At 25.8% G+C, this 72,089-nt stretch overlaps 3 protein-coding genes across 17 annotated transcripts; all 3 read right to left on the bottom strand.

Moving 5' to 3' along the window:
* Window positions 1-19,874: 19,874 nt before the first annotated feature.
* LOC135931105 (sodium- and chloride-dependent glycine transporter 2-like) lies at window positions 19,875-44,859 on the bottom strand. 6 transcript variants are annotated; one of them, XR_010572939.1, is made up of 15 exons: window positions 44,716-44,859; window positions 35,333-35,456; window positions 35,100-35,262; window positions 32,330-32,461; window positions 32,137-32,264; window positions 29,792-30,048; window positions 29,366-29,504; window positions 29,043-29,177; window positions 28,596-28,830; window positions 25,505-25,752; window positions 24,859-24,958; window positions 24,626-24,732; window positions 23,994-24,170; window positions 20,586-20,701; window positions 19,875-20,205 (listed from the first exon to the last, which is right to left on the bottom strand). XR_010572939.1 is itself a non-coding variant. In XM_065467984.1 (14 exons), exons 2-14 carry the CDS (start codon window positions 35,372-35,374, stop codon window positions 23,623-23,625), a joined length of 1,974 nt encoding a protein of 657 aa, XP_065324056.1. In that variant the 5' UTR covers window positions 35,375-35,456; window positions 44,716-44,859; the 3' UTR covers window positions 23,585-23,622. The 6 variants fall into 6 exon arrangements, 4 of the variants coding, with proteins under 4 accessions (XP_065324056.1, XP_065324057.1, XP_065324058.1 ...); XR_010572938.1 differs by having other exon boundaries at window positions 19,880-20,217; XM_065467984.1 differs by lacking the exons at window positions 19,875-20,205; window positions 20,586-20,701 and adding an exon at window positions 23,585-23,733.
* A 22,781-nt stretch (window positions 44,860-67,640) lies between these two features.
* Window positions 67,641-69,473, bottom strand: LOC135931555 (uncharacterized). 10 transcript variants are annotated; one of them, XM_065468761.1, is made up of 11 exons: window positions 68,877-69,473; window positions 68,764-68,832; window positions 68,643-68,720; window positions 68,476-68,553; window positions 68,363-68,386; window positions 68,242-68,319; window positions 68,129-68,197; window positions 68,035-68,058; window positions 67,921-67,989; window positions 67,814-67,880; window positions 67,641-67,767 (listed from the first exon to the last, which is right to left on the bottom strand). In XM_065468761.1, the coding sequence occupies exons 2-10, from the start codon at window positions 68,792-68,794 to the stop codon at window positions 67,822-67,824; spliced, it is 510 nt and encodes a 169-aa protein (XP_065324833.1). In that variant the 5' UTR covers window positions 68,795-68,832; window positions 68,877-69,473; the 3' UTR covers window positions 67,641-67,767; window positions 67,814-67,821. The 10 variants fall into 10 exon arrangements, with proteins under 10 accessions (XP_065324833.1, XP_065324835.1, XP_065324838.1 ...); XM_065468763.1 differs by having other exon boundaries at window positions 68,643-68,669; window positions 68,764-69,473; XM_065468766.1 differs by having other exon boundaries at window positions 68,476-68,603; window positions 68,643-68,737; window positions 68,780-69,473.
* A 1,322-nt stretch (window positions 69,474-70,795) lies between these two features.
* On the bottom strand, window positions 70,796-71,381 carry LOC135922190 (uncharacterized). Its single transcript, XM_065456616.1, has 2 exons — window positions 71,125-71,381; window positions 70,796-71,083 (listed from the first exon to the last, which is right to left on the bottom strand). Exons 1-2 carry the CDS (start codon window positions 71,288-71,290, stop codon window positions 70,866-70,868), a joined length of 384 nt encoding a protein of 127 aa, XP_065312688.1. The 5' UTR covers window positions 71,291-71,381; the 3' UTR covers window positions 70,796-70,865.
* Between the last annotated feature and the right edge of the window lie 708 nt (window positions 71,382-72,089).

The raw sequence follows: 72,089 nt of genomic DNA, 5'->3' as shown, positions 1-72,089 counted from the left end.
AACAGTTATAATATAATTAATAATGAGTATATTAATAAAACATAAATAATTCTTATTAGAGATCCGCAAAAGTAGGAAAATCGGGATCGAGCTGGGTGGCCTAATATTTTTAAAAAAAATTCTGACCGGGTTGGCTCGGGCCTTGGAAATTTTTTTAAATATATCAATTTTATGTTAAATTTTTATGTGAAATAAAAATATTTGATTTAATTTACAAAAACTAGACACCATATAACATATATTTTATTTTGAGTAATTATAAAAATGAATTTCTATATTTAAATAAATTCGGGCGAGGCTGACAAAACTTTTAAAAAAATTTCAGGTTCAGGCCGGCAAAACTTTTTTTAAATAATTTCGAGCAAGGCCGGGCTTGAAAAATTAGGCCCGATGCAGATCACTAATTCTTAGTGCAAATGCAATATTTTTATTAAAAATAGTATAATATATAAATATTGTGACTAAGAATTCATTATAATTATGTTTTGAATATAAACATTTTATGACTAAGATCATAATTATAATTTGAATTTTTAAAGAGAGGTCTACTTTTCTCGAAGATTTGACTAATTCATCTAGAATCAAATTTTTATCTAGAATAATCTCCTTATAAATATTTAATATTGCGAATATTTCTTAAATAGTTTTTTAACCTTTTCAAAGTTGAAAAAGACTTTTCATTAGTGCAGGTGCTAATCGGTAAGGTAAATAAAAAGCAATGTTTTGATATTATGCAGGGAATCTAAAGTGCAATTATACATGGAAAGGGCCTCCAAATTTGTCTCAGAGAGTAATCTATTCTGTCAAAATTTTTATACCAAAATTCTACATCACAAAGTAACTTATCATACGATCCTGATAATTCATCAGAATAAAACTCTGAGATTTTCTTAATATCCTCTTGCGTTTCAAGTGTATTTAGGCTCAACCGCCAAAAGAAAATAAAAGTTGTTGTAACTAATTAATTTTTCCTTTAATTGAAATAAAAATGTATCAATAAGGGAAGTAAAAATATTTATTTTATAAAAATCCTCAATCGTAGATGCATCAATATTAAAGCGATTGGACTATCTAGAAACTACTTTAGGTTTAAAATTTTTAATCCCAAACATTAGCGATCACCTTTACTTTCTCATTATATTTACCAAATTAAATGATTTTTCTTTTATTTAAAATATAAAAAATTAATTAAAATTTTTAAACTATCTAATTAGTTTAACAATATAAATTTTATTATTAATATTATAAATATCTTTAACTATGATAGAAAAAATTTACTGTTGTAGCTGTTGAAAAAAGGAAAAAATATTTAATTTAATACATCAAATGTCAGTTATTTTCTGACAGGGGATTTTTAGTTTTCCTGGTGGATGGAGTAAAAACGGGATCATCACAAGGGTTGTTGTTAAAAAAGAGTCCTTTGATTGCTATTTGGAGTGAAGATATTGGATTAATTGGAGAAGATGTCAGCTGGGAAGAACAAAGAATGGAGAAGATTCAACTATTTTTATAAATATGAAATCTTCTGATAAATATAATTATGAATAAATATGGATCTTCGTTAATGGTGCCGATTACCTCAGGATCTACTTAAGGATTAATGCGGAACACAATGCAATGTAAAGGATAAGAAAGGTAAGACCAGTAAATATTTCTTGTTAAAGATATAAATTAATTTATAAAAATGATAGCTATGTTTGTATATTTTTAGGCTAGGTTAAGGAATAAGAAATGTTATGATGAATAGTTCATTTCTATTAATGTTTGTATATTATTAATGTGGTCAGTAAGGTAGTTTCATAAATTGAACTACATTTGAAATAAAGGTTTATATATAATTAATATGGTTAGTAAGGTAGTTTCATAAATTGAACTACATTTGAAATAAAGGTTTATATATCAGTAAGTAGTTTCATAAATTGAACTACATTTGAAATAAAGGTTTATATATTATTAATATGGTGAGTAAGGTAGTTTCATAAATTGAACTACATTTGAAATAAAGTGTAAGGGTGAGTAGGTTACATAATATGTGATATATTGGTGGTTTAATTGGAATTAAACGGATAAAGTATTTGGTGAATGATAAATATATATGGAAATGGACTTTTGTAATAAAGTATGTGTTATATAATTATGCATTTTTGGTTTTTAAAGGGATGGACATGTGTGGGATAATTTATTATTAATTAATGTTAATATATTGTATGTGTAATTTAGTTTCAATTATGGTTGATATGTTATTAAGGGATCTATTGAGGGTGAGTTAATGTTGTTTATTTTGAAGTAATTAACCATTTCTATGAAATAGGGTGTAATGTGGAACACATATGATATATTTAATTATGAATGATAATTTAAAGGAATTGAAGTATGATGAAGTCAGGATAATATCTATAATGTTATAGGTGGATAGTTATTTTGATTTAGTGCCTGCATTTGATATATATATAAATTGGGTATGGATTTATATGATATATTAGATGATGTGTAAGATTTTTTTTTCAAATTATGAAATCTTTATATTTAATATATATATATATATATATTTTTTTGTATTATAAAATTTTATAAAAAGTTTTATTTGCAATTATTATATTATTTTTATGGTATGCAATGATGTGAAAGGAAAATTTTTTTACAGATAAGGTCGGCCATGTTGATGGGTATGCCTTGAGGTGGGAATATTGTTTAGTTTGCATACTGGAGAAAGTTTTTTTTTGTGTAATTTTTTTTATACAAATTTATGCTGCATATTACATTTTTTTTATCTTTGTAACAATTATATAGCACATCACATTTTACTATTTATTTTATGAACATTTTTTATAAAGAAAAGACTCAAATTATTTTATATTGTGAAGGTATATTAAAAATTCTTTACATATATATCATATAGCCCATTATATTCTCAATTTTCGTTACTTTGTATTAAACAAGGAGAAGAGTTCAATTTAGAATAATTTAAATATATTATTGAGCAATGGTGGAAAAGTTCAATTTAGAATAATTTAAATATATCGTCTTTATTTAAAAGTATTACTCCACCATAATGAAAGAGAATTTATAAGGCTTGAGTAAATTGGTATTTTATTTATATAATTTAAAAAGAAAGAAAATACAAGTTATTATCATATAAGAAAAACGAGTTATTATCATACAAGAAAAACAAGTGATTGGTAAAATAAAAATATATATATATTTATATATATATTTTGTTGCCTTAAGATATATGACTGAACTTTTAAATATAAATTATTTAAGTATATAATAGTTTAACTGACATTTTTAAATATAAATTATTTTAATCAGTAATAAAATAATAGCGTACAATAGCGCACATGCGCACATGCAACATGTACTCCCTCCAAAAAAAATATAAAAAAATGAATATTGAAATAAAAAGTGAAAGAAACTACAATTTATAAGGAATAAACGCTCGCTTGGCATGCGGGAGGTAATTTATATTTATTTTTAAGAATGAAAATATATGTATCAAGGGGAATTGGCACCATAGTTGTACATGATAGTTTTTTATGTAATTACCCTTATAAAAGGTATAAATTACACTATCGATAGGTACAATTAACACTATAAATGGCCAATAAACAATATATATATTTGGAATAAAATTTATATAATGAAGAAAATTATTTAATCAAAAAAAAACAATCATTAAAATATATGAAAAAAATTTATTATAATAGTGCACATGCAACATGCACTCCCTCCAAAAAAAAATATATATATATAAAAATTAAAGTTGAAAACACAACAAGGTACAACAAAATGGGGAAAGAAAGAACTCGTTTGGCATGCGAGAGTTAATTTATTTGTAAGAATGAAAATATATGTATCAAGGGGAATTGGCACCATAGTTGTACATGATAGTTTTTTATGTAATTACCCTTACAAAAGGTATAAATTACACTATCGATAGGTACAATTAACACTATAGGTGGCCAATAAACAATAAATATATTTGGAATAAAATTAATATATAAAAAAAAATAATTTGGAGATGGTGATAAAAAAAATATAAGAAAAGCGTATTATCATAGAAAACAATTATAATTAAAGAACCATTATGATCTAAATGAATAATTTTGACCTTAGAAAATTTGAATTTAAAATGACATTACTGATCCTCTCAGTGACAATACCCCCACGCCATAATTGATTAATGCTCACTTTGGAATAAAAAAAAACGGAGTTGCGTAAAGTTAATTCTCAAAATTTAATTCTTTTAAAATTAAGGTAGTAATTCAAAGTCATTGTCATTTCTTTTAAATTTAAGGTTATAATCAAGTCATTGTCATTGAACAATCAACCGATTCCTATTCGAAGCGATAACGGATTATAAAAAGTTAAAAAATTAACCCTATCTCCTATTTCTTTAGTATTAACAAATTCATCCTTCGTAAGCTTTTCAAACTCTTTCATGGGCAAGGATGACACCGGAGAACCAGTATCTATCATAAAAGAAAAATCATAATTATTAACTTGAAGGTCAATCATAATATCATTAATAAAATTAATTTTATTTCTTGGCCTTAAATTATAAGGGGTTTGTATCATCTCCGTCTTTTTGAAATTGTTGTTGTTGTTGTTGCTGCTGCCGTTGTTGTTGTTGTTGCAGCTGTTGTTGTTGTAATTGTTGTTGTTGGTGTTGGCCTTAAAAGTCTGCTTGTTCTCTTTCCAAGACGAAAAGCCTTGCCAATCGGTTCTATCCTCTCTTCTCCAAGAATCTTTCTCTACATATGTTTTATTATTATTGATCTCCAACGATTCAAATTTGACAATAATGTCCTCTATAATATTAATCTCTGTAGTATTTTCTTCAATCAACCTTGTTTTTAGCTTTTCATTACGACAATTCAACATAAAATGCACTGACAAAAATTCAGGATTGAGCCCCGAACCATACCCTTTCAGTCTATCGAAATAATCCCTGGAAGACTCTAGTATTTAATGTAGAATGGTTGTTATGGGAATTTGGTATTTTATTTATATATTTTAAAAAGAAAACAATACAAGTTATTATATATAAGAAAAAAAAGTAATTGGTAAAATAAAAAAATATATATTTATATATATATTTTGTTGCCTTAAGATATATGACTGAACTTTTAAATATAAATTATTTAAGTATATAATAGTTTAACTGACATTTTTAAATATAAATTATTTTAGTCAGTAATAAAATAATAGCATACAATAGAGCACATGCGCACATGCAACACTTTGCATTCTACATTTCTGTGAATTTGTGCTAATTGTGATGGCAGGGTTAGATATAAATGGTATATTTTTACTAAGATACTGAGTAATTCCTAGATGAAAAGTATTTTATTGTCTACGTATTATATATTATTCCTCCTTATAAAATATTAAATTTATACATATTCCTGGTAATTTTGTTAAATCTTTGTTCGGCAAATTTTCGCAATTATTTTTAATACCTAAAAATGGATTTTTTCTATCTATTTTGTAGTTTTTTTCACATGACCGAAGGAAAATTACATGTGTTGAATGCATTTCACAAATAAACCATTTGTTCACATTACAGTATTATATGTAAAATCATTATTTCCTATACCATTAATCATACCCAAACGATGTATATTATAGATCCTATTTCTCAAATGTCTTAAAATGAATGAATTATTATGTTTTGCGGATATTACATTGTCCATATTAAGGTTCCATAGATTATAAATGCAGATACCCCAATGTACATGTCATTATTGATAATATGTGTTTTCGCTCTTATATATTGAAATGTATCGGAGATATTATATTATAAATCATTATAAGGGAAGTCGATTCGATAAATTCCCTGAACGTCTTCAAGGCGTCCCGATACAATTCAAAGAGGTGATTCGATACAACACCACCACAGAGAGAGGGACGCTGGGCTTGTGAAGGGTGGGCGTGTTGTAGCTGTTGAAAAAAAGAAGAAATAAATTTAATTTAATACATCAAATGTCAATTATTTTCTGACAGGGGATTTTTAGTTTTCTTGATGGATGGAGGGAAAACGGGATCATCACAAGGATTGTTGTTAAAAAAGAGTCCTTTGTTTGCTATTTGGAGTGAAGATATTGGATTAATTGAAGAAGATGTCAGCTGGGAAGAACAAAGAATGGAGAAGTGATAAATATAATTATGAATAAATATGGATCTTCGTTATTTACATTATATTTTTATTGTTATTTAATATTTTACATATAATTTTTAATATATATTTTTAAACCATGTTATCATTTAAAATTGAATAATCTTATTTGTTTTTTAAATATATTTCATTTTCATATCGTATATAATTTTATTTATAAATTGAAACCATTTTTTAAATAAAATTATTCGCAATAAGAAAAAAAATTTTTTATGAGGTAACCCCAACCCCCCCCCCTTCTCTACGCCACTGCCCATAACTTATTATAAACAAATCATTTACATCTGGCACAATGAACCTGACAACTATATATATAATTATAGAAATAATAATAATAAAATCTATAATTTATAATCATGTGAGTGCCTATTTCCTTGTAAGGTAATCATTAAATTTATATGTCCATAACCATAATTTTAAAGTATGAATCAAATGAATCAATAAATTTATAAATGTACACAAATTATAAATGGTTCCAAGTTAGAATCACTTGAAGCATAAAGCCAAACCTAGGTAAGTATGTTTCCAAGGAAAAAGGTTGGGAAGTTGATCATGAATAGCACTAGTAAGTGGGCTAAGTAAAGAAATCGAGCAATTAATAATTAAGATACTTTTTAAAGAACACATTACCTCTAGATTTTGATTTTCATGTAAAGTATAAAAATGGAAATAGGTTTGAGAAATTTTTCGAATTTATATAGGATAATTGTGAAATTTTCTTTTTCTGTATATATTAATGGGATAAATAAAATTATAGTCAATTTTTTAGTGATCTTTTTAGCAGTCATTATATTTTAAGTAAATTTTTATTTAAACATTTTGCAGGGGCCTAAAACCCCAAAATTGGGCATGGAACCTATGTTTATCATCATTTTTATAGTAAGTATTTAATCTAAGTTGATATTAGAATTATCCATAAGTTTGACGTGAGAACATGAGATATGAGAATCTTTTTATACAATTCCTTTTATCTCAACTAATATTAAATAAGTTTGTTCATTATTTAAAAATTTTTAGCATCTTATTTTGAAAGTTTCGTAACTATATAAAATTATGAAACATTAATCTTCCATTAAAATTATTTATAAGTTTTGGTAAATTGTGAAGTTTATAATTCTAACCATATTTTTCCCCATTTTGGTTATTTTAACTTTATTTTTCTGCCATTTCTTATTATAATTTAAAAAATAAAAATTAATTATTGCCTACTCTTTATTTTCGTAAAAATTTTACAATTTTATAAACTTTAAACTAAAACTTATTAAATTTTGTTAAATTCTCTAACTTAAAAAATTAATAAATTTTCGTAAATTTCTAATAATTATTTCGGCCACTATTTTATTTTTACATTTAAAATAACAAATTTTTCTTTTTTCGTTAAAGTTACGAAAGTTTGTTTGATATTTAGGTCATAAACCTTACAAGAATTAATATCATAATATAATAATATAGATTTATAAAATCAATTTTTTTAAACATCTAAAAATATCGCATGTAAAAATAATTTTTTTTCTTGCGCCCTTAGGAAATGACTACCTTGTTGGCACCCAAAACTTGCGCTAAATATAATAAGAAAATAAAAAATAAATTTTTATGTGTAAAAACTAGTGGTGTTAAACGGCTCAATTTTAGCCGATTTTTTAAAATGGCTAACTCATTATTTTCGCCAGAGAAATATTGTTTAAATCTCGAGATTTGGTTAATAGAAGTCCAAGCCTTTGTGCCATCTATGACCATAATCTTTAGGTCTGCATAATATTTTTGTGGATAAAATATTGCGTAGCTGTTTTATAAAATCGGCTCAAATAGAGCCGTTTAACAACACTAGTAAAAACATAAAATTGATGTTCCTTAAACCTTTTTTTTTATAAGATACTTTTATGATATTTTAGAAAGAAAGGCGCATAATAAATTATAAACCTGACATAGTATCCGTGCCCTGTGCTAATGCAATATTCATCTCTTGAGCTATATTTCCTAAGTAAGAAAAGATAACGGTTCCCGCCATAAAATTTGTAACGATATCTATGCTCACTATCATGTCATCCTTGTAGCAATTTTTATGGAAGAGGTTGAAACTAGTAAAAGTGGTTGTCACCCTGAGTTAGGCCTAAGGAGTATAACATCTGGGGACACTCTGCCCTTCACCCCTTAAATTATAATTCTTATTAATAATAAAAAAACTATCTCCCCTTTCACAAAATCTTATTTTTATGATTTAACTGTATATATATATAATATTTAAAATTAGGTCTAGATTCACTTTAATTTTACTTTTCTATAATACAACTGCTCCTGAAGCTGGACTATGTACCCGGTTAAACCCATTTAAATTGAGTCTAACTGCAAATCTCTTGTAGTTAATTGCCTTGAACCCCTAATAATAGTTCCGTTTGGATTTACTCTTAAAAAAAAGAAAGTATGCTATGTATAATATATTTTTTGTGATAAATCTTTATTTTAATTCATATGAGGGAAAATTATTAAAAAAATATTCATAAAACTTATAAGGTTAAATGTTTTAAAAATATAAAATAAAAAACATTAGAAGAAATAAAACTATATTTTAAAAAAGAACATGCCACCCGAAAGAAGAGTAAATGCATAGGAAATTAGAACGTCAGATTTTGAGGTAAATCTGCTGTTATTATATTTATATTATTTTTTATGAAAAAATGTAATTATATATTTTTTTTTAATTATATTTTTTATTAAAATTCATATACAAATATGATAAAATATTATTATTTAAAAATTAATATTATAATATAGAGAATATAATAAAATATGTCATATATGAGTTTAAGTTAAAAAAAAAGATTGATACAAATGTATATTTTTATAAAAAGAAAAAAATATTAAAAATAAATAAATATCAAATGGCGAGGTCAGACCGTGATGTTTTAAATATTTGATATTATAGATACGGCGATTTTCTGCTTGAGTTTGTAAAATGGAGAAAGGTATGATTTTATTATAGATTTGGATATTATTTTGACTAGATCTAAAGCCGCTTGTCCAAAAGAGCAGGTTGGCTGCTATGGGAACAAAGTGGTTATCACCTGCTATGGGAACAAAGTGGTTATCACACATTAGGTGTGAGTATTTTATTTTTTTTAGAGATTCGGTTCTGTTAAGGGGATCATGGGAATTATTAGATGGAGCCATGGGATCAATACAGGTAAAATCCCACATTAAAGGCTTTCCCATGAAAAAAGGTACGACGGTTTTACCGTCAATGCGTTTTTATCTAAAAATGATGTAGGTTCTAAAATACAGAGAAAATTGGGTTTATTTAAAAAATAAGCTATTATTGCATTTATTTTATCATGTCGGCTGATTTTTGATATAAATTTACAGTGGAGAGCGTGTCTCCCAAACGCGGCTGCCGATTGATTGCATTTAATGCAAATATAATGGTTTAGGAAAGGTACGCCCAAGCGTAAGTTGATTGCATAACGAAAAGCGTCGTTATCTATTAGTATGGTTATTCAAAATGCTGGGATATGAATCTAACCATTCATGGCCAGAGTTGTTGAAATTAAGAGATCTTAGGAGGGATTTATATTGGTGATCATCGCTCAAGTTGAGGTAAGTTAAGGAACGAGATACCAATCCTTGATCCCAATCTTTTTGTTTCGTTGAATTAGGTAGGGCTGTGTTTGGTAAAACATTAATATTTCAACAACGTAAGGCTTCATCTAATAAATTACCTTTATCGATGGTAACAATTTGTGAGGTAATATTTTTTACTAAGGTTGATGAGATGAAGGAAACAAGGGCTATACTTAATGCCGATCTTAGGCCTAGTCCTCCAGATTTACAAGGAAGAGTTGCTTGAAGCCATGAGTTAGAATCGAGTTTGATGCTTAGTAACTCTGTCATCATTTGTGTATCTTTTGTTCATATTCATTTAAAAGAATTTTAAAAGAGAAAGCACCAAAAATTTTTAAATAATACTTGATTTGTGGTATTAAAAGGGCGTTTTTGAGAATGTAAAATACTTGATGGATGGGTGAATTTTTTAAGATCGATAGTTTGGGGAATAGTGATTGAAGGTGATTATTTAAAAAATTAAAAACTCCCTCTGCACCTCCCAATGGAGCACCTAATATACTGAAATCTTGTAAGGGTGTCCGTCTAAAGTTATCTAATATGGTGTCTGTTGGAGGCGGAGAAGGATAAATTTCGCATTTATTTATATTTAAGGATAAATTAAGTTCATCAAAGTGTTTGTTGATTATATCTAGACAATTCTGGATTGAAGAAATGGTCCCCGATATAGTAAAATCTTCAAGGTACCAAGCAATATCCCTTATTAGGTGTTTAAGGGTATAAAAAAAAGTAGTGGTTCTAATGGGTCACCATGTTGGAGGCCTTTTGCAGAATTAATAATATAATCATTAAATTTGAGTAAGGAAGGAATGCCATTAAGATGGATGTAATTGTGGTAGTCAGGGAATGTTTCCAAGAAAGTATCAATCATTTTATTCCTATTAATTGAATTAAAGGCATTGGTTATGTCTAGTTTTGCTATATAATCTTCAGGTTTGAGGTTAGATAGATTATTGGTGCTAGTTTATGTCGTAATTTCCCGTTGATAATAAGATTAAAAATTTTCGTTAAAGAATTAAGTATAAATTCGGAACTGTCTAAACCTAAAAGGTCAATAATAAATGAGGGTCGAAGGTAATCCAGTCCTTGGGCAGAATCGTTTGGAAAAGATTTAATAGCGGTTAAGGCTTCTCCGGGAGTGATATTTATCTTTGAATTTATTATAGGCAGTATTTGAGGAGTGTATTTGGAGCTCGGATGTTTTTCTAAAAGTTGATTTCTCGTGGTAAAATTATCAGGTGCCAATGTTTGTGTTAGCAAGAGCTCGGAGAGCTCCTTTTAGATTGAAATTTTTAATCTTATTATATATTAGTTTGTGTGAGGGGTTACTTTGTCTTTTTAGCAGGATCGTTGATATTTGGTGTTAATTTTTATAATAAATTTTAGTTATCATTCAGGTTCATCTAACAGAAAAATTTAATTTTAGGATTAGAATTGGCAGTTTTCAGCGGAAATAGAAGCCATATTTCTGGTTTTCTATTTAGGGTTATTAGTACCAAATTTTTTTATAAAATTTAATGTGTGCACATGCCAGCGTGGTTAAGAAAATTGGAGTGCAGAGATAATGAGTCGTAATATTTGTTGAATTTTAATATTTTGAGTTAATAAAGACGTCTCTTATCAATGCTTGAGTAGTGCTCTAGGGAGTCGACACAAATTAACCCCCCCCCCCAGGCTAATAAGTATTTTCATCTTGCCAATGAATCATAATTATGCTTTCGGTCTTAGATATTCGGAAAAAGGATATTCATTTCGATGGTAGAGGAAAGACCACCTGATTTCAGTGCTAATTTAATGATCCTCAGCATTTATCGAGGCATCCTATTAATTTGTGATAAGGAAAGGTGTGGGTGTCTTTGTTAAATTTTACTAAATTGATTAATTGTTAAGCAAAAGATCACGGTGTAGGTTGTGTGATGTCTATGATTCAATGTTATTTCTTTGAATAGGAGCTCATAAGATCGAAATTAATTTGTGAATTAATTTGAGACGATTATTTTATTTATTGATTTTTTGAATAATTAAAAATGTTTGATATTCCAATATTTTAAAATATAATATAAAAAGATCGTTTTTATCGAAAGAAATATTTAATTTCTAAGATTTAAAAAACATTTAAACCAAACCCTTTTAAAATACCAACTGAAACCCGAACTCGGCATGATTTTATATATATCTTAAAAGAATAATTATTGATATTTACATTATTCTTTTCAAATAAAGAAAAATCACGTGAAGACGCTGAAATTTTCTATAAAAATATAAGGAAAATTCTTTAATCATAAACTTTGGTGTATGTAAAAAAATAACACAAGTTCATCTTAATCTATATTCAACTTATACATGTAGAAATCTTGTGATCATCTACTTAAATAAAAATATAAAAGTCATCAACTACAAACTCTATCATTATCTCCCTAGAGTGTTAATTGGACCATTTCATTAATCGCCTTAATCATTATTCTTGAACCTTATGATGTACCAAGTATTCTAATTGAACATTAATCGTAGATTCAATTAAAAATAGAAATACATAATAGAAATTAATATAATTTCCGCAAACAAATTATAAGAATAATAGACGTTGAATATTATCTAATTTTACAATAAAAGCAAATCAAATACACTAATCCTATGAGTCATGTGGTATATACAATTATAAAATATAACATATTGGCGGTTTTTCTAGAGCCTCCCTGGTAACTCAAATTTAATTTTTAGCTGAGTGAAAAGGCATATTGACAAAATGGAAAGCCTTTGCATAATTCGAGTGAGGTTTTAATAAATAGCTCCTAAACTAACGTGCAAAGTAGAATAAATACATATTTTATAAAAAAAAAATTTTTATTCAAATTTAAATTTTTGGCATTAAACTTTCCGGAGGACTGAAATATTTTAAGAAGCATAGCAAATACGATAGCATAAGATAGGAAAAGTATCAAAGCTAGGTCCTATTTTACGGGACCTAAATCACCTACAATGCATTTATTCTGAAGGATATTATATTTTTAATATAAATAAATAAAAAAGAAAATTTAGTGATATTTTTGCATTGATTTAGGTTCGATATCGTTCTTAAATTCATAGCTGATAACAGTTATTTCTAAACTTGTATAGCTCAGTTTAAAATAAATGTGATGGGGAGGTGGATTAACTTAAATCAAGTATATTAAAATTTAGAAAAAAGAAAAATGGTATTTTATTAATAGTATTATATTTATTTCATTAAAAGTAATCATTAGCTTCCATAACTCTTCCATAGGTGGCACCCTTCTTTCTATAGACTTTGTTAAATTAATCATAAAGTGGGATCTGTTTGATTGTAAACTAAATTGGAGACTGGTTAAATTAGAATTGGCAAAATTATAATAAACCTAACTGGAATTAAAGCTCTGAGTTGAATTATGCCAATATGTACAATTGGTTGTCATTATTTTACAATTTTGTTGCCATGCCGACTCCGTATTATATAACTGAGATTTTTCATATGTATATGTTTAAAAAAAGAAAAAAATCTCTTAAAACACAAAGTATGGAATATGATCATAAAAATTATAAATTCGGCATTGAAAATTCAGTTAGCCCATTCTTATAATTTGATTTATAATAGAAAGGTAACCACTAAATTTTTATAAATCAGCTGTTAATTACAACATCTTTACAGATGTGACATAGACCAAATTTAATGAAGGCGGAAGTAGAGAGAGTTATGATTTTTTTTGGGAAGCTCGCCCTCATACACTCATTTATAGGGATGTAAGACAGGGGAAATTTCCCATATTTCCCGGGAATTTTCGAAATTTCCCCTATAGTTTCCCCAATTTTTATAATAGGTTTTTTTGCCTAAATCAACATGATTTTTATAATATTAACAGTTTCCCAATTTTGAAAATGATCTTATGATAAAATAAATACAATTTTTATTAGATTTTATAAAATCATTTTCTCGTGAATATCATAAATTATAATTGTGTTTTGTTTTTGAATTATGTCAATTTTACATTTGCAAAATTTTAGAAGATACTTGTTAAAATTAAATAGCTAGTCTGAAAAGTATATTTATATTATAAATACCAATGAAATTTATAAATAATATATGAAATTTTAAGTTATGTTAATTATCTGATGTCCCTCAAGCGTTTATTCATATCAGGGAGACATTTAAGGCTTATAAAACAATATCAAATATATTGTGGCAGAGCTAGATTTTAGAAATAGAGCAGTTTATCGAAAGCCGAAAAAATTTTTATTGTCGGGACATTCATTATGCTGCTCATATATTTGACCCAATGTTTTGCGGATTTAATTTAAGAGACAATGAAGTTGCAAAGGGGTTGGATATTATTAACCGATTTTCTGGATATCTAGATTTAGATATTGCAAGAGTATTAGGAAACCTATCCAAATATCGTGCAAGGGAAGATTTTTTTAATATAGCAAGTCTTTGGCAAGGCGCATCATTTTCAGATCCAGTGAGTTGGTGGAAAGGTTAAATACTTTTATATTTCTGTAAACAATAACTTAACTCTTTTTCTAATCTTAAAATTGTGTTATTCAATATTTTATTAGGTCTATGTTGCAATCAATACATATCGATCCTAGCCATACGAATTTTATCAGTACCACCAACAAGTGCAGCATCCGAAAGAATATGGTCCTCCTTTGGAAATATTCATTCTAAATCTAGAAATAGAATAAAAAAATTAGTTTATATAAGAGCCAATTTACATTTTATGGGAAAGGAAATTTCTGAAAATGACAAATTGCTGGATTCCAGAATTTCAAGCTCTGATCTGGAATCATTTTCATCTTCAAACGAAGATAATTAACTATTCAAAATTAATTGTTTAAATATTATTTAGTCTATATATAATATTTCAAATAAAACATGAAAAATAATTGCAAATTAGTTGAAAATAATTTATATTTGTTTAATTATAATGTTTATAATCTACATATTTTCAATAAAACATAAAAAAAAATCAATATTGACCTGTAAAGTATTATAAAAAAGATAGTTTCCCGTTTTTTCCCCAAATTTCCCCGAAATATAGTTTCCCGGGAAATTTACATCCCTACTCATTTACCAGGCATTCTGTCGTGTCCCGTCCATGACAACTATTGATTAAGCATTTTGGATTACCTCGCGCTCATTTTTATTTTTATTTTTTAAATATGTAATATTTTTATATCACCTCCTTTAAAGTTGATTGAATAGTTGAAAGCACACTTCTATGCAATTTTTTATGAGTTCCTATGAGATCTTAATTAGTATAAAGTTAAAAAATTAGTGACAAAATTTTTGAGAGCATTACGATTAAAAAACGTCTAGAAGCATTTATTCTATAAATATAACCAATGTTTAGGGCATAATTACATACTTATTTAATCCGTTTGTAAAATGTTATTATTAAAATAAGGAAAAATTAAAAATTGATGCCAGAATGTAAAATATCAAAGAACTAGATATCTGGCGTATCGTACCGCCTTTACTATTTTTAAGTTATAATTAGGTATTTTCTCGCTTAACTTTTCGCTTAAGCTTAAAATTTATATGCTCAAATATCTTAAGCTTATTGCTCAATTTATAATTTTTAAATATTATATTAAGAATTTTTGGAAATAATTCCTTCAAATATTTTTTTATCAATAACTGTTGGCAATAACTAATTAAACCTCTTAGGATAAAAAAAGATATAAAGTAAAATATGAATTATTATTTATAATGTTATTTAAAATGAACAAACTATTATAATTAGTTTATGACATGTACTATTTGGTTAATCAGGCTCACCCTCCCTTTTATGAATGATGAAATTGTTTTGCATTTAATATTTATAGAATTGTTTTGTATTTAATATTATAAAATTTTATTTACATTTAATATTGATTTTAAAAATTATATTTTCTTCATTTGTGGGATTATTTAATGAAATTATATGTGTATACTGAGTATCAATGTTTGTTATTATATATTATTTTTTACTATGAAAATATGACTTCACATTAATTCATTATTTGATATATAATTATAATATATTATAAGATTTAATATATTTGTAAAAGTCATTGTAAGATTTTATTTTGTTTTAATTTTAATAAATAATTTAATGTTATGAAAATGGAAAATGGAGTAGAATTTGTAATATTAATATATAAGAGGTATATGACTGAAACTTAAAGCTAAAATATGAGATTATTAGATACCTATTTATCAACATTAGTTTCACATACTTCTCAAAATAAAACACTAATCATTTCTTAATTAAAATTTACCCAACTTACTGATATAAGATTTTTTATAATGAATAAAATTAATAGAGACTCCTAGATCTAATATAAAGCCAACTATTTATGAAGCTTATATAATTGTGGAATGGATAGATTGCAATATTTTGGTTACCATGTAACAATTCGGTTCGGGGCCGAAATGTGAATACAAACAAGACACATTTAACATTTAAATTTAATAAAAAATATTTATATTATAATTTATGCAATATATATTTATGAATATTTAATTAAATATAAAATATTTATATATATCTAAAGTAATATTTAAATAATATATAAGGTAATATAAAATTATATATAAAGTAATATTTAATATATAATTAAAATATTAAATTATATATGTAATATTTAATAAATAATTTATCTAAAGTAATATTTAAATATATATATAAAGTAATATTTAAATATATATATAAGGTAATATTAAATTGTATATAAAGAAATATTTAAATATAAATAATTAAAATATTTATATGATAATTTATGCAATATATTATAAAATATTTAAATATAAATATAAGGTAATATTAAATTATATATAAAGTAATATTTAAATATATATATAGTAATATTTAAATATTAATTAAAATATTTATATGATAATTTATGCAATATATTATAAAATATTTAAATATATAAATAAAGTATTATTAAAAACCTTAATTATATATAAACTAATATAAAATAAAATATAGGAAGAATGTATTTAAATTCGCTAAAATAATTGGTTAATTTATAATTAATAAAGTTCTGCCACCATAAAGTTTTTTAGGATAAATGATGTAATGATACGAGTTTTCTAAATAAAAAAATGTAACCATAAAGTTTTCTAATATAAAGATTGTTTATTTTATTTTAAATTAATAATTTAATTTTATATAATATATTTTAAAATTTTACATTTTTTTATCAAACTAAAAAAATCAGGTTTATATAATAATTTTCATATTAATATATAAAAATTTATATAATAAAAATCAATCTACACAATTTATAAAAAAATCAATTTAATCTGAAATTTCTGAACCCAAAAATAAATTTTACATTGTTAGTGGAATGTATATATATTTATGAAGATCTTTAAGTGGATAGTTAAAAATTGAAAAGTTAATAAAATCCAGTATATCATATTAAAATATTTTAATTACTTCTAGTGCTGTAAACGTTACTACAAAAAAGAAACGCGTTACAGTTACTCGTTACATCTGAAAAAGGGAACCCGTTACGGTTACCTTAAAAAGAAACGCGCATTGAACGACTTGTCTTTATCTGAAAATCTTTGTAATTCAGATATTTCATAAGAGTTGTCATATGCAATTATCCTTAATATGACTATCTATTAATTTCCTTCTTTCCCATGCTTCCCTTAAAAATGGCTGCAGAGTTTGAAGATTGCCCCCATTTTATTCCATAATAGCTTACACTTAGAAAATGTAATTTTTAAAATAATTTTAGAGTGTACATCGTTATTTCAATATCAACAGTAATATAAAATAAATAATTTTATAGTACAATTAAATGTTTTTAATTTTTAAATATTTTTAAGAATATTTAAAGTCTAAAGCGGACACATAGTATATAATGAGAAAAGGGAGAGAAAAACGAATATTATAAGCTGCCTCCTCAAATTTAATCAATCAGGCAGATAAAAAAATATATTTTGAAGTAACTTTTCCCCTCCAAGCTCTTGTAGAAAATTCGAGCCATGTTGCGTCTAAAATTTAAAAATGATTGGCACAAGTGTTGTTAATTTGCTTGGTCGTAAAATTTACGAACCAAGTTTGTGCTCAAGCCTGCTATAAGCACAAACCCGAGGTTCAAATATGGGGGTCCAGACCCGGAGTTGTTTATAATTTTTAAATAGCATAGCCCTGCAAGCAAGTCAGCTTCGGGATAAAAAATCTTTTAATCCGGTTTAGTTATGATTTAATTAAATTGAATTTGCTTAGTTCTACTCTTGGGTAAACTAAGAAAAAATAAATCTCATTTACTAATCTTTCAAATTTTATTATACATTTAAATTTAATTATAAATTAGTAGGCTTTATTATTTTTTTCTACATTAATTCCATTTTCTAACTAAGCATTCAAATATTTGTTCAAATTGCGATGATTTTGGCGGTTTGTTTGATTTAACTATTTCTTCTCTTCCAGACTATGTTAAATCATCTTATATAATTATTAGTTTATATATAGTTACTTAACTATGAAAACAACATTCAGGTATTACAACAAACAACTACGTTTTAATGTATCTGTTTTTTTTTTACTTACTTCAATTTTTTTTTTCTCTTGAAACACGAAAATCGATAATTTTATTTCTTTATTTTTCTTTTCTTAAAATATGAAATCGTACATAAATAAAAATAATTGTCTCCAAGTGTTTTATTTTAATTATTTTGCAAAGAAATAATTTTATATGGATAAGATAACATGTTTCATTAAATCCTCACAACTAAGGGAATGACAGCGTTGCCTGTTTGTATATAGAAAAAAAAATGTTTTTTTTATTCTTTAACTTTAAAAAAAAAATTATTCTGTAAACATACTCTTCACCCTACCCATAGTGGCGCCACTATTTTATTATGAATAAAAATAATCGTAAGAGGAAAATAATTTCCAGGAAAAGAAAGAAAACATGATAAATTTTCCACAAAAAACCTAAGATATAGGAACTAATTGAAAAGATGATGATGGAAATAACCGTCGACATGGACAAATCGGCCAATGGAGGAATCAGGCATACACTCCTAAAAAATCGTAGATAACATACAAAACAAAATATTTTGAAAAGATGATGATGGAAATAACAGACGACCTGGACAAATTGGCCAATGTAGGATTCAGACATACACTCCCAAAAAAAATCGTAGATACCAAGCAAAACAAAATATTTTGAAAAATTTATGTGATTTTTTAAAAGAGAGAAGAGACTTACCTAATTTTCTCTTGGAGAACATATTGTTTCATTTGAATAATATAACTTATTTTTTTATATATCATTTATATATATATTATAATAATTTCTTATCTGTAAATTTAAAAAAAATTTGATAAGCAAAATAATAATTGTAAGATTTGAAATACATAATATTCACTGCTTATAATCACCTCTGAAATAGATATTTTTATGAATAAAATTCAAGGTTACAACGTTAGTAACTACGTTACTTTTTTTTACATTACTTTACAGCACAAATTATTATATAAATATTTATATTTTAGAAGGCAGATTTTATAATTTTTATTCTGATCATACTTAGGGTTGAACATCTATCGGTTACCGGATTAATTTATTAATCTATTTAATTAAAACGTATGATTGACCAAGACATATAAAAGTCTAATAATAAATTAATCAATTGTTTTAGTTAAAAAAATCAGCAATATATATTCAAAAATGATTATTTGAATAAAATAAGGATTCAAAATTTATATTTCTTTTATCAATTAACTCCTTCCTTATACTTGTTTAGATGGACATGATACAAAAAAATTTGAATAATAAAATTTAAATTTTATAAATTATGGATTTTCTCAAATGACAATAAAATTTAAAATATCCTTTATTAAAATATAATAAATAGTAATATGACATTTTAAAACAACTACAACTTAATTAATATGGAGAAAAAAATTTCATAGATGGAAAAGATGTAATCCATTTCACCAATCTTTTCCTCACAGGTATAACATAATTCAATCTCAATATAAATATAGAACTTTCAATATAATTTTACTTTCCCAAAAAATAATAAATTCAATTTTTATATGTTAGCATTTTTTACAATTAATAATAAAAATATCTAAAAAATAATTGAATTTGTAATAAAAAGAAATTTACATTAAAACATATTCACCACCATCCTGATAAATCTAAAGAAGAGCATTATGCAATTATGAACAAACTTAAAGTACAAATTATCCCCAGATCACTGTCTCCAGCTTCTTGTGGAGGATTGAACATTTGACTTTCTTCCAACAAGTTCCCAGAAATCCCCACATCACTGTCTCCAACATCTTGTGGAGGATTGAACATTTGACTTTCCTCCAACAAGTTCCCAGAATTCCCCACATCACTGTCTCCAACTTCTTGTCGAGGATTTATCAAAGGAGGCACTAATGTCGTGACTTAAGGAAAAATATATTAAGAAAAATTTGATTAAATATTTATAATAAAATTTAAAAATAATTTTGTAAAATACTTCCTCTTCTTCCACTCAAAATAATTATTGTTCGTCTAATGTTCTATTTCTTATTAAATATAAATATTCCCAATTTTATCCATGTGTTCAAATGCTGTTAAAATTATAAAAGATATATGATAAATTTTAGAAAAAAAAATTTGCCATACATCATTAAAACTAATTACCTTGGCCTTGTTCAGAAAAATATATTCTAATAATATAGAATCTTGCTAATACTAAGATAGAATCTTGCAAATACTAAGATAGAATCTTACTAATACTAATATGTAAATATTAATTAAAACCAATTACCTTTGCCTTGAGGTACTGTATTTATAATTTTCTTGGCTTTATTTATGTCTACCCTATAAATGTAAGGATGCGAGAAAGATTCCGATTCCAAGCGCCGATATTAATTTTAGAATTTTCTACAAAAATATAATTTTATAATTTTAGGAAAAATAATTTGCCATTTGACTCCAAATGGTTTGATGACAAAAGAAAGAAAAATGAATCGGACCGATACCAACAATTCCATTATAAATCTCTCACTAAGGACCATTTTGACAGCCATTTTAGCTTATTTGCTTTTTTTAACATTTTTTAATAATAGCAATTGCGGACCGTAACCGATATCTGGATTGCGCTATTATTTAGTGTCTGGTTAATATTTATTAATTTTTCGAATAAAGAAACTGAAAACAATTATAAACGAAATAAGAACTAATGGCCCGCCTTAGGCTGAGTCTTAATTATCAGATTAAATTACGATTCAAAAATTATTACTCTAAACAGTAAATACATCAAGGCTTCTTTTTTCCCTATTCAATATTTTTGAATTTATTAATTCTACGATGTTTATAGAAATAGTTGACTCTTTCAGTTTATTTAATAGATATTGAAATATAATATTTAAAATCGCATTATAATGTAAATCTAGTTAAATTTTCAAAAATTTGGTGTGATTGAATTTCCTATTATGATGAACTCCTGAATATGAAGCTTCCCAACTTTTAAAAATGTATACTAATTCTAAAAATTAGGCCACTATGTAATGTTATTTCCGTATATATTTTGGTTAATCCTTCAAAACGTTTTATAAATAGTGTTAATAAAGAATAGTTATTAGCAAAATATAAATATTTCTTAAGTCGGTATCAAGATTTAAAATTGAATAATGAAAGCAGGATTGGCACCCATACATAATTGGTTTGTCTCAAGATCAAAAATAAGAGGCTGGCAGTTCTTTGTACCAAATAGTACAATAATAAACCGGAATTAACTTTTGCCGAAAAATATCCAAATACTAAAGCAATTATAATAAAAAAAATTAAATAAACGAAATATATAAAAAAAAATTATCATCTCCTAAAGAAAATTTATATCAAAGACAAAGTATATCTCTTAAGAGATGTAGGTCTAATTTTATCTTCATCCTCGGCTCTACCTAAAAATAATTTTTTGATTCCCCTCCACCTTTTTTTAATATTTAAGTTTATATTATTTCAAACATATTTTTTTGAAATTTGGAATATTTGAAATTGAAAATTTAAATCACATTCTTATAAAAAAATATTTTTTGTTTTAAAATTAAACTCGATGGCTCTAGTTTTAGCATTGATACTTTTATAATTTATTAGTGTATAAAAAAAATAAATCTAGGAAAATAATTCCTCGGAAAGAAAATTCTAAAAAAAATTCCCCTGAAGATTACTCGTCGGAAAAAAATTCCTCGGAAAATAATTCTCCGAAAAAAAATCCCCTTGAAAAATAATTCCCACAGAAAATAACTATCCGGAAAAAAATTCTTCGGAAAATAATTATTTAAAATGTAAAAGTAAAAGTAAATTTTATAAAAAGTATTAAAATAACAAAATGTAAATCGTTTGATTCAAAATTACAAACAATATACTACCAAATATATAAATTTATTTATTCTTATTCTTGAACTTAAATTTCCTTTCAACGTTATAAATAATATCAAGGAACAAACTGGGATTATATAATAACATTTCCGGAGTTGAAAATTTTTCAGATAAAATAAGCTTCTATTTTAAGATTATAGTCAATCCTGTATTTTCTTAAATGAATTAAATATATTTAAAATTATAATATTTAAAAAAAAATGAATATTTTTTAGAATAAATAGTATATTTTTTGGTTATTTCAAAGATATTCTTTAGATTAAGGTCTTCAACCATTTTTAAAATAAGCCCTTGTAACCAGTGATTTGGATCAATACTTTTTTGAAAATTTATAATCAGATACAATTCAAAAAATCAATATATTAACATAAAAAATTTCCATTTTGTTGTTCGAGATCAGACTAATTTAAATGTACGGAGCAGAATAGTGATCTAATATTCATATTTAATGTTATATATATCTTTTTAACCTTAGTGGCGTGTTGGTTGGAAATACCCCCCCCCCCCTCTTCCTGGTAAATATAATGTGGGTAAATGATCTGTTTTCATAGTATTTATTGAAATCTAGATGAAAAGTATGTTATGGAAATAACTTCCCTCTTTCTAGAAAAAAGTGTTTTCACTTTTTTCAAATTTTAAATTGTAAAACCTCTTCCATACTTCATCTATTTCTATAAAAATCTATCATGTTTTATTTCCAAGATGTCACAAATCTATACTTTTTACTTTTTATGCTATCTATTAAATTATAAAGTATCAAAGCTACCAACTGATTTATCAATTTTCACATTTAAAGATTGCCCTATATCGCTTAGAATTAGAAGAGAAATAATGCTCAAAAAAAATCCTTAAACGTCGAGAATAAATACTCACCTTTCATAAAATACTTAATATAATTTTTTAGAAATATTTTCGTTATTTTAGCGGCAGGATTATATTTGATAATTTAAAAAAATTATTCAGGAACTTTTTTTCCGGTTTTTTTTCTAGAGACTTATTTTTCCCTATATTTAATTTAAAATTTAAAAAATGGAGAATTTATTTCCAGGGAATAATTTTCTATGGGAATTTTTTTCCGGGGAATTATTTTCAGCTTACCTAAAAAATATTCAATTAGATTTGTATTTTCGATATGTGATACCAAATTAAGATAGATGATGGTGAAATTATAAAAGATTACAATAGATTATTTTTTAACACACAAGCTCTGATATTGAGCTAGGTACTAATACTAAGTTACGCTTTTACCTTTAGTTTTAAAAAATAGTAAATTTTTTTTATTATAAATAATATTTAAAAAGATAAAAAATTTCAACAACATTTCTAAAATATATATGAAAAAATGTTAAATATTATCAAAAATAAACAATAAATTCAATCAAAAATTAATTTTTAAAAGAGATAAAAAAAATTTAAAAAAAAGATTATGAGCTTAAGTCTAATTTATTCTTCAGCATAATGTCAAAATCTTTATCTTTGTAATCACAATCATTCAACCAGAAGTCTTTAGCAGGGATACTTGAGCGCCTTAATTTCTGTTTCATATAAAATGAGTTAAAGGGATAAAACCCTATCTAGGGTTGTTCGTTTAGATATCTATTAAGAAATTTTCGAGGCTTAATTAATATTGTTTTAGTTAAAATCTTGATTAGGCCTTTTTTAAAATAGGCTAAATCTAACCGTTTTCACAATACTAGATTTATCAATCAAAACGTCGAACAAATAAATATCACTTAGAACATGTTAAATACTTTAATAAATCATAAAATTTTCTAAAAAATTTATATATCTAAACCTCCTTAAGGTCGCCAGGTTGATGGTAAAAGTATATACTCCCGACTATAACAATTTGGGCTAAAATGAGGGTCATAATTGTCCAACCAAAATTATGTGCCCATCCTGGATAACCATAATTATCTAATTTGTGTTCTCCTTGCGTAATTAGATCGTATAATGAAGCGATAGCTATGGCCTACAAACACAACAAAAAAATATCATTAAAAAGAGGCAAACATTATTTTTTGATTGAAGTATGATGAAATATCTTAAAATTGGAAAATAAAACAAAAGATAAAAATCAATATTAAAAAAGTTCTAAATCAACTAATATAAATTAATAATTATTTATCAATATATATTCAAATATCGCTTCTCTTTGGTCACATAATCTTCCTTTTATTCTTATTTTGTTCAATGAAGATTGAAAAAGGTGATTAATTAAAAAAATCCAAAGATTCATATTTAAAGTAATATAGAATATTCTCGTTATATTTTTATTTTATTTTTAAAAAGATCAGTAAAAACTTATCAAATTAAATATTATTCTAAAGAAGTTATTATAGAATTTTTTATGGTCTAAATGTCCATGGTCGAGCTACAAAATGCAAAGAAGATAACAGCGATAGTAATCATATATTTGTAGTTTACCAATAAAATAATGGGACCCATGATAGACCAGGTGGTATACCAATACCATTTTTGGGGTAATTTACGACCTAACATGACTTCGATGTCCTTGATAAATTTTTTGATACCTATATTATAAGAGAAATTATGATAATTTAAAAGTTACAGTTATATCTATATTAAAAAAATAAACTTCATGCGCATTCATATAAAAAAATTTTACGTATATAAAAAATTTTAAAGTCTAAGTTTACCATATATCCACATGATAGCGATGAGTTCCGTGGCCGCTATCATAATTAGGCAAAAATCTCCAACGTAAAAGTTTACTAAATCGAATACGTAGAAACCTCCCTTTTATAAATGTTAATTTTTGAAAAAAAACTAGAAATAAATCATTTTGATGAAAGAATTTTTCTAAATATTATTAAACGCATTTTAAAGAACTTAGTAGAAAATTATTAGATATTTATATAGTAGAACCTGCCACGTATTCAAATCATTATGCTTAATTAACGTTAGATTATATTCGTGTATAAATTTTTACCACATTTGTTTAAAAATTTTAGGCCAGTATAAATTAATGGGAAAATAAATTTTATTGTATCTTTATATATCGATATTCCTTAAACGGATAAAGACCGATTTAAAAAATATTTATAAAGCTAAAGGGATTAATATAATGGAATAAAGTCGGATATCCTTTATAAAAATCTTAAATGGATCAATATTAATCCATCGAGGAATATATAAATAGTCCAAGGGCGATGCTGAACGAATACATATCGTATTCAATGTAATAGATAATCCTTATATTTATATTAAGCATATAGATTAGAGAGTAGAATTAATAAATAATATTGTTTTTAAATATATTTGTTGAATCAAATAAAAACATACGTAAGTTATAAATGGCAATCCAAGTAAGAAGCAAATAAAACATAAAGCCAAACATAGGTAAGTCTTGTGTTTCCAAGGAAAAAATTTGGGGAGTTGATCGTGAATCGCGCTGGTTAAGGTGGAAATTAAAGCAACCGAACTATCCAAACCCAGGCTGTAAAGCATGACGAAAAAAAGGACGGACCATAACTGAGGTATTGGAAGACCGGAAACGGCCCGTGGATACACTATAAAGACTAAACCGGGACCTTAGTATGGTTTGTATAGAGTAAAGAAAAAATTATTTAAAGTTAGACAAAAATTGTATCTGTAAAAATTTAATTTATTTCTATATCATGGTAAAATGAATATGGCATAAGTCACAAAAATATTTATATATTTATTTTTAAAAAAATGAATTATAATTAAAAAATATATCAAAGAACTAAAATAACTATAATACTATTATACACAAAAATAATTTGAAAAATAAATAGGATGATATCCATGATGATGCCTATTTTTATCTATTGATTATTACAAAGAGAATAGATAAAGGATAAAACATATTGTAATCAGGTCGTAGTTTAATTTAAATGCTTAATTTTTTTGGAGATATGAAATGGTTATATGATGAACCATTTAGATTCCAGAGTTTCAGGAAAAATAAAATTTTTCTGAGAGAGATACTTGGGATCAAGATAATGTGAAGAATGCAAAGTTGAGATTTTCTTTGAAGTTTACTTAATTTTATGTTTATGGTTTACTGATAAGTCTAAATTAAAATAAATTCGAGAGGAAGTAAATTAATTTTGACAAGCAGAGGGTTTTACTAAAAAGAAGGAATGTGAACTTTGGAAATACTTGTAAAAAATGTCTTAGATAATTTTGTAAAGAAGCCCCAGGGGGCAGTAAGAAGTTAAAATACATATTTCCACATTTATATAATTTGAGAATAAACCCCATTTCCAAAGGTTTTGCTAACTTTGAAGAGTTTCGAGGGGAACAAGAGTTATGTTGGGCAGGAACAAAGTTAGAGGTCCACAATAAGCGGTTAACTAGCCCGCTCACATTTGTCTGCTTATTTGAAATGAGCGAATAGGTTAAATTATTTAAATAATGGGCACCTTGAGAGCGGACATTGTTAATAACTTTTCTGTTTTATTCCTCTCATATATTTTTTTAAAAAATATGAATTCTCATTATAATTATCAAAATTTAAACGAAAATATTTATTGTTCTTTTTATATTTTTCTTTAACATATTAATTTTTTATATCTCATGGCTTACCATGCACAGGCATAATAGAAAACAAATGCATTTTTTTAAAATTTCAATTCATTCATTTATCATATATGATTTCATTTTTTATTTTTTTATAAAATATTTAGATCTCATAATTAATAATTAAATTTTTATTCATTTATTTTAAAATCTTGGCATTGTCAGAATATTATCGTAATATGTATTTAATAAAGGCTTCTATTTAATCGTTCAGATTTAAAACTGAAATGCTCAAATAAAAAATCCTTAAACGTTCAGAATAAATATTGAATACTCAGAAATATTTAAAACGTAATTGTTCAGAAAAATTACCAAATCCACAAGTATAAAACTGAAGTGCTAAGATTTTAAAATAAATGACTCAGAAAAATATAAAAAATGATCAGAAAATGGTTTTAGATTTTAAGATAAAATATTTGTTAATCTTTAATTATTAAATTAATTTTCCATCATTTACTAAAAAGTTATTAAAAAATATATGAATGTATTGCGTACGGAGGAAGATCCTTAAGGATATTTAAATTTGAGTTAAAGTAAAGTATTGCCATAGGGATTATTATAATGGTTAGACTTTGCCATTATCAGGGTTTCCTTCTAATTAATTTTTTTGATCGTTATTTGGCTTTTATGTCAATTGAAATTTGATTAGAGGCATGAATGGATAACCTGAGGTTTTTATAGTTATTAACGGCAGATACATGATAAAATATTTGATAATTTATATTTAGAAATGTTAAATAAATGCGTAAAATAAGAATTGAGATTACATTGTGAATGGGTCAAAATCAATGTTAGGGTTATACAGGAAGTTAGATAATGAATGAGACACTAAAGGGACGATTTTGGAATATGAGAGAGTATAAAAATTTATGTGATTGCAAAAAATAAGTGATAAGTGTGGTTAATCAAGATGGGTCAGCTTATTCGGTTTATATGTAAATAGGTTAATTATGAATCTGAAGGGTTAGAAAGCGAATGCTATTTGATGCGTTGATAAGATTTAAAGGCATTTGACTTCACATCCTTCTTGAAGGGGTCATGAAAATCGATCATCTCTAAAGGAAAGATATATGTTGATAAGGCAAGTACTCTTTTTACGCATTGGGAGATAAATATGTGATTATTTCTTAGATAGTTTTCTTTACAGGAATCTTATATTTTAATTAATTTTAGACATGTTTACATTTGTGTAAATTTCATAATATATGCAAAACAAGGTTAACTATTTATTTGCAACAAGTTCGAAATGTTTGAAATTCTGTCAGCTGAAATTAAGAACTTGGCTTAATTTAAACCTTCAATTTTTATATATTTTATTATACCTCTTTTTTGTTTTTAATTTCAAAAATGCATAAGTATATGTATTTATAAAGATTTGATGAATCCAATTTTAAATTTCTCAAGTTTCAAATTTCTCAAGTTTCAAATTTTTGAAATTTCAAATAAAATCATTTATATTAGCGTTATCATAAGAAATATATTCCTACTTTTCATAGAAAATGAAAATACATTTTTTTTATATGACAGTTTGTTTTAATGTCTTCTTTTCTTAATATAAAATTTTTATATATAGTTATTACTCCAACCAAGCTTTCAAATTCAATAAATAAAACAACATTAAATCACAAAAGAAAATTTAAAGATCTAACCTTCTTACCAATCATATCCACCACACCATTTAAACTGGCCCTGTAATTTTTCAAAAACCTAGACTCCCAAATCAATAAACTCACTGAATAACCTCGAGAAGATTTTTCCGGATAATTGACATTTAATATAAATAAAATCAAGTAATATAGCCTAAATAAAATTGGTTGATTTCCGAAACCTGATATAGTTTTAACGCCTTCTTCTAATGTAATATTCAACTCCTGAACCATATTTCCTAAGTAAGAAAAGATGACGATTCCCGCCATCATACTTGTAACTGTATCCATTATGCTCACTATCATAGCATCCTTGTAACAGTTGTTATGGAAGGGGTTGAAACTGGAAAACGTGGTTATACCCCCCATAGCTAAACTCAGAGAATAAAATATCTGGGCACAGGCGGCCCTCCAGACCTTAAAGTTTTATAAAATAGAAAAATAATTAAGAAAACAATCCCCCTTAAACACTTCATTTTTTTTAAAGATTTAATTGTATTCATATTTAGAATTTTGCTTCTGATAACTACTTAAAATTTAGGGTATATTTATAAATCATGATAAATATTTTGTTTAATTAAAATGGATAATTTGATATGTAGGCTATATTTTTAATTCATTCATATTACTTTAATATTTAATAGCTTGCGCCATTGTGGATTAAATAGGTATAATATTCCATCCCGTGCTCCATTAAGAGTGCTTCCCTTAATAAGTAAGATAGTTAGGAGCAAATAAGGGAGGGTCGCGGTAACGTATATAACCTTTTTAATAATTTTTAAAAAAAATTGAAGGTAAAATTTTCATTAAGAAAAATATTTTTCTTAAATAAGAAACTTTCACATGCGCTTCTTTTATTTTTTTTAAAGATAAATTAAAATCTTGGTTAAAAATCAAATATCTTATAAATTCATTCTCATTCTTTCTGAATATTTGAATGTTAAACTCAAACTTTTCCGGATGTCTGAATTCCTTTGAAAAGCATACCAAATACGATGGCCCAAGATAGAAAAAGTGTCAAAGCTAAATCCCATTTTATGGAACCTGGATCATCAATACCAGTAGATCTGTCTATCCCTAATACTTTTATTCTATAAGATATCATAATTTTTAGATCTAAAAAAAGCAAATTATTTATATTTATGCATTTTTATTTAGTTATATTTCTGCATTGATTTATTTTTGTACATTCTATAAATTCACATATGACAAGTGTCCCCGTTCTACATTTATAAAGTTCTGTTAAAAAAAATTGAGAAGAGGGAGTTATGCGGAGAATTAATCTAAAAGTAAAAGAGGATTTTGGAGGATCAGAAATAAGGAAAATATAATTTATACCGTTTTCAAAAATATTATATATAAATAATCATTAGAAAACTTCCAGAATTCTTCCATAGACGACGCTCTAGATATGGCTGCAGACAGATTAATCATAGATGTGGAATTTCCCTCGATTAAATGGGTAAAATTGGAAAGGCCAGTTAAATCAGAGGGCTTAGTAAAACCAGTTAAATTGGTAACGTTATTGTTCGTCCAACTATTAGAAATGCGAGTTAAGTTAGAAGCCGTTAAGGGCGTTTGATTGGTATGATTTCGATATGTTCTGACGTCGTAACAACTTTTCGTATTGAAAGACTGGATGGAATATATATATTTGTTAAGAAGAAAAAATATTTTGAAAAATAAAATATGATGGTCATTATAACTTAGTTGATATTGCACATCTTTAACTTTTGTACAACATTAGGGTAGGGTTATTATTTATCCTTGCTTAGCACCCCCTTTTTTGGCTGATTTCTTGATGTCTCCAACCCTTTTTTTAATAAAACTTATATTAAAATTCCTAATACTATTGTAAATTATTATTGCTGTATATTTTTAAAATTTATTATATTAATAAAAATTGTATTTTTTGTGGAAAAATATAATATTACTAGCAGCTAACCCGTCAAAAATGACGAGCGATTCAGATTGCAGCTAACCCCCAAGAATGACTGGCTCCATATATAGTAAAACTTAATTATATGGTTTGTTTAAATAAAATTTCCTATATAAAACATAAGAGACAAATATCTTATAAATTGGAATATGTTATTAAAGAGCAATATAAAAACTTATATAACTCAAGAATTTTGATTCAAATTATTTAACCAAAATCAAATTAAACCTATCTGAAATATCATAAATATTTCTCACATGCAGCTTTCAATTTTAAATATCTCATTTCCTCATCATCAAACAATGAATACCTTTAATCTTCTAAATATAAACAAGAAAACTCTCAATTGTATGCGATTATGCCGTACTTAGTTTCTTCATCTTCTATTAAATTTATTATACATGATTTATTTAGTAGTTATTTTTATTAGGGGAAAATTTTTAATTCATCAAATGTATTAACCAAAGCCCTCTCTTCCTTCCAAAAACTTCTTCAGATCTTAAATACCGTTTTTTAAATAGGGGAAATGTGCCATGAATAACCATTTATTGCTTTTTTAAAAAATAAAATTTGGATTTAACCTATCAAATTTTATATATTAATGTATAGCCTAATTATAAATCTTTAAAATAAAATTTGAATCAAAGCTCTATGTGTATGTCTTAACTGACCATAATATATTATTTAAGAATTTTTTATAAATATGAAATACTTGTAAAAGACCAATATTAATATTTCTACATTTTTTAGTTATATAAATTATTAATTATACACTAATTTAATTAGTATTAATATCTCAATTTATCACCATCTATTTAATGATAATATTATAAATTAATATCTCAATTTATCACCATCTATTTAATGTTAATATTATAAATTAATATCTTAATTATCTTTTTGCTAAACATTCTTAAGCTTGTTAGTTATTTGAAATAACACCAAATGTTGTTTTGCACGAGCTTTTCATTTCAATATGAATATGTGAATGTGCAAATTGTGGCCAATCAATACATGGCCAGACTATACTACTAACCTCTCTTTTATTATTAAGCTTTCCAGAAATACTAAAAACAGTTTATTTAAAATATTTTTTTATTGGAATGCTCTATTCTATAAATGAACTTAGGTAAGGTACATATCATAATATACACATTTAGACCAATTTTGAGAGATATCGGTCCAATAGATAGTTAAAGGGGGCTCAACTTGAAAATTTGAATATTTATTTATTAATCTTAAAATTATTCATAAAATAATTTGAGATAAAAATAATCCAATTTGATATTAGGTCATTTCCGATTTATGACATTTTAAATTTTTAACAATATTTAACATTATGCCACTTTAAAACCCAATTTTTAATATAAATACATTTAAATGAAGATTCTAGCTCTATTATATCCAAAGATATTTAAAACGAAAGGGAAAGCATTTTGCCAAAATATCATTTGGCGAAAATGTAATCCAGCATGTTAAGAGTACTTATCTTAATTTTATTTTAAATTCATTTAAAAATATTAATATTTTTTAATATCCACAAAACTAGGCGTAACAGTGAATAAACTTATAAGTGTTTATTAACTTCACATTGTAAAAATTAAGCTTAATACCTTTTTAAAGATATAAGGATTAATTGTGAACCGGTTATTATGAATCTTAATCAATAATTGTTGCTAAAAGAGAAATACTAAAAAGTCAGTAAGTTTTTATTAAAATCTACATACAAATGTGCCAACTAAGTAAACTTTTCAATATTAAATGGAATATATTATTATGCTTACGTTGTTGCAATGTGTCCAGGGAAGATGCCTTTGAAAAGAGGCAAAAGTATAATAGAGCGTGTAGACCATCAGAACATTGTAGTACACACAAATAATTAAACAAGTTAATAACATAGCATAGCCGATTCCTTTTAAAAATTTAAACAGTTGTCATAATTTCTATTGGTATAAAGCTGTTTAATTTCTTGTTTACCCATAGTTATTGGAGCTAATTTAAAAGCACCTGGAGGTCCTTGCCTAGTAAATTGACCTAGAGCTAATTCCAGGAAGTACAAAGGCTTCCCTATCAAGAAGAGCATTATGATGTATGGAATGAGAAAAGCTCCTAAATGTTTTATAAATATAAAGATTTTGGTTATTTGAATATTTGAATATTTGAAAGTAAATTTGATTTTTATCGTGAATTTGGTCAGTAATATAATGATCTTTGATAAAATAAATAAAAAGAAAATTATCGTGATTGGGATTAAAAATTTTCATAATTTATATTAATAATCAAATTATATTATTAAATCTTTGATATTTTATATGCTTTCTTGTTCAACAAGTCAGGTGCGTTGCCAGGAATGGGAAGGGGTGGCGGGATTGCTTCCCAAAATCAAAAAATGTAAATATTAAATTTTTTATAAAAGCTTTCAACATTAAATAGCCATTATTTTATGAAGTTAGATAAGCTTATTATAAATGCTCTTAGAAAAATGGCAAAAGGATCAGAAAAAGACATTTTCTCTGAAGAAAATCCTTTATTGGACTTGATAAAATTAAAAATATTTAGACCAAATTATTTTAATACACTAGTAATTTATGAAAACATGAAAATCGCAGATTATGCCAACCTTAAATAAATTAGCTAAGTTGATGAGGGATTTCATAAATTATGGATGGTTGATTTGCTAGAAAGACACGCTATTCGTTCAAATATTAATGTTAGAAGAGTAATAATAAATCTCTTGTCCACTTTGGATTCTTTGTTTGTGAAAGCTATTTGATTCAACAAGCGCTCCTCATAAATAAAAGAATATTTTATCCTTAAGAAGAATAAAAACTTTCTAGGAAGTTGTCTACCTCATAATTGATTGAATGGGTTAGCCCTTCTAATAGTAATTTAAAGCAAATACTGTGAAATCATTGATGAATTAGATCAATAAGTAGATTGTACATATTTACTCATAAATACCTTGCTAATTTATATAAATGTAATTCTTAGAAAATTTTTGTGCATTAATTATATTTTCAGTATTTTAACTATAGGGATATAATTTTTTATAATCAATAATTTTTATATTATAAATTATGCACAAAAAATTTATTTTTCGTAGAAATTTTTTTAGCACATATTTAATGATGTTATATTTGATTAATAAATTTTTAGCCGACTCCAAAAATTGGAAAACCGGGCTATAAACCTAAAACTATACTCGGTCTCGGAGTTATGCAATGTTAAATATTTTCAGTCCAAAAATTTTGTTATTCTTTTTACGATTTTAGTTTGCTAATACACATATTAACAGCGATTAAAAATTAGGGGAGAGTGGGGCCCCGCAGGGGAGGTAAAACTATATAGTCTAATTTTTTTTAACTCATAAAATCTTTAACCTAAAATTTGGTCAAAATATGTCTTTATATACAATGCACATGTCATAGATTTTTTCTATAAGATGTGGAATATGATTTTGGTAGACATGAGAAAAAAAATAGGCTTTTCTCAAATTATTATCTTTTGATCCATTTTGTCTTGAGTCAATAGTATTTCTTTTTTGAATTATGATTATATCAATGATTCTACAAATTATAATTTATATAGAGAACTTGATCCCAACTTTCAAATTCGACTAGATATTTAATTAAAATGCAGCGGTACCACTGGAGCAATCTGCAAATGACGCGATAACAAATAAAGGAGTTCGTTTGTAATACTGTACCCGAACCCTTTATAGAATTTAAAAATAAAGGGTTTACTTTATTTTTTCGAATTACAGCACCTTATTATAATTATTCATTTTTTTAAAATTTTTGAAATGCCCTTATTGGTCTATTTAATATTTAATTTGTTTTATAAATAATGTTTTTTAGGCCCATTTAACCCACACTTATATATTTATATATTTGTTTTAACGTTATAATTTATACTATATTGGAAACAAATAAATGTATTTTTAAAAAAATTGCTAACTCCAAGTATATTATTAAATATTTATTTCAAAATGTTCCTTATTATTTAACAACATAATCCGGATATATAGGGATTGTAGAGGAGGAAGGGGGAGGGGATTGCAAAATTTTTTTTTTAGCATTTTTATAACAATTACTAGAGATCTGCAAAGTTAGGCCCGGCCCGTACCCGGCCCGAGTCCGGCCGGGCCCGAGCGGGTTTTGGGCCGGGCTTGGGCCTAATTCTATTTAAAATAATCAGGTTCGGGCCGGGCCGGGCCTAATATTTTTAAAAAAAATTCGGGCCGGGTCAGGTCGGACCTTGGAAATTTTATTAAATATATCTAAACTTATCAATTTTGTATGGAATTTTTTATGTAAAATAAAAATTTTTGATTTAATTTATTGAAACTAAACGCTATATAACATATGTCTTTTATTTTAAGTAATTATAAAAATTAATTTCTATATTTAAATAAATTCGGGCCTGGCCTGGCCGGTAAATTTTTTAAAAATAAATTTCGGGTTCGGGCCGGGCCGGGCCGGGCCGGGAAAACTTTTTAAAAAAACTTCGGGCCGGGCTGGGCTTGAAAAATTAGGCCCGATGCTGATCACTAGAAAAAGATTAAATAACAAAATTTATTTTTCAAATAAGAAGAATTTTCTAACTAAATGGGAAAAATCAATTAATATACTTATACTTAATATTTTTATTTTTGGTAAAATAAATCGATCTCAAATGGATCAAACTAAACAACTTAAAGAAAAAGCAAATCATTCATGTTTTATATTTATTTAATTGAAAAAAAAACCTCCACCATTATCATAACACACGTAGGGGAATCTCCAGACATTTCCGAAACCGATAGAATAACCTATGATAGATAAAATAAATTCTGCATGGTTGCCCCATTGGCCTCGATAGTTCTTTTCGCTGATGTCTTGGCTCATTCCTAAATCTTCACTTTTTTCTGGCTATTGAATATTCAAAAAGGAAATAAAATAAAAATTAATTTTAAGATTAACATAGCAGTCAATATATTACCATGCTTGGGATATTTTTTAAAGATTTTTCTTTTGATGTCATATTCTCGGCTTGTAAGGTAATGGCTCATATATTGGGTGAAGAGAAAATGTAAACTTGCGTTTGAAATTTATAATTGATCTTTCTTTGAATAATTTATGTAAAAATATTTATTTTTTGGAAAATTAGTGTGGGGTAAATATAATAATTATTTTTTTAGGTTTTAAAAGGATTTTAGCATAAAAACTAAAAATAGGGAAAAATCACTTCTCATATGTTAAAATTAATTATCTACACCATTATTTAAACTGAAATAATTGTTCCTATAGTTTAAAATAGCTTTAATAAAAACTGAGTTCTTATTAAAAATTAAGTTAAGGTATATTTGATTTTCTCGTGGTTATTATTATATTGCTTTTTTAAAATTTATGTAATGCCTTCATATCATCTCTTTAAAATAAATTGGAAGGCTAATTATAAAATTTATGTTCATTTTTGTGTTTTATTAGTTCCTTATGTGTGCTTTAATAAATAACCTGAATGAAGGAAATAATTATCTGCAAAAGTGTTATTTGTCAACCTTAAAATCAGTGGCGTAGAGAAAGGAGGGGGGAGTTTGGGGTTGAACCCCCCAACCCCCATAACCTCCGAAAAAAAATTATTTTTTTAATTTTTTTCTTATTGCGAATAATTTTATTTAAAAAATGGCGGTTTGACTAAACTATAAATGCCAAGGTAAACTGCAAATGCTTAGGTAAAAATTTTTGTTATATTCTCTCTTAATTGGAGCGAGATTCATTTTCTTATTCCATAAATAACTTATAAAAAATTATAATCTTTCAATAATAAATGAATAGACATTAATAGTTGTATTTCCTTTTATCTCATAATAATGAGTTTAAATCCTTTAGTATAATTAAATTAAAAATAATTATAATTACATTAATATTAAATCCGCAAGTTGGCATATTATTTCATGAAAAAATATTAAATAATAATATGCCACCTGGCGGATTTTATATTATTGTAATTTAAAATGTTATTATAATACTTTTTTTAAGATAATTATATTTATAGATTTAAATATTTATTGAGATAAAAGAAAATACAACTATTAATATCTATTCATTTATTATTGATTATATCTAATAATATAATTTTTATAAGTTATTCATATCATAGGAAAATGAACACACTCCAATTAATAGAGAATATGTCAAAAAATTTTACCTAAGCATTTGCAATTTAACTTAGCATTTGCAGTTTAGTCAAACATTTTAAACGCGTCAAACACCTTTATAAATAATAATATAATATGATTTTAAAATATACTAAAACAAAGAAAATTTCTAATTTTTTTTTGCCTAAAATAATAATACGCCAACTTGCTTATTTAATATTAGTGAAATTTAAAATGTAATTATAATTATTTTAATTTATTTATATTAAAGGATTTAAACTATTTATTATGAGATAAAAGGAAATACAAATATTAATATCTATTCATTTTTTATTGATTAATAATATAATTTTTATAATTTATACATTTCATAAGAAAATTAATCTTACTCCAATTAATAGAATATATATAAAAAATTTTACGTAAGCATTTGCAGTTTACCTTGGCATTTGCAGTTTAGTCAAACCCAAAAAATGGTTTCAATTTATAAATAAAATTATATACGATATGAAAATGAAATATATTTACAAAAACAAATGAGAATTTTCAATTTTAAATGATAACATGGTTTAAAAATTATATATAAAATATTAAATAACAATAAAAATATAAAATATATTGTAAATTTTTTCTATCATAGTTAAATTAGATATTTATATATTTAATAATAAAATTTATATTGTTAAACTAATTAGTTAGTTTAAAAATTTTAATTAATTTTTTATATTTTAAATAAAAGAAAAATCATTTAATTTGGTAAATATAATGAGAAAGTAAAGGTGATCGCTAATGTTTGGGATTAAAAATTTTAAACCTAAAGTAGTTTCTAGATAGTCCAATCGCTTAAATATTGATGCATCTACGATTGAGGATTTTTATAAAATAAATATTTTCCCTATTGATACATTTTTATTTCAATTAAAGGAAAGATTTATTAGTCACAGCAACTTTTATTTTCTTTTGGCGGTTGAGCCTAAATACACTTGAAACGCAAGAGGATATTAAGAAAATCTCAGAGTTTTATTCTGATGAATTATCAGGATCGTATGATAAGTTACTTTGTGATGTAGAATTTTGGTATAAAAATTTTGACAGAATAGATTACTCTTTGAGACAAATTTGGAGGCCCTTTCCATGTATAATTGCACTTTAGATTCCCTGCATAATATCAAAACATTGCTTTTTATTTTGGCACCTTACCGACTAATGAAAGGTCTTTTTCAACTTTGAAAAGGTTAAAAAACTATTTAAGAAATAACGCCCGAATTTATTTAAATATAGAAATTCATGTTTATAATTACTCAAAATAAAAGATATATGTTATATGGCGTCTAGTTTTTATAAATTAAATCAAATATTTTTATTTCACATAAAAATTTAACATAAAATTGATATATTTAGATATATTTTAAAAAAATTCCAAGGCCCGACCCAATCCGGTCAGAATTTTTTTTTTAAATATTAGGCCACCCAGCCCTATCCCGATTTTCCTACTTTTGCGGATCTCTAATAAGAATTATTTATGTTTTATTAATATACTCATTTGTATTAATTATATTATAATTGTTAAATTAGATTTTTTTTTAAATACCGCACAAGAATTATTCGTATTATTGTAATTCTATTTTTTTTAAATATAGTTATTTAGAAAAAATTTTTAATATTCTGTATAAAATTTATACATTTTGAAATTTATTTTATTGTATAATAATAAATAAAATCTATAATGAAATTCTCTGCAAAATTTGTTATATGCAAAAATTTAATTAAAATAATTATTTTTAACATAGAATAAGATATGAGTGATCATAAAAAATGGGAGGTTGGGGGGGGGCGATTTTGTTCTTCTTTTTACACCGAATGGATTGAATTAATTTACAATTGACTAAACATTGATAAAATTTTCAGAATAATGCTTTCAGTCGCGTATTAATCAATTAGGCCAAAATTTTGTTACTAATATTTTTATTCATTTATGCTGGCTGCCATAGTGGTTAGTGTCACAAATAAAACACATCCATTTTAACCTCCCCCCCCCTCCCATGGATCAATCCTGGCTACGCCACTTAGTACACTTAAAATCTAGTGAGAACATTTATTCAGAAATTTCTTTCAAAGTTTGGTGCTCATATCCTACTAATCCATATGGTAGACTAGGTAAATATTTAATTCTAGACTATATGTAATGCCTGATTAGATCTTACATTCATCAATTAGTTTTTCTCCAGTCAATAAACAGGTAGGAACCATATAAGCTAAATAAAAAATACAACTGCATGTCTTAGGCTGAGTTTTAAATATCGGAATCAAAATATTTTTGAATCTTATGATTCAACGAACTTTATAAGTATGATATATTCTTTTTGGTATATTAAATAGAATCAAAATAAAATTTTAAAATCTCATTTTCGAGTCAATTTTCATTTGTTATGAATCTGTTTGCCAAACCTTGGAAAGCCTAATTTTAAAGATTAGACCAATATGTAATGCTTAGGTAATATTAGAGATCTGCAAAGTTAGGCCCGACCCGTATCTCGGTCCGAACGGGCTTTGGGCCGGGCTCGGGCCTAATTCTATTTAAAATAATCGGGTTCGGGCCGGGCCGGGCCTAATATTTTTAAAAAAATTTCTGGCCGGGTCGGGTCGGACCTTGGAAATTTTATTAAATATATCTAAATTTATCAATTTTATATTGAATTTTTTATGTAAAATAAATATTTTTGATTTAATTTAATGACTAATCTTTTAATAAATAATATAAATAAAAAAGTTATTAGCAAAATAAAAAGATTTATAAAATTAGATCATGATTCAGAGAACGAAAAATAAAGAAACATTTATTAAACACTGTTTAACTTTTATTTTAAAATTTTGGCTAAAGCTTTGATATATTTATAATTGGTAAAGTTAGCAAAAAATAATTATCAAATATCATCTGGTATATTATATTTGTAAAACGAGATGCCAAAATAAAATGGATTTGTTAAGATATTAAAAACTATTACAATAGATCGTTTTTAGCACCAAGCCCTAAGGTTGGGGATTTGGTAATACTAATACTAAGTGCGTTTTTACATTTGGGAATAGAAAAAGACAATATATACAAAAATCTTAACAACTTCATATTTATTCCAATAGTTACTTACACAAATGGCCATTTTTTGTCATTAACTTATAAGTTTTTAAAAAAATCTTGGCACCAAAATTCGGCATTTTACAAACAAAGCCAAAGTATTATTATATATACATTAAAAAATTCAAATAAATATTATGATAAATATATTAATAATTATTATAATAGAAAAAAATAAAAAAATAAATGGAATTTATATTATGTGTAATAAATTATTAAATATAATTGATCATATTTTATTAATAAATTGATTTCTTTATTTAGAATCAACCAACCACATTCATTGATCAGTTAGTTTTAATTATAAATAAAGTAACAACTTATTTAAATATAGAAGCCTTTTAAAAAATATGAGAGGAATGTATAAAACTACTTATATATATTTGCTTCAGTATAGAATACAACATATATTCCTCATACCGAGGGAAATAATCTTTTACCTCTATAAAATAGTTTTAAAAAAAACCTACTAATTTGAAATATTAATATAATAAAAATTATTATATATGTTCTTTAATTAAAATGAAAAAAAATATTTCTAAATTTTAACGGGCGGGAGATTTGGGGAAAGAAGCCTTCCCAGGCTTTGTACCCACCCCCTTAAAGAAAATTCTTATCTAAGCCACTATATAAAATAGAAGTAAATATTTAACATATTTTAAAAAAAATTATACAAAAACCTTAATTTCATATGCATAATTTTATGTCAAATATATAACGAAACAATATTGTATTACTTTGTGCATCATATAATATTAATGATCTATAAACTTTCTTAATGATGAATGAAGTTGAATTACTCAAAGTCAAAAGTATATTACATGACTTAGTTCCTGTTTTTAAAGTTATTGTAAACCCACCAATATAAATATGTATAGTTAGGTTAAGGTATTATAAAGATATGATTGTTAAATATGACATAGGCAAAAATTATATGATAACAATCACTCATAATTAAATATGCCACCAAACATAAATTATTTAGTATAAAGGATTTAAAGCACAAGCATAAATTATTTGATACCAATAATTGTTAGATATGACATCAGAAACAGTAAAAATTTAATTTAAAGGATTAACTAAATTTAATGTAATTTTCAAGAAATAAGCTTAAAATTAGAAAATTCTGAGAGTATATTAAGTGTGCCCTAAATGTATACAGAAGATATTTAATTTATCCCTTTCAGCTGACCATATTCGGTTGTTTGACAGGGGTTAAATTTTTATACACCAACTAATAAAATATTACACAAAGAATCTTTTTCAAACATTGATTACAAATTATAAAATAAAGACCCGTCATATAAATTTGAGTCTATGTTATTAAATTTCGCGGTATTATAAATAAAAATGATAAAATAGGAAACCTTTACTTTTGCGCCTTTTTTGTGGTTGTCATGAGATTTAATAAAATTTTGTATAATTAGTAGTATTGCTGCCATATTTTATATTCGTCTTTAATTAATAATTTTTTGATAAAGATGCTACAAAATATAAACCAAATATATCATTTTGATTATGAATGTAATTTAATAGTGGTATTATGGTAAAAATATGAAAATCAGATTGCAGAGTATGCTCTATTTCATTTTATATAATTATTCTATATCTTCGATAAGAAACAGCAAATATATTTTTAGAACAGGTATCAATACTATTTAATTATAATTTACAAGATTTTATTAACAAAAACTTTAATAAAAAATAACTTTATACTGAATAATTGATATAATTCTATAATTTAATATCCTTCCACAACAGAAAATTTTAATATTTAGAATTATATTAAACTAAATTTATATTAATTGTTTGTTAAGACATTTATTTGAATACTAGCTGATTACCCGTCAAGAATAACGGGTAATCAGAATTTTCTCCGTATGGATAAATTATAAATTTTACCTTCATTTGACGATGGATGAATCGAATAGATTATCCGTATTCATCCTTCCAAGATTTCTATAGATTTTTAGAAAAAAGGTTAAATATATTATGAAAAATATGGAATAAAAAAAATATGTTTTGTGAGGTATGATATTTATCAATTCTTTTAAGAAATTTACTACAACCAGACGCAATGGTTTTTGTTCTCTCACTTCCTATAATCTACATTCTTCTCAAAGAATTATTTAAATGCTTTTAAAACCTTCCTAAATACTCTTTTAAAAAATACCTGCTATAATAGATTCGAATCAATCATTGGGGCAAGCCTGATTATCTCACAAACACTGTGGTGGTATCCACCCCATATCAATGGGCTATTTAGAAGATTAATAGCAAAAATAATTGCCACGGGTCAAAACCCAGGGTCTTTATTAAGTATACTTATCAATTAGGATTTGGTGTTAAGGGAGAAGTCATAGCTTCACATGCCATTTATATTCCAAAATCCTCCTCCTAACATGGCTATTATCAAAGTAGACTTAAATAATGCTTTCAATAGCAAATTTTGTGAACATTTCATAAATTGTTTTTATCGCAAATTTCTTGTTTATTCAAAATTCCTAGAGACATACTGTAACATTAAAACTTCTTTATTCAGCCCACATGTTATAGATTCTGACAAAAGGATTCAGCAGGAGGAAAACGTCCTTGTTTATTTTGCCTTGGTATTCATTAACAGATCCATTATCTTAAATCTAAATTTGATTTTATAATAATTTTTATACATTGGACAGGCAAGTTAAACAAAATTTTTAAATAAATGAGCAGGCAGGTGTACCAAAACTTGCCCATTGCAGACCTCTAATCAGGATGACATCAGAAACAGCAGATCATAATGGATTTTACCTCTGCCAAAGAATCTATTTATAAATGATATGCGTCTGCTACTTTTATTTTCCCATGCATTTACCACCAGAGGTCTGCGAATGACAACATTTTCAGATCCAATGGGAATTTAGTTAACATTTCAAAGGACGGAACCACCGTTAAGAAAAAAAATAATCATTGCTGAGATTCGAACCTAAGTCTATCAGATTTGTAATCGACGCTCTTACCGATTAGGCCATAGACACTTTTCAAAATTCACGATTTTTGTGATGTGACACTGACACTGAGAGTGTGACGGTTTTTATATATATTATAGATATATCATTCAATTCTAGTATATATATATATATGATGATGATGTATAAGATGGTAATGGTTTTATGGTAATGGAAGGTGAATGAATGATTGATAAGATATGATTCTATGGTGATTTTTATTGGACAAACATTTTTAAAAGTATAATAAAAATTTAAAAATATAAGAATGCCTATTTATAAAGTAGCTACAAACTTTGAATCGTATCTATTTGATTAATTTTGATAGATTAAGAAGAAAAAAAATATTTTGCCAATTAAGAAAAAAAAACTTTGCTGGGATTCTAACCTATTTCCATCAGATTTGAAAACGATGCTCTTACTGATTGGGCCACAGACACTTTTCAAAATTAACGATTTTTTAAATATATATATTATAAATTGTGAAAGTGTGACTGTCATGTGACAAGGCTTTTATATATATTATAGAAAAGGAAGATTTTTTTGGTTTTTGGTCCCCGTGGCTAAACCACTGTTAAACCCTAACAAATGTTTTTTTCTCAAATAACGGATATCTTCAAAAGTAAATAAATCTAACCTGATATCAATTCATGGTTGAATGCCAAACATGACCTACGAAATTATTTTGCTTGTTATTAAAAAAAAATATTTTAATGTTGTTTTTGATATGTTTTTTATATGCATTCTTATTTATAAATTTTGAAATATTAATGATATGGTTTATAAATAAAAAATAACATCAAAAATTTATATCGACTTAAAAAATACACGATAAAATCTTTGAGCACTAAAAAGCATTTATTACAAAATACAACATAAATAAATCATAAATCAAAAATATCTATCTAAAAGACATTAAATTTTACCATCTTTACAGCCCGAACCTGCCAGGTTTTTAATTTTTTTTTGGCACGTTACGGATTTTTAGAAGCCAGATAATTAGTTCTTTGCCGGTATTAGCTCTATTTGAAACTCATTTTACAGGGTTGTGTTAATAGTTTCATAGAGAATTATTATAAAAGCGCATGATGATTAAAAAATCCAAAATGTATTTTTTTAAGAAAGCAATTTAATTTTTTTGTATTAAATCGTAGTCCTAAATCAGTCGTGGTCTTTTTTATTTTCCTCTTGCCCGGCTTGAGTTTTATATTTATTTAATGTTCACCCGTAGTGTCCCTCCCTACCCCAGCCTAATTGTGTCTATCCCGTCTAAGTTGATGAATATCTAAAAATATTTTGAGGATTAAAAGAGGCTAGAATAGTGCAAATCATAGTAAAAATAAATTAGAAAGAGGGTACAAATATAGAATGTATTTCTTATCTAAAGAGACCTGACGAAAATAACCCCGACAATTTTTCAAGAAATATTAAACTCTTAAAAGGGGAATATTTTTAAAACAAATTTCTACAATTGGAGTATTTTTTCTGGGATATTTTTATCCATATTCGAATTTTTAATTCCAACTAAAAATTATCCTTTATTATTTATATGGGCCAAGGGGGCAAGGGTAGATAATCAGACACAGGGAGATGTCATGTGTGGATGTGGGTTAGTATGTTTAATAAAAGGGAAAGATTATATTTTATAAATATTAATATTATTTTAAAATTCATAAAACTATCATATACCTATTTGGGGCACGAATTAGAAGTTTAATTTATTTATTTAACAATTTACTTTTTTCGATATTATTTAAGTAATGTCGCTAAACAGCTCGATCTAGCCAATTTTAAATTTGCTATTTATGAGCAAAATCTTTAGGCCTGAGTAATATTTATTGCCTAAACTATTGGGTTAGTAGTTTTAAAAAATAGAGAACTACAAAACTATATTTAAGTAGTGTTATTATCGTTCAAAGTATTTAGGTGTGAAAAAAAGCAAGTTAGCATAAGTTGAGATAATAAAACCAGCCGTTTAGCTACACCGAGGGGGGGGGGGGAATTAATAACACATTAATTGGTTGAAATCTGTTTAGGATCCAGTCTAACGATATATTCTAGCATATTTATCTTTTATGTATAAAATAAAATAAATCTATTAGACCTTTTTTTCTCGAATATGCGATGCGACTATTTATCTTTAAATTACCTTGTTAGAAATCGATTTTTGAATTTAAATAATAATATTATTTGTAAGATGTGAAAATTTTTTTAAATATTACTATTTATAATATAATTATGCAAAACATATTTTATAAAAAATTGAAATTTTTTTGGACTATTTTTCAGATCATAATACTCTTATAATAAAAGGTAAAAATTCATTTTTTATAAAAATAATTTCTTACTTTTTTGGATGCATGCCAAAGATGTATTTTATTTTATAATTAATGTTTAAAACATTTTTTTTAGATAAATATTTTTTAAGATATTTTTTAAAACTTTGTTCCACCTTGGAATATTTCTAATTCATTATAATGAAACAAACGTCTAAACCAAATGATATGTAAAAAAGTATGTTAATATAACCTCTTACTAAAATGCCTAGAGCCATTTATAGAAAAAATATGAGGCTTGCACGCCACGAAAATTCTTTCCCGCGGGGATTTTTTATCAAGCTGACTCAGCTACCAAAAAGTTTTGGTATCTCAGCACATCGACACCTGTGTAAAAATTTGAAGGTGTGGCGGGCTTCAAATATTTTAAATATTTATTATTTTTGAATTATAATTATTATTATAGAAATAAAATAAATATTAAATTAGTATAATTGTTTGCATATAATTAATGTCATAAATATTTTATATGGCCGAAATTTATAAATATATCATCGGTCTAGAATTGGAGTGCTCCACTCGACATTTTTAAAAATTTTTGAGATAGAAGTGGATAATAACTTATTTATTCCCAATATATATATAAATAAAAACTAGAAAAAATGTTAATTTTTGCCAAAATTATAGCTCTGTTAAAATTGATCAATAAGGTTTTCCTATATTTGATTTTAAACTTTAATGTTGATTTTCTCATTTTAAATATTTGCACAAGTGGAGCACTCCCATTATAGGCAGGATATATTAGAGCTGAATCTTTTTAAAATTGTATTTCTTAGTATAATACACTCCAACATCATTTATTCCAATTGATTAAAATTGAATTTTAAAAAAAATTACAATCCAGTTGCGTCAATGTTTTTTTTCCTGCTATGTGTTATTTTTTTTAACTTTAAATCATTTTTTGAGTCGGTAATTCTTTTAAATTTAAAAATATGATTCTGCTGAAAATATATTTCAGCATGTTTAGTATACACCTTTAAATCATTTATAATTTATATAAAAAATTTATGATAAAACCAATAAAAATTATATTAAGTTAAAAAGTTCATGAAAAAATAAGCAAAGCACGAAGAACATAAAATAAATGGATATGCATCAAGGGAGGTTAACTAGAATTTATGAGTCAGCTTTAGGTTGTGATACATATAAGGTTATGATCCATATAAGTTTGAATCCATATTAAGCGTAGATGGGTGCCTGGGTATAAAATGTCTCCGAATTAGGTGAAATATGTGTTAGAAACATGCCTATAAAAAGATTACAAGCTGGATTTATGTGATCAGTTTAATTTTCACTAGAATTTATTAATAATATATTCAAAAATATTGATATTGATATTCTTATTTTGATATGCATTAGTAAATAAAACAGGTTGATTATTCACTATAATTATGTCTTATTTGATGAAATATAATTTAAATATAACTGCCTTTATTTTATTATTCATTAGAAACCTGATAGTTATGAATGTGTAAATACAGTTTTGAATATAAAATGGTCCCTATCTTAATACTTCTCTAATTATAGTTTTGTTTCTAAAGTAACGGGGCTTAATTTAAGGGTAGTAAAGTAGGAGACACCTTGCCAGTCAGTCATTGTGAGCGTGTGTGTGCCATGGTATGTTAACTTTAAAACAAACCTACTTAAGATAAATTCAAGAATAAAACACAAATTATTTAATATCAAACGAACAAGTATTTTATAAAAAAACTTTATTTAAATTTTATCAAGTTAAAAAAAAATTAGTTATAAAAATTTATAAACTAAAAATATATTATTCAGATAAACATAAAAATTAGTCCCTTTTATAGTAAAAATAAAAAGCGCAATTATAAATTAAAATAAAATTGGAACAAAGTGAATGAATGTAACTATAAACATGAAAATTTAAATATAATATCATAATTAATTACAATTTTTTATTTAATTTTGTAATTGTCGCCGGGGTGGCCCAGTGGTGTATGATGTAGGCTTGGAAACAGAAGGTCCCAGATTCAATCCTGGTAAGGAACTAACTAAAAATTTTCGAGTTTTCCTTCGATGACGGATGTGTATAGACATATGATATAATGAATTTCTGAGTTGAGAAATGCCACCCCGGTCACCGACAGGCTTAGACAGCCAGGTGCTATAGGATACTTGTCCAATAAACCAAATAAGACGGCCAGCTGAACTCGTGGGTCATTAAAGGATGATAACGATTTCGTGGCCAGCGCTGGGATAATGGTGACCTCGGGGGCAGTTCATGCTCAATGTCTATCAAGATACAATGGACTTGATAACGATACTCCGGCGGGAGATCCATCGGGATTGATACTTAGGCGTGAGTATGGAATCGATAAGAATACTCTGGTGGGATATGTATCGATAATACTGCGGTGCGAGATCAAGATACTAGATACTTTGGCCTTGATAGCATACTTCAAGCTTACCACCTGAAAAGGTGAAAGCTAAAAAGGAAACAAAATTTAATTTTGTAATTGAAATTTATATCTTCAATTTGTAATATCTATTTTCAATTTTGTATTATAAACCTAAATCATCTGATGTAAATTATTTAAAATGCAATGGCAATGGATATCCAAATCGATGTAAGTGAGTCAGACAATTATGATATTAATGAAATGGAAGCTACCCTGGAAGAAAATGTCCTTGATAACAATAATAAAAATTCTCGATTTCCAAAATTTGAAAATATTTTTAAATTAATATAAAAACAAAAGGTGGAAATTTATATGTTTAAACTAATAATTTTGTTATAGGGGATACTACATGCAAAAATACCAATTCAATTCATGATAAATTGATTACTAATAAATATTGCACATGCCAATATTTCTCAGAAACTGGCTGCTAAAGTTATTGTCGATTTTATAATTGATACAGTTCAGCCAATGTCATTGGTTGATAATCCATCATTTACCATGATTAAAACTCTATACTCTGTTACAACAATTTTTTGTCGCTAGACACAACTGATTAGGAAAGCAGACAAAGGTCCTAGTTAGAACCATAAAAACGACATCCATTGATAATTTTTTTGAAATAAAGGATACTAGTATAATAGAAAATTCCCTAGACGCGTTTTTTAAATCTAAAAATACAAATAAGTATTTTTGATAATTTTTCTTATATTAAAAATATTCAAGTGCTAGTGTTGAGAGATTATTTTAGGCAAATCTTATACTTTCTGATCGTCGCTCTAGATTTGGGGATTATAGATTATAGTATAGAAATTTATTATTAAAATGCAACAAAATAAATTTAAAAAAAAAATGTATATTCTCATAAATAGTTCTTTTTATTACATAAATTATAGTCTTTTTACATAAATTGTTTTATAATCAAAACTAACTATAATAAAATATTTATAAATGTTGATTTTTATGTATTATATACTATGCAATTACATTATAAACAAAAAATAAAACAAATATATTTAAAAAATTTTTTTTATAAAAAGTAGCCAAAGCTACTTTTACAAATTAGTAGCAAATAGTGCGCTACTTTTTGACAAATGGAGATAGCGGTAGAACGCTACCTTTAAAAGTTGGGTTTAACAACTCTGAAGACTATAATCTAAATTAATTTTTCATACAGAAAGCATTTTAAATAGTAAAAAAAAGTGAAAACTAATTTTTTTTTCAAAAAAGTCTGCAATAAATGTAAAGCCCTTCTATAAATATTTATGAGGAGAAATCTCAACTAATAGTACTTGATTACCCTTGTCAAGACTTGCAATGCCTATATTAGTTCTAATAAGCGCTAATATTTTAGATGAAAAGGTTATGTAAAGGTTAATGTGAAATCAATGGTTATCAGGCTAATAATGGGGGTTTAGACCCAGATCAGGCTTTTTTTGCAAAAATTTGATATTAGAGGTAGAGGTGGGCGCGGGCCGTGAAATTAGGCGTGACCCATCGTCTCACGGTGGGTCACGGCGTGTGAATAAATTTCGAATTTCAAGGCGTGACGGGCCCTCCCAAAATTTTCCCCGGGCGTGATCGGGCGTGAACAAAAATATCCCGTGAATCACGGAAATTTTAATTTTTTAAATTGTTTTTTTATAAATTTAAATTTGCAATTTTATAATTATATTATATATTTTCTTATTTAATTTAGTTCTTTTTTTAAAAAGAATAATTTATGAAAATTAAAAATCTTCCGCATTTTATAAACAACATCCGGTATCATTTAGTTAGTTCTATTTTCTTTTTATGTTTAGGTGTTTTTGTCGCGAGACTTTATGCTAAATTTAAACTTTTTACAGAAAAGTCAGTTATATTTTATTTATAAAGATCTTCAATCTTTAAATGCATCAAGTGAAGGATTTTACAAGCTAGGCCAAGAGATAAATGTTGGTGTTACATACGGATAACAAAATATAAAAGTTGTGAACCGGAAAACTCTCATGAATACTATAGGTTCAAAAATATACCATGAAATAAAATTTAAAATTAAAAGCATGATCAATAATAATTACTTGTCCATAATCACTGATATTTGGATGGATGACTATAAATATCTAAGTTTTTTAACCATTATAGGGCATATTATCATTAAAGATTTTAAATTAAAAACATTTGTTTTGACCACAAGGGCAATGGATGAAAAAAACGTCAAAATAAAAGTGTAATCAATTCAATTTTAGGAGAATATACAGAAGTAGAAAATACTTGAATAAATGTGTTGTGAGTGATAACGGAGCAAATCTTATAAGTGCATTCAAAGATGACGAAATGCTTGCATGTATATGCCATATACTAAATAATATTATGCATTATATTTTTGACAATTGTTTAACTGAAATAGCCATAAATATAAATGGTGTAAAAAAAATAGTACAATATTTCAAACAATCTACAGCTAATAGCAAACTAAACCACACCCTTAAACAAGATGTAATAGCGAGAATAACTAGATGGAATTCTGTATATCATGATACAGAGTTTCTTAAAATCATATTCTGAAATATAGTTGTACTTGTTTAGCAAGCAAGAATTAAATAGATTAGCCACAATTGATATCAGCATCATGCGAGTTAGATAAATTTTTATCAATATTTAAAGAATGCTCGGATAATCTGAGAGCAGATTCTCGTCCCACAATAAATGAAGTTTGACTATGGAAATAAAAATTAATAAAATTTTGTTAACCTTCTGAACGTGATACAATAATAATCAAAACCTTAAAATACAGAACAAGATTTCTTTTAAAAGATTATTATGCAGCCACAACATAAGGTAGGCTTAATTCTAGATCCGAATTTCATAAGACTTAAGTTTTTAATAAAGGAAGAAAATTATATATATAAAATAATCTTAAAAATGAATTAGTTGATATGCATAAGTCAATGCCAACTATCATTTATAACTTTCCTAACTTATCCTAAACTCATAAAAAACCGTATATTCTAAATGGTCAATACCAACTATCACTTTCCTAATTCATCCCACACTCATAAAAGACCGTTTATTCTAAATAAAAAATTTAGATAATTTCTAGATGATTCTGATGAAGCATCAACATCACCGATGAAAGCTGTGAGGATGAACTTAAAAGATTTATATAAGATAAATAACAAGACAATATTTTGATGTTCTGGAAGCAGGAATATTCATTTCCTTTTTTGAGAAAATTATCGAGTAAAATTTTGTAGCTGCAAGTTCAGCTTCTAGTAAAAGGTTATTTTCTGTAGCCAATCTCTTATTAGAGGAAAGGCGTACACAATTGAAATAAAAAAAGATGGACTTTATTCTTTTTCTAAATAAATTTCGATTTATAGATTGTATTTATTTTTGTTATTAATATAGATTATGAAATTAGAAAAATAAATAAAATGAATTCAAAAAAGTGATAAATTATAGCAATAGTTTTGAAAAATTTAAAAACACCGTGAATTTTCGGGCGTGACGGGCGTGAATCAAAATATTGCTTGTCGTGAGCGGGCGGGTCGGGTCAAATTTTTTTAGTGGTAAGCGTGAATGGGCGTGAATTTTTTTATTGCCATGAGCGGGCGGGCCGTGAATAAAAAATTAGGCCCGCGACCTCTAATTAGATGTGAAGTATTCGTGAAATCACATTGACATCCTAGGGCTATAAATTCATAAATAGCTATGGACTAAGATTATGTTTATATTTTTCACACTAAGTATATATAATAACCATGTATCAGGACTATTTTTGTAGATGTCAGCAAAGCCTAAGCAAATCTTCGAGTTTTTTGCAAGGCTTATGATGAACTTGCTTTTTCAGTATAGTTTTTAAAAAAAATAAGTTCATCGACAAAAAAAATATTATACTATAAAATATGTATAATATATATATCTCTACCTTGCAACTCTCAAAGATGTGGTTAAATGCCTGATTTTAAAGCTAGGCACCTACACCAATGTCTTATCAACAGATATATATGCAAAGCACAAAAAAAAATTAATAAAATTATTCAAAATTTATTATTTAAAGCCGATTTCAGGTTCCGTTAAGGTTCAGGGGCGAAAAATTAAAAGGTTATGGTTCAGCTGCCTAACGGTTTTAGAAAATTATAAGTTTTTTTTGTGTTTTAAGATTTTTGAAATATTTATAGCAAATTTGTCTTAAATTAAATACAGAAAAACACAAAAACTTGAATTAATTTTAATGAAGAAACAATAGAGGAGTCGGTATTAAACAACTATAGGGGTTAACTCTTCTACCCCCCCCCCCTTCCCCCCATAATTTAATATTGATTTAATTTATCTTCCAATTTGACGAAAATGTGTATATTTATTATTACTTATACATTTATATATGCATTTATTTGATTGACCACCTCTAAAAAAAATAATTAAAAAAAATTTTTTCAGTCATCTAGCGACACTTTATCACGCTATTTTATTTACTTATTTATCTTTTTTTTCAAAAAGAAATTTCCATTTTTTTCTAATTAAAAAAAATAATATATATATAAAATATAATTATTTAAAATAAAAATATAAAAAAACAATATGATGAAAATTTAAATAAATATGATTAATAATTAAATGTGAATATATAAATGCAATTTGAACTCAGTTTTGTGGGAAAGGGAAAATGTTTCAGTGATAATTAGGGTGTCAAAAGATAAATTTCTAAGTTTCGGCGCCCCTTATTGATGAGATGCGCTGACATGACTTACCGTAGGGGTCATATACAAGGATGATAAACATGAACACATTATTGATTTTATTCGATATAATTCAAATATCAAGAGTTAACCCTTTCGAGTCCATGGATAACTTTTGGAATCATAATTTCTTAATAGTATTTTAAATGCATTAAAAATGGCCACTGATAACTTATGAAATAATATTTTCTGTTTCGTATTTTATCATTAACTCGTTTTTTCATACCATTTTCGAGCCAAAATTTTAATTTATATTTTTGGTTATCAAAACTTGCTATAAATATAAGTAATAATTTATTAATATATATATTAAAAATTATCACATTTTAGAAGCTGGAAATTGATGCCACTTGGCATCAATGGTCATTTCTTATGCACTAAAATATTTGTTATCAATGATTGGAAATTTTAGGTAAAATATTTAGGTTATTTAGATTTAGGGTTATGGAAACGGAAAGGGAGGGGGGTAATTAGATTATATTTTGATAATGATTATCTAATGTTTGAGTTATTTTGGATAAGGGAGAGGTTATAATTAAATATTTTATATAAATAACGTGTAATATGAGATGCTTTTTATATTAATATGCATTTTTATCCCCGAGGGTGATATACCTGAGGCGGATATAGAAAGCTCAGACGAAGACGATAATTACTATCCTTTGCTGGCAGATGATTTGATATCATCTTATATTACAAATTAACTCTTGAAATGGAGGATATAATCGAAGATACTACAGATAGCGAAAAATTTATTGGGATACACTTATATATATATTAGCCTAGTTAAGATGCCTTCTATATGGTCTAACATCTATTCCATCCTTTTGATCCGGAAATTTTTCCATATAAATAATAAGAAATAAATGGTATATAGGGAAGATAAATGGTATATAGGGAAGATAAACGATACAACAAATTATTCAAAATTCAACCTTTCATATGCCACTAAAAAAAAATTCAAAATAATACAACTTGAAGAGAAGCTAGCTATAGACGACATCTATTCCATCCTTTTGATCCGGAAATTTTTCCATATAAATAATAAGAAATAAATGGTATATAGGGAAGATAAATGGTATATAGGGAAGATAAACGATACAACAAATTATTCAAAATTCAACCTTTCATATGCCACTAAAAAAAAATTCAAAATAATACAACTTGAAGAGAAGCTAGCTATAGACGAATTCATAATTCCCTTCAAGGGATGCTCTAAATTATGACAATACATTAAATCAAAACCCCATAAATAGGGATAAAAGTGTTTGCTCTATGTGGCTTATCCGGGTTTATATATTAAAATATACTAGGAAAAATGTACCAATGTTATAAAAGCAGTTTAGGTATCAGTGGAGTGGAGATATCGTTCTTCGTCTGTCGGAAATAATACGTACAAATAAATACCACATATTATATATGGATTATTTTTTTTATCTTCATACCAATTATATTTGATTCTTAAAACAAGATAATTTGGTATCCTGAACGATAAGATCAAATCGCTTATAAGCAGTATTGTTAAAAAGCCCTATTCGGGTTGATTCGCGGCCCGTTAAGATTATAACCAAAATAACATCATGTAAGCCTAAAGATTTTGCTAGCTGGAAGAAATGCTTGGACATCTATTTGCCCAATCTCGATGCTTTCATAATGTTATTTTAGCTAAATTCTTAATCGGGCCGTTTTGAAAAATCGACCCAAATCGGGCTTTTTAACAACACTACTTATTCGCATGCGAATTTAAACATGTTAAGGCTTAAAGAAAGAAGGAAGAAAAGCTATAGATTACATAATATATTACAAAAGTGAAAAGTGGTATTATTATCTACAAGCGGCAGAACAACAAACCCGTTACTACTATATCTAAAGTTATAGGTGTTTTACCGACAATCAATGTTAAGCGATGGTCTGTTTAGGATAAAGTCTTTATAAATGTAGAAATGCTCGCAATATTTAAAACTATAATGATGGAATGGGTGGAGTGGATCTTTACGATATACTGGTTTAGTCGGACAGATATTAAATAGAAACGATATTATATAAGAATGGTTTTCCATTTATTGGATTCTACGAAATAAATGCCTTTAGATGCCATAGTAAGCATTAAATAATATAAAATTTATGAGATGGCTGGTATTTAAATCGCGGATAACAAAAGGGTTGATGCAAACTGGAAAGGATAATACTATGAATACCGGAAGACCTTCCAACGTAGGTGTGAAAAGATGAAAAGCCATCAATATCGCACCTATATCAAATATAAAATATATCCAAGTAGGTCATTTCCCAATGCCTGTCCATTAAGTAAAGGGGCAAGTATTGCGCAGAAAGAATTATTTGCCAAAAATATAATACTTATTTATGCTTAAATAATAAACGAAATTGTTATTTGTCATTTCATATGAAATAAAATATTTTTTAAATGAACTTGCATTTTTCCCATTGATGACAATTGGAATCATTGAATATCTTTTGATAGAAATACTCGAAATAAGTGTTTTTGATGAAAATGTGTTATTGTTCTATAATAAATATCTCTTAAAAAAAATTTTCATCGAGGGAGGCGCGAAGGAATAAAAATTATCAGCTGTTGCACTTCCGAGGAAGATATTGGTGGATTTTGAACAGGCACCAATAAATGCTATTTTCATCTAAAATTCTTTCTTTCTCTCTTTGAGCGTGATATAAAAATAAATAATTTGGGGTTAAAAAATGTCTATGCGGCTAATGATTTCTGATTATATAGCAGGTCTTTATAGGCCTTTGCATATGTTCTAGAGGAATGGCAGAAATATTTGGAGAAATGAATGGCTCCTTTGAGCTTAATTGAGAAGACCTATATCCGAAGATTTAGAAATTCTAAAATTATATCTTTTGTTATAAACCATAGAGCAACTAATAATTTTGCAGCTCCTCTAAACACAATTATATATATGATGTCGTCTGAACAATTTTGTTGAAGGCTGGCATTATGGAATTGAATCTCAGTGCCAATGTTCTCACCTGACGTTTTGGAAATTTTTAAAGGTGGTCATAAAGATATGCACAAACACAAGGCCCTATATCTTCAAGTGGTAATGGGGAAAACACGATACCTCTCAAAGAAATATGAAGATATTAAAAAAATGGAATTTCAGATTATCCCATATTTCCTGCTATTGTGATATTCAAATTAATATTTTTATACAAAAAATGTCTTACTCAAATTAAAAGAATTATTATGATATTATATGTGATATTAGTTAATTTCATATGATAGACTATGTAATGAGGATATTTCGAAGATGTTAATTTTAAAGAAAAATTATATAGATATTATTTATAAAATTTTACTTTTTAATTTTTGTAAAAGAATTTTTTTTGATTATTATTTTTTATCATTTTTATAATTTAAATTTTTACTTTTTCACTTTTAATTTTTTATATTTTTCCTATAATTTTTATTTTGTTTATACCTTTTTCATAACGGAATATAATTATTATTGGATGAATATAGATCATTAAAGGGTATTTAATTTTAATATATAATTTTGTCTATTTTAGGTTATTAACATTTTGTTTCAATCTTCGTACCCTTCATTATTCAACCTATCATATTCTACAAACTTTCAATTCTACACCTGCAATTAAATTTTTAATTTATATATTATATTTGTAAATTGAATATCTTTATTGTATCATATATATCATAAATCTTTATTTAAATCTTGCAATTAATTTATAATTGTATAATTTATAAAATAAAAAATATATAATTAGTATAATTAGTAAACGATTACGAAAAAAAAAATCATAATATCTAAAGGACAATATTGAGGCATAGATCATAAAATAATGTAAAATACAAAATAAATAAAAGCGAAAGCAGCAAAATTATTCAAAACATCCTTCACCTAATCATCAGGAGAGATCGAATTAATAAAACGAATGGCTATTGCGATCCTCTGCCTTAAGTAAAATCTTCGCTTAGCTCCCCAGAATATTTTCTGATTAGGCGGCCAACGTTAAAAAAGATTTTAGCCAAATCACCATATGTAGTTAAGCTGGAGCAAATGAAGGGTATGAATATGTAATTTGAAGAATCAGCTCTGTATTTGCCGATCTTAAAATTTTGAGCTCTGTTTAGAGCGTTCTTGTTAAAATTGGAGGGGAGTTAGTGTCCAGACAAGAGAAATCCCATATTAGAAACTTTCCTTGAGACCACGGACGGGATACGTGTGATCCCATCAGGACGCCTACTATCGGAAAATAGGCCAGAAGGCTCCAGTGAGGTAGGAAAACCAGCTGACCTGAGTGCAAGAGATTTGATTTGATTGCACTTCAAGTGTCGAGTTTGCCGACCGGGATTACGATTGCATTGTAAAGGATGAAGCGCCATATTGTTATCATCAGTATGACATTTGCTGCATTTATATAGTAATTAAAAGGGAATGTTGAGCCTGATACATAGAGCATAGCTGAGCTCATGTTTGTCCAATTCGAGTTTGAGATTGGTAGATGGAATAATATGATTACTTACTAATAAAGATTATAAAATTAAATTATCTTATTGCTTATGTTATAAGATAAGATTATAATAGTAAGTATCGGCACTTAACTATCCCAATAAGAACTACGGATCTTAATTAGCCTTTTTCTCAACATAAATATAGTTACCCCATGCATAAAAAAATTTCGGGCCTAGCCGGACAATTTATATAAAATATTAGGCAGAATATTTCAATTTTGTTTAATATTATTTGAAAATAAATTTCAATTTGCGTATTTCTTTGTATATTTTAAGAGCTGTCTAATTAAAATATTAAATCTTATAAAAAAATATATTCAAAAAATTTTATCAATTTATTTATTATATGACCCAATACAAATGCATCCTACAAATATCAAACACATTTGATTCTTAAAACGGTTGCTGTAGAAATAGATAGCCATAGCGGAGTGATATAAGACCCTTAATTGTCTGACTTTTTATAAAATTTTTAGGAGCCGAGCCTGACAAATTTCTAAAAGAATTATAAGGGCTGGGTTTAGCAAAAGAATTAACGGGCGCAAAATTTCTTAAGAGGCGAAGCGGGCCATGCAAAGTCGGTCCGGACTTTTTAGTCTTCTAATATTTAGTATAATAAATAAATACTTCGAATTTTTAACAATCATTTATTGGACATAATATATATTAAAATAGATTTGTAAATAAGTGATGATAAATAACAATTTAGGTCCTGGTTTAACAATTTCTAAACACTAGATAAATTTTATTAAACCATTTTTGCAATGTCTCATAAGACTTTAGCCCAAATCACGCCATATCCCATATCATAAATAAGCTTAGAAATGCCCATCTTTGAAAAGAACAGGTCAAGAAAAAAATAAAGCCACATAAAAACTTTATACTAACCTAGCCTTTTAAGGGGGGGGGGGGGGTATTTAATTTTTTTTATAAAAATTATTCTAGGAAATTTAAAACTAGTGTCTATGAAATATTGACAATTTCTAATACACAAATTCATACTTTAGCTTTCACCTTTTCTAGTGGTAAGCTCCTTTAATTTCTCTCTCCACTTTATGTTATTCATACTATCTCTTTTATCTAATTTATACTTCTTCACATTGGCTCTAACTTTATGACCCCATTGAAGTTTTGGCCTTCCTCTTTTACGTATGCCCATCACTTCCAAACTTTCAATCTTATTTCCTATGTAATTTAGAGACCTTCTCATTATGTGCCCATACCGCCTAAGTCTGTTTACCATTATCTTAGTCTTAATGGGCACTACCTTTAAACTTCCTAGTATTCTTGTACTTCGCACTTTATCCTTTCTTGTTACCCCAGCAATCATCCTCAGCATTCTCATCTCCATAATTTGTAGACTTCTCTCGTCTGATTCTTTCGTTGGTTATATTTCCGAACTATATAGAATAGTTGGTTGTGCTATGGAACTGTAAATTTTTCCCTTCAATTTATGTGGGATTCTTTTGTCAAAGAGCACTCCAGATAAAGATCTTCACTTTAACCACCCTTGATTAATTTTACTCTTTACCTCTTTCTCTATTGTGCCGCTTGTTTGTATAGGGGAGCCCAAATATTTGTAGCTTTCAATTGCCGATATCTGCCAATCGTTTATATCAATGCTCTCTGTTTCATTTGTTTATTGGACAAGTATCCTTAGTACCCGGCTGTCCTAGCCTGTCGTGATCGGGGTGTCATCTCTAAGCTCCAAAATTCATCTTACCATATGTCTTTACACATCATTCATCAAAGAAAAACCCGAAAATTTTTACGTTCCCTACCAGGATCGAATTTAATCTCATATTATTTGCTGAGGACCCAAGGTATAGTTGTCATCTTAACCATCTATATGAGATAAATTTGTGGGCTCAAGATGGTTTGGAATGTGGGTGGCTGTTAAATCTCAGTTTATATGTGGCAGTGCTGCCAACCTTGATTGTATATACAATTAAGGCCATGCTTAACCCTGGCTGTTAAACCTCAATTTATTTGTGTGACGGTGCTGCCAACCTTGGTATATATACAATTAAGGCCATGCTTAACCCTTTGAATCAACTGATTTGCATTTGATACAGGCATATGGCTCTACGATGTGGCAACCTAAAAACTCTCAATTGTTCGCCTGATAAATGTTTATCAAGGTTATGACTATGGAGTGATTCTAGCCATACAAGGCCATCAAGTTTGTCGAAAATAATTTTAAGAATATTAAAAATAACCAATTTTAGAAGTAATGATTCATGAATCTAGTTCTAATGAAATTATAAATGAATGTATTATATAGGACTAACCTTTCTAAAATTAAATAATATGTAGAATTGTTAAATATGGATTTATATATATAATTATTTAATTTATACCAGGTGTTGTGTATCATAATTTGTTATTTGTTTCATTCAGTCATGTTCGATATTAACATATTAAATATTTAACACAATACAAACATATTTTATATTATATTAACTTAACTATAGGAAATACCAAAATACCTAAGGGGATACCACAAGTGCAACCCAGAAGAGCCCAAAATTCTTGCCGCTCTGATATATCGCGTCAAATACGATTGCGATTTGAGTTCGCTGACTATTGAGTCATTCTTCTCCAAGGTGGCTAAGGATCTGATCCATAGTTAAGTTAATATAATATAAAATATGTTTGTAATGAAACAAATAACAATTTATGCTATACAACACATAGTATAAATAAAATAATTATATATATAAATCCATATTTAACATTCCACCCTCTAAAGGATTCCGCCTAGGTTCTCCTTGGGCAAAAAAAAAATAGTTTTAAGTCTCTGATCTTGTGCGCTAGCTGTTCAATCTTTGCATAAACGGTTAGTTCATGATATAAACTTGAATAATAGAATAGGCGTAGCCAGGATTTTCATAAGGGGGGGGGGGGGGGGGGGGGGGGGGGAATTAAAAATTACTGGGGCTTCGCCCCCAGATTCCCTTTTGGACGGGCCTTCGGTCCGCTTTTCCCCGGCTTTCGGCCTGGTTTCTTAAGTCTATATATAGTCATAAAATATTTTTACAAATTTTAATAAAAAAAATAAGCCTGGAACAAATATGAAATATATTTTTATTAGTTTATATAAAATAAAATAATAAATTACTTGTATTGTATATGTTAGCGTCAATGTGTTATTTTCGGCAATGTACACATTGCCTGATTTTTTAGGCAATGTATTATTTTTGTAATATTATATTATTAATAATATTTTATTTATTATTAATAATTTTTTAAGATTATTATTTTACTTAATTTATAATTTTTTTAGATAATATAAATATAATATTTTTCAGAGACCTGCAGGCCCGGCCCTAAACCCGGCCTGGCCCGGGCAGGGCCGTGCCGTATTTTAAATTTTTAAATATACCCGGGCGGGCCGGGCCTAAAAAAATTTTTTTTAAACATATCCGGGCCGGGCCTAAAAAATTTTTTTTAAATATATCCGGGCCGGGCTTAAGATTGTTAAACCCGGGCCGGGCCTTAATATTTTTAATAAAAATTTTTACATTATGAGTTAATGGTTATAAGATTATATTATATTATAGTTATGATTAATATAATATTGGGTGATGGTTAACACTACCTAACAACCCACAGATCGATCTAATCATTAATTTCCTGCAAATTTATTCAAAGTATTAATATATTTTTTTATAATTCATATCTAAATTTTTACAAAACAATTAAATAAAGGAATATCTTAAATAAGCCCCAATATTCAAGTATTATTAATATATTTTTTTATAATTCATATCTAAATTTTTAGAATATATTTTACCAAAACAATCAAATAAAGGATTATCACTTCTTAAAGTTTGTAATTGATTTTACTTAATATAAAGCATTTTTTAATTGAAAAATTTGTTTTACACAAGTATCATTTTATTTCTCTTTTTCTCTGTCCCAAATTCAAGCAATTACGTATGTAGTCAGGGACAGATCGCAAAATGACGGAAAACTATATAAAAGATTATATTAAATTACAAGAGGCTCAGGAAGTAAATGAAATACCATCGACCAGTCAAATTACGTCTGTTGTTAAACAAACTAAATCGTTTTATGACAAATGGGGCGATGGTAATTATGGTAATATGTCAATACCCGATGATGAATATTATAATTACATAAATAATAGATAACATATTTAAGGTGGATAATTTGTTAGAGTGGTGGGCGGCTCATCAAAGCGAATTTCCAATTTTAGCAAAATTGGCAATTCCTGCTTTAAGTGCAAGCTGTGAGCGGAATTTTTCCACTACTGGGAGAATTCTTGAAGAAAGAAGATCTTCAACCTGAAAAGGTAGATATGCTTTTCTTTCTTCATGATAATTTGTGAATTTTTAATATCTTTCTTGAGTATAGGGTTTCGTCAATCATGCTGGTTTTTTACTTTGCAAACTGTCAAATATTTATTGCATTTATTATATTTACCTTGAGTCATGAAAGTTTTTAATCTAACATTTTATTTTTTTTTACAATATTATATAATACAATTATCTTCTTTTGTTAAAAATTTATATTATAAAATAAATTATATTAATATTGTGCAATTAGATTATATTTTCAAAATACTATTTATTATACATGCATTTTTTTAAATAGCGATTTATTTTTATTTTATAAATTAAATAGTAAATTAAATACAATATATTATATTCTCAAAATATTTTCCATTTTTATAAATTAAATATTAGTTTTATTTTTTTTAAATGTAATATAAAATATAGTATATGACAAATATTATTACCATTTTTATGAATATTAGTTTTATTTTTATAAATGCAATATATATAGTATATGCTCAAAATATCCATTTTTATAAATAACAGTTTTATAATTTTTATAAATTCAATATAATATTCTCAAATTTTTAGCTTTTTACATGCATTTTTTAAATAATAAGCGATAACACTCGCTGAAAAATATGGTAAATACCTCATAGGTGAATTTTTGTATATACCAGGTCGATTATAATTTAAAAAAATTCCGAGCCGGGCCTGAAATTTTTAAATCCGGGCCGGGCCGTAAAAATTTTTTTTTAAAATATCCGGGCCTGGCCTAAAAAATTTAAAACCGGGCCGGGCCGGGCCGTGCAAATGGTACCTCTGCAGGTCTCTGATATTTTTATAAAATGATTTTTGATCGCTAATTTTTAATATTTTTTAATATTATATTTTACATATTTTTTTCTGATATATCTTTTGTTCGCTAATTTTTAATATTATTTTTTACGTATTTTTTTCTGATATATCTTTTGATCGCTAATTTTTAATATTATTTTTAAATATTTTTTAAGATTATTTTTTACGTATTTTTTTCTGATATATCTTTTGATCGCTAATTTTTAATATTATTTTTAAATATTTTTAAGATTATTTTTTACGTATTTTTTTCTGATATATCTTTTGTTCGCTAATTTTTAATATTATTTTTTACGTATTTTTTTCTGATATATCTTTTGATCGCTAATTTTTAATATTATTTTTAAATATTTTTTAAGATTATTTTTTACGTATTTTTTTCTGATATATCTTTTGATCGCTAATTTTTAATATTATTTTTAAATATTTTTAAGATTATTTTTTACGTATTTTTTTCTGATATATCTTTTGATCTCTTATTTTTAAAATTATTTTTAAATATTTTTTAAGATTATTTTTTACGTATTTTTTTCTGATATATCTTTTGATCGCTAATTTTTAAATATTTTTAGATTATATTTTACGTATTTTTTTCTGATATATCTTTTGATCGCTAATTTTTAATATTCTTTTTAAATATTTTTTAAGATTATTTTTTACGTATCTTTTTCTCTCTTTTGATCGCTAATTGAGTTTTTTTAAGTAAATAGGTAAAAATATGTTTTGTAAACATGTTAAATTAATATTTCAGTGAAAGTGTACTATGGAAAAGTGACAATTGTTATAATCGTTATTTTTGAACTTTTTTGAGTTTTTTTAAAGTAAATAGATAAAAATATGTTTTGTAAACATGTTAAATTAATATTTCAGTGAAAGTGTACTATGGAAAAGTGACAATTGTCATAATCGTTATTTTTGAACATAGATTTTTTAAAGTAAATGGGTAAAAATATGTTTTGTAAACATGTTAAATTAATATTTCAGTGAAAGTGTACTATAGAAAAGTGACAATTGTCATAATCGTTATTTTTGAACATTTTTAAGATTTCTTAAAGTAAATGGGTAAAAATTTGTTTTGTAAACATGTTAAATTAATATTTCAGTGAAGATGTACCATAGAAAAGTGACAATTGTCATAATCGTTATTTTTGAACTTTTTTAAGATTTTTTAAAGTAAATGGGTAAAAATATGTTTTGTAAACATGTTAAATTAATATTTCAGTGAAGATGTACCATAGAAAAGTGACAATTGTCATATTTTTGAACTTTTTAAGATTTTTTAAAGTAAATGGGAAAAAATATGTTTTGTAAACATGTTAAATTAATATTTCAGTGAAGATGTACCATTGACAATTGTCATAATCGTTATTTTTGAACTTTTCTGAATTTTTTTAAAAATAAATAGCTAAATATATATATTGTAAACAAGTTAAATTAAAATTTCAGTGAAGATGTACCATAGAAAAGTGACAATTGTCATAATCGATATTTTTGAACTTTTTTGAATTTTTTTAAAGTAAATAGGTAAAAATATATATTGTAAACAAGTTAAATTAAAATATCAGCGAAGAAGTACTATAGAAAAGTGACAATTGTCATAATCGTTATTTTTAAACTTTTCTGAATTTTTTTAAAATAAATAGCTAAAAATATATATTGTAAACAAGTTAAATTAAAATTTCAGTGAAGATTTACCATAGAAAAGTGAAGATTTACCATAGAAAAGTGACAATTGTTATAATCAATATTTTTGAACTTTTTTGAGTTTTTTTAAAGTAAATAGGTAAAAATATGTTTTGTAAACATGTTAAATTAATATTTCAGTTAAAGTATACTATAGAAAAGTGACAATTGTCATAATCAATATTTTTGAACTTTTTTGAGTTTTTTTAAAGTAAATAGGTAAAAATATGTTTTGTAAACATGTTAAATTAATATTTCAGTTAAAGTGTAAGAAAAGTGACAATTGTCATAATCGATATTTTTGAACTTTTTTGAGTTTTTTTAAAGTAAATAGGTAAAAATATGTTTTGTAAACATATTAAATTAATATTTCAGTTAAAGTGTACTATAGAAAAGTGACAATTATCATAATCGATATTTTTGAACTTTTTTGAGTTTTTTTAAAGTAAATAGGTAAAAATATGTTTTGTAAACATGTTAAATTAATATTTCAGATATACCATAGAAAAATTACAATTGTCATAATCGTTATTTTTGAACTTTTTTAAAATAAATAGCGAAAAATATAATTCTAGATATAAAAATTTCAGTGAGATTTATTATGATTGTGTTAATGACTAAAATAATAAAAAATTCTACTATTATAATTAAACTTTACTCCTCACAGCAATCAGAAAGTTTTTAACATAATGTATAATAGCTCGCCGATGTATAATTAAGGCATTTTTTAAATTAATTTACTTTTTCGAAATATGTTTACTCGGAAATATTAAATTTTTTAAATAAATAAAAATATAAATATAATTGAACGAACGTTAAATTCGAACCCCCCCCCCCCTTATACGCTAGAAAATAAATTACTAATTCATTTTACGGCTCCTTATTTTGTGAAATAATTTGTTTAATTTATAGATAATTTGAATGATGAAGAGGTAAACCCCTTAATTATAGGAGATCAACTAAAGGGTGCTCATAGTCATTTTCCCAATTTATCAAGTATTTATGTTCAATATTGCAAAAAATTAATTCTTAATTCATAGAAAGCGCGCTAAAACATCTAATATATTTAAATGAATTAGATAATAACGGTATTTAAAAAAATATATAAAATTTCATGAATATTTTTCTTTAGGTTTTTCAATTGGTCCAGCGTTGAAAATCAACTTCCGTCAATTAAGTTATCATCCTTTTTAAATTAATAATTTATAACCTACTTATAAAAAATAAATATTCAGACGATTATTACATTATTCATTTTGTAAATATGTTTTTATGATATTTTTATGTTTTAGGTCCCATCGATGAAATAAACTCAGAATCAGGGTCAGAAATAATGAATACAATCTGCCATTGTAAACAAAATTGTATGACAAATATATGTAAATGAAAGGCGGTTAATGTGTCTTGTAATTCTCAGTGTCATTCTATAAATAATATATGCAAAAATAAATGATTATTATATTTATATTTTGAAAATAAAAAATGATTATTTTATATTTATGTTGAATTATATTGAAAATAAAAAATGTGTTTTTTATATTGTCAAAAAATAAAATCTTGCAAAATCATACAGAAAAGGCTTGCTACCAGATTTTTGGTAAGAATATGGCGTAAAAATGTATTTTAACATAAAATATTTTAGCGTATAAACTGGGGGGGGGGGAGTAAAAATCCCCACCCATTTGGTAAATATTATTTAAAAATTATAAACTATTTACACTTATGAAAAAACTAAAAATGTGTATATGATATCATCAAAATAATAAGAAAATATTAAAAATAACGACCTTAAAATATTTGTGAGAAATTTTTAAAAAAGGAGTATAAACCTAATAAAATTTAAAATATAAACAGGCCAAAGGCCTTCAAAGAGGGAGTCTAACATTATTCTATTAATTTATGTAAAAAAATTACCAAAAGGTTTTCAACCTCTAGCAAAAATCTTAGATACACTTGTAGTGTTTTGCATATAATCTTAGTTATTGTTTAAAATATTCCAATAAACTTGTAATTTTAGATAGTTCATTAAAGTGAACAAATATCTAAAATATATTTATTTATAGATTTTTAATAAATATGTCAATTATATTATAGTTAGTTGATATACAAAATAACCTATATTTAGTAAACATATTTTGAAAAAGTAAATTAATTTAAAATTAATTATACATATGCGAGCTATTATTCATTATGTTAAAAACCTTTCTGATTGCTGTGAAGAGTAAAGTTTAATTATAATAGTGGAATTTTTTATTATTTTAGTCATTAATACAATTATAATAAATCTCACCGAAATTTTTATATCTAGAGTTTTTATAAAATCAAGGAACGATTTGCAGGAAAAAAACTCATCATTAATTTTGATTATAATAATTAAAAGCGAATTAAGGAATTTTGTTTATAACTATATGACAATTGTCACTTTTCCATAGTACATCTTCACTGAAATTTTAATTTAACTTGTTTACAATATATATTTTTACCTATTTACTTTAAAAAAATTCAAAAAAGTTCAAAAATAACGATTATGACAATTGTCTTTTCTATGGTACATCTTCACTGAAATTTTAATTTATCTTGTTTACAATATATATTTTTACCTATTTACTTTAAAAAAACTCAAATAATTTCAAAAATAACGATTATGACAATTGTCACTTTTCTATGGTACATCTTAACTGAAATTTTAATAAAACATGTTTACAAAACGAACGCCTTTATTTAACAGCAATAAATGGTGTCATATAAAGTTATTTTATTTTTTTATTCAACACGCTTGTTTTTTTTTCATTAACAAATAAATATTAAAAAAAAGTTGTTTTTTTTTTAATAAATTTTCTTTTACGTATTTTTTTATCTAATGGAAAAATATTGATGCTTTTATTATTTTAAATTTTTTTTACGTATTTTTTTTATCTAATGGAAAAAATGGTAATTTTAAAATTGATGCTTTTATTATTTATTTAATAGGAATTAAGATATAATTTAGAACTAAAAGATTTTTCTACATTAAAACAGTTTATGAGTTATGAGAAGAATACCTTTTCAAATTATAATATTTAAAACATATTCCAATAGTATGGACCACAATTTATAACCCAGATATAAATTTTTCAAATATATTAGCACATGCATATCTTAGAAATATTCATGAAAAGTTATTAATCTAATAATTGTTTTTTTATAGATGTTGAGGAATTTAACAATATTCCCAAACAATAGTGCCAATTAATGGGATTAATTGAATGTCTATTTAATCATGAATTAGGTTTTTATTATAATCTTTTGATACTATTAAAAATGTAATATTTCATTATATAAAACCTTCATGCAATTTTGTCATAATATTTGTTTAATAAATTTAAAAAAATTAATGTTAATAAAGTAAAACAACGTATATATCCTGGTACACCAAACTTGTTACGCTTTTCATATTTATATAGATGCATGGCCTAAGCTTAATGTTCTAAGATTTATAAATACAATTTTTTATTTTAATCATGTAAGGTGAATGTAATATCAAAATTTACTAAATAATATTTATTCAGTTTGATATTTTATATATAAAAGTAAAATATTTTTGTTAGCTTATGACAGATGTCTTAATCAAATCCCAAATATGCTATTATTTTTTTACATAACATAAAAATAAATTGGCTGAAAGATACTAAAATAAATTGCAAGGGACTTGTGAATAACATGAACATCAATGGCTACAGCTTATTCTTATGCCATTCAATTAAAATCCAGGAAAGGATTCAAATTTTGATCTCTTCAATAAATTGTTTCAAATAATTCTTAATTTTATAACTTTGCTAATTATGTTACCCCTATTATTTCTATTTATAGGATTTTCACAACCTGTTTAATACTTTATTTAAATCATTCAAACCTAAAAATTTACTTTATTTTAATATTTATTATATTGTGTAATTTTTATATTATTTTTAATGGTTATCAGGCATTGCAAAATGAATCCTCCTATGAATATATCTTAAACAATATAATTTAACATAAAGAATTGTTTTTTTTGTCAAAAATATTGAATGTTTGTTATTTATAACACAAGAATCTATTTTATATTTTTTATTCTATATTTTAGAAATATATATAAATAAAATTTGTAAGAATACAATAATATATTATAATTCTATATATATATAATTAAAATTATGTATTATAAAATACATTAATATAGTATAATTGTGAATATATATACAGAAATAAAATTTATAATAGAATACAATATAAATTGCTTTTTATTAGGTTTTTGAAATCTTGATTGTATTGTTTTCTGAAAGCTCTATTAGATTGTATTTGGTTCCTATATATTTTTAAATTTAATATAAACATTCTAAATATATAATAACTGTTTTATTTATGGTTTCCTAAAAAAATTTTGAAGAGAATATCCAGTGTAGTCTAAAGTTTTGGTTGCTATAATTTTTGTTATATAAAATAAAGGAAAAATGTTTACTATTTGGTAGCTTAATTTGAGTGCCTAAGATATTTTTTGAAATATTTTGAGATGAAGAGAATTCGAAAGCTATTTTTATTTTATATATAATAAAAATTAAAACACAAAATATACTAGCTGGAATAGTTTTTGACAGGCCTAAATTTTTAGGTATATTTTGAAAATGATATTGGGAATATTTATTTTTTTGTTAAAGTAAAATGTTTACTCTCTGGTATCTTAACTTGAGTGCCTAACATATTTTTTGAAATAATTTGAGATGAGGATAATTTGATTGCTAATGTATTTTATATTTAATAAAAATTAAAACACAAAATATACTAGCTGGAATAGTTATTGACTGAGGGCCTAAATTTTTAGGTATATTTTGAAAATGATATTGGGAATATAAGTTTGTTGCTATTTTTTTGTTATATTAAATATAGAAAAGTAAAATGTTTACTCTCTGGTATCTTAACTTGAGTGCCTAACATATTTTTGAAATAATTTGAGATGAAGATAATTTGATTGCTAATGTATTTTAATAAACAATAAACATTTAATTTTTAATGATACCACATAGTTGAGTGTTTTCTGTATTGGAAGCTGGTAGGTTAATTGTTTCAGTCATATTTTGATTAGCTTGGGAAAAATCTTTTTTTAAAATACATGTATATTATAATATCATTTTCAAAATTTGCTAACTATGAAATATTTTATAAAAATTAAAACACAAAATATACTAGCTGGAATAGTTTTCGACTGAGGGCCTAAATTTTTAGGTATATTTTGAAAATGATATTGGGAATATAAGTTTGTTGCTATTTTTTTGTTATATCTAATATAGAAAAGTAAAATGTTTACTCTCTGGTATCTTAACTTGAGTGCCTAACATATTTTTTGAAATAATTTGAGATGAAGATAATTTGATTGCTAATGTATTTTATATTTAATAAAAATTAAAACACAAAATATACTAGCTGGACCTATAATATATGATTAATAAATGTAAAATTGATATATATATTAATCTTTGGGATTTCATTATCATATAAAATCTTTTTAAATAAATTGATTTGTTGGAGAATTGTTTCATAATAATTCTGAGCCCTATCACAAACAATTCCTGGGATATCATTTAATGCTTTTTTATTATTATTGTATTTTTGACTTGATGTCAAATTTTTTATCTTTGGAATATATGGAACAATCACAATATTCTTATCGTTACCACCATCTTCATTAAAATTATCTATCGTTTTAGAATAAGATTTTTTCCATCTTGCATGGCATAAATTTTCATCATATAGATCTATGTTTTCACTGGCCCTCCTAGCAAATATATGTCGGCATGGTAAAAACATAGATTCAATAGATCCACAGCTGCAATGGATTAATGTAATCTCATAAATTTCTTTATCAATAATAAAATTAATATCATCTATCTTTTTAAAGCAAATTTAATTTGAATAAGTAAGCTCTTTTAATACAATTTTAAAGGCATAATTTGTAAGTAAGGTGTGGTATTGAAATTGTGGGGATGATGAATGGAATTTTGATGGATTAGAAGTCATATTAAGATTTATGATTTTATGCTTTTTATCTAAAGTTAGACATTTTAAGCAGTTTGAAAAATTGATAAAAAAATTTTTAAATGAAGAATATGGCTGCTAGCCTTTAATATTCTATTATGGCTTTCAACTCTATTGGTTGTGTAGTTTTTAAAATTTGTTGTATGTTTACGCCATGCAAGAGACCATTGATGCCTAATATGATGCCAATGATTATCGAAATATTTTTGTACCTCATATAAATTAAAATCTTTAAGCTGGTTATAAAATTGGTTATAATTATCAGTTGAGCTTGCATACACCATTTTTTTCAGGTGTCTATTTACTGAAAGTACTTGTTCATTATTTATATTCCTTTTATTCACAGTAATTTCTCGCCGAAATGTTTGTAATACATGAAATATGCATATTTCTAAGGATGCTTGTGGGAAAGCATCACTATATGCATGGCGGTCAGCAAAATCTTTGTCACTCACAATAGTTCTTATTTGTGAGTGGTGGGGATTATATTTCTTAAACATAAGAGCCATGTTATAAACAGTATTATAACATTCCGAATTTATAAGCCACATGCCACATATATGGCTAAACCCTTCACCATCAATTATAATTAGTAAAAATACTGGCATACAATAATTGTTCATTTTATATGTTGCATCTATAAAAACAACTTCAGGATATGCATCAAACATTTTTCGCATATCCCTACTTTGAAAATATATTCCCCTTAGTTCATCACCCTCTATACAGTCAAAACCGTTTAATTGCGAAAGCTTGGGACCGAAATATTTAAAAATTTCGCAATTATCCGATTTTTCGCAATTATACGATTAAAATTCAACAATTTATTTATTAAAAATCAGTTTGTGTTTTTTATAAAGATATTTATCATCTATATATATTTTAATCATATAAGCCATCAAACTTTGCAATAAATACAATTTTTAATTAATGTAACCAACTATATATTTTAATTTGAATAAGTTATGTAACGAATAAAAAAACTAAATTTTAAAAATTTATCTTATTTGTTGAAACATTTGTCATTTTACCTTCATTAAATTTACTGAAATATAATTTTACACAAATATATTATCACTTTTTAAATTCTAATTTATTATTAAAGCCAAATTTTAAAATATTTTGCCTAAAAAACTGGAAACAATAAGATTAATATAAAAGAATTTAAGTTTATTAAGTGTTTTGTTTTCACACACATGATATTTGATTTAAAATCATATGCCTATTCAAATCTTATAAATTCTAATATTATAAATGTAAATGTATTAACAGACCATGCTGGAATTAAAGTTTATTAATGCTTTATAACATAAGATTTTATTTGAACTAATTTTATTATACATGTATCACAATTATTATAAAGTAATATAAGATTTAATAAAAATATTTTGTGATAAGAGTTTGGCTAGACTCTGGAGTAAATAATTCTTTTTCCACTATATTCTCTAGCTTTCTTAGTGAATCTTGATCCCTTAGATGTTCATGAGCATATTCAAGAAAAGTATAATAACCATTAAGAGCCTGATTTTTTGTAATTAAATGATCAGATATCTCTTGGTTCCCTTCGTCATTCTCGGAGCTTTCATAACCTTCTATAAAAAATAAGATTAATTAAAATTTTAAGTAATTAAACCTTCCAACTCTAATCTTATCTGATTACAAATATCCTGATCATCTAAAATTCCATGGCAGCTAGCATCATCATCGTGTAACACATATTCTTCAAATATGGGATCAAATTCATCTTCTTCGTTGTCAGTTAATGCTATATCATCCTCCGATTCCCAATCAAATGCCATAGACTTATCAAAAAATTTAGCTTCAATAAAACACTTTATGATTGTGGTACTTGTCACCTCACCCCATGCAAATTTTATAAAATAGAGGCTATCATAAAGTGTAAATCTTTTATAAAAAGAAATGGTGTCATTTCCTTCCATCAATGTTATCATTTTTCTCATGATACCCTTTCTATAATGACATTTAAAGGATCTAATTGCACCCATGTCCAATTGAATTAATGATGTTGTATTAGCTGGTAAAAAAATTAATTTTATATTGTTAAATGTTAATTTTGTTTTGTGACAAGATGCATTGTCACAAAACAATAAAATTTTCTTCTTTAATGAGGAATCCCATTCTTTAAGAATATCTTCAAAAGTTGAGGTTGTCATCCAGCTGTTTTTATTGGAGTAGTATTTAACTGGTAATTTTTTATTTTTAAAGCACCTAGGGTTTTTAAATTTCCCTACAACATATAACTTTTTATCAGATCCATCCCCATTTATGATAAATAGAACTGTGACCTTTTCCTTGTCTGGTTTGAAGCCCAGTGGTTGAGTTCCACTAAATTCCATTGTGCCCTTTGGTAATGCTCGGTAGTATAGTCCTGTCTCATCACAATTGTAAATATTACTCCTTTGATAATCTTTAATCAGAGATGGGAGTGTATTTCTGCTCCATTCATTTGCATTAATAATATCTGCACTCCCCTTTTCATTGCAAACATTATGAAAATTTATATTCTGTCTTTTCCTAAATCTCTGCAACCAGCTGCTAGTAGGAATGCCTATAATTTATATATATATGATAAAAATT

Source organism: Gordionus sp. m RMFG-2023, chromosome 1, assembly GCF_954871325.1.
Source record: "Gordionus sp. m RMFG-2023 chromosome 1, tfGorSpeb1-WG-v2, whole genome shotgun sequence".
Classification (NCBI taxonomy): domain Eukaryota; kingdom Metazoa; phylum Nematomorpha; class Gordioida; order Chordodea; family Parachordodidae; genus Gordionus; species Gordionus sp. m RMFG-2023.
This window is presented reverse-complemented; position numbering and strand designations above follow the sequence as displayed.

Coding starts and splice junctions, on each gene's coding strand:
- LOC135931555 (XM_065468761.1), bottom strand. CDS start 68,794: ATGTTAGGCACTCAAGTTAAGATACCAGAGA. Junction 68,320..68,362: donor TCAAGTTAAGATACCAGAGA/GTAAACATTTTA, acceptor ACAAAAAAATAG/CAACAAACTTATATTCCCAA. Junction 68,059..68,128: donor TCAAGTTAAGATACCAGAGA/GTAAACATTTTA, acceptor CTAAAAATTTAG/GCCTGTCAAAAACTATTCCA.
- LOC135931105 (XM_065467984.1), bottom strand. CDS start 35,374: ATGACATCAAAAGAAAAATCTTTAAAAAATATCCCAAGCATG. Junction 32,265..32,329: donor ATTAGCTCCAATAACTATGG/GTAAACAAGAAA, acceptor AATTTTTAAAAG/GAATCGGCTATGCTATGTTA. Junction 24,733..24,858: donor CGCTATCATGTGGATATATG/GTAAACTTAGAC, acceptor CTTATAATATAG/GTATCAAAAAATTTATCAAG.
- LOC135922190 (XM_065456616.1), bottom strand. CDS start 71,290: ATGGCATTTGATTGGGAATCGGAGGATGATATAGCATTAACTGACAAC. Junction 71,084..71,124: donor GATAAGATTAGAGTTGGAAG/GTTTAATTACTT, acceptor TATTTTTTATAG/AAGGTTATGAAAGCTCCGAG.